This window comes from Silurus aristotelis (assembly GCF_946808225.1).
Source record: "Silurus aristotelis genome assembly, chromosome: 18".
NCBI classification, from domain to species: domain Eukaryota; kingdom Metazoa; phylum Chordata; class Actinopteri; order Siluriformes; family Siluridae; genus Silurus; species Silurus aristotelis.
In genome coordinates this window covers 12606174-12678262 of record NC_139591.1, presented here as the reverse complement: position 1 = coordinate 12678262, position 72089 = coordinate 12606174, and the positions used below count along the sequence as shown (strand labels likewise).

General features: G+C 37.7%; 4 protein-coding genes across 7 annotated transcripts in view; all 4 read right to left on the bottom strand.

The window, feature by feature from the left end:
- ttc28 (tetratricopeptide repeat domain 28) overlaps positions 1 to 5207 on the bottom strand; it is a 235723-nt gene extending 230516 nt beyond the window's left edge. Inside the window, exons 1-2 of one of the 3 annotated variants that reach the window (XM_083569229.1) lie at positions 5003 to 5206; positions 4730 to 4817 (exon numbers count right to left, since the gene is read on the bottom strand). In XM_083569229.1, coding sequence (XP_083425355.1) covers positions 4730 to 4759 — 30 coding nt within the window. In that variant the 5' untranslated portion in view covers positions 4760 to 4817; positions 5003 to 5206. Of the gene's footprint in view, positions 1 to 4729; positions 4818 to 5002 lie in introns of all 3 variants that reach the window. The other 2 variants (XM_083569228.1, XM_083569230.1) reach the window with 2 other exon arrangements.
- Positions 5208 to 7871: 2664 nt separating this feature from the next.
- Positions 7872 to 12017, bottom strand: pla2g3 (phospholipase A2 group III). Its single transcript, XM_083567541.1, has 7 exons — positions 11325 to 12017; positions 11097 to 11229; positions 10802 to 10936; positions 9912 to 10570; positions 9697 to 9826; positions 9496 to 9609; positions 7872 to 8227 (listed from the first exon to the last, which is right to left on the bottom strand). The coding sequence occupies exons 1-7, from the start codon at positions 11872 to 11874 to the stop codon at positions 7996 to 7998; spliced, it is 1953 nt and encodes a 650-aa protein (XP_083423667.1). The 5' UTR covers positions 11875 to 12017; the 3' UTR covers positions 7872 to 7995.
- Positions 12018 to 15797: 3780 nt separating this feature from the next.
- Positions 15798 to 56478, bottom strand: rph3aa (rabphilin 3A homolog (mouse), a). Of its 2 annotated transcripts, none has more exons than XM_083569341.1 (16): positions 56351 to 56478; positions 40179 to 40313; positions 36753 to 36882; positions 35601 to 35684; positions 29087 to 29261; positions 28492 to 28662; positions 28183 to 28296; positions 27937 to 28016; positions 23629 to 23703; positions 22946 to 23055; positions 21342 to 21468; positions 21185 to 21241; positions 18680 to 18831; positions 18240 to 18321; positions 17952 to 18048; positions 15798 to 16315 (listed from the first exon to the last, which is right to left on the bottom strand). In XM_083569341.1, exons 2-16 carry the CDS (start codon positions 40283 to 40285, stop codon positions 16182 to 16184), a joined length of 1695 nt encoding a protein of 564 aa, XP_083425467.1. In that variant the 5' UTR covers positions 40286 to 40313; positions 56351 to 56478; the 3' UTR covers positions 15798 to 16181. The 2 variants fall into 2 exon arrangements, with proteins under 2 accessions (XP_083425467.1, XP_083425466.1); XM_083569340.1 differs by having other exon boundaries at positions 28492 to 28665; positions 56351 to 56468.
- Positions 56479 to 66936: 10458 nt separating this feature from the next.
- The window catches only part of ptpn11a (protein tyrosine phosphatase non-receptor type 11a), a 14883-nt gene continuing 9730 nt past the window's right edge, over positions 66937 to 72089 (bottom strand). The window contains exons 13-16 of the mRNA XM_083568285.1: positions 72022 to 72089; positions 71754 to 71866; positions 69148 to 69245; positions 66937 to 67306 (exon numbers count right to left, since the gene is read on the bottom strand). The exon at positions 72022 to 72089 is cut by the window's right edge and continues 84 nt beyond it. Of these exons, the coding sequence (XP_083424411.1) occupies positions 69176 to 69245; positions 71754 to 71866; positions 72022 to 72089 (251 nt within the window). The 3' untranslated portion in view covers positions 66937 to 67306; positions 69148 to 69175. The remainder of the gene's footprint in view (positions 67307 to 69147; positions 69246 to 71753; positions 71867 to 72021) is intronic.

Genomic DNA, 72089 nt, shown 5'->3' with positions numbered 1-72089 from the left:
ACCTGTCGATCACAAATCACTCCTGCCACTCTTCTCCACCCACTCCACCCTGCCTGCACTCTTTTCTTCACTTCTCTAACACACTCTCCATTACTTTGCACAGTTGAACCCGGGTACCCGAACTCCTCCAACTTCTCCACCTTTTCTCCCTGACACCACTCCACTTCCCCCCCTCTCATTCACACACATGTACTCTGTCTTACTCCTACTGATTTTCTTTACCCTTCTCTCCAGCGCATGCCTCCAGCTCCCCAGGCTCTTCTCAACCTTCTCTCTCTCATTTTCCTCATTCATCAGCTGCTCAAAATACTTCCTCCATCTTCTCAACACCTCCTCCTCACTAGTCAACACATTTCCATCTCCATCCTTAATTGCTCTAACTTGCAGCACATCCTTCCCAGCTCGGTCCTTCTGCCTGGCCAATCGGTATAAATCGTTTTCTTCTTACTTAGTGTCCAACTTTATATAAAGCTTCTCATATGCATTTTCCTTTGCTTTTGCCACATCCCTCTTTACCTGCTGGGGGTACAGCATAGTACCCCCCCCCCCCCAAAAAAAAAAAAAAAAACAGTATAGCATACAAGTCTATACTGCTTGTAGTTTTTCTAAAGTAATAATTTATTTGCCTCAATTTGACCATGAAAGCCTGATTCACACAGTCTCCTCTTGACAGTGTATGTTGAAGTATGTCTGCCACTTGAAGCATTTATGTAAAATAGTGGTTTCTGAGCCTGGTAATTCTAATTAGTCAATTCTATGACTCTGTACTCCTTCCTTTCCTCAGCACAATAATTCACACCTTCTCCACATTGAGAAAGTAATACATGTCAAATTAACTCTTGACAAGCAAAATTAAAAACAATTTCAATTGACTACCTTGTGTAACTTATTAGACAATGCAAAAGTTTGCCAAGCTATAATCAAAGCTAAATGTACAGTAATCCCCCTTTTACCACGGTTTGAATCTATAATTTCAAGTTTTATGTTGAAATAATGAAATTTATTAATAAAAATATAATAATGAATTATAAAATGAAGTAAAATGTTAATATAGTATAGTACTGTATATATATATATATATATATATATATATATATATATATATATATATATATATATATATATATATATATATATATATGTATATCATACGCTACACAATGATATTTATTTATCAAGTCTAGTAAAGTAATCTAAACCTGGTAGTCCTACATGTTTTTAAGTTATTGGGGTTTGGACCCAATTAAAAATTAATTAAGCATTAATAGTAGCTTACTATTTTAAGAGCTTTTCAAATACAGGCTATGATTTCCCTGTAATCACTGCTATTAAGTTTTGAAATATTTGAAATCTCCTACAGAAGCTTCTATAAAGCGTTTCCATATCATCAAAACGGCAGTCGTTTTTGTTGAAGGTGACACACACACTTTGTTAATTTTGAAAGACATGTACATTTTAGAGATTGTATGTGTGCTGGGGGAGCAAGCATTTAACAACAGGTAAAACTGCAAGTACTGAAATTACTTTGCTAGCTACATTGTAAAGGAGAACCTGAATTGCTTTAGCACAGACTTCTTGGATTTCTTTTATTTGTTGTTGTAGGGATATAAAGTACATGGAATAAGAGCTGCACAAGCAAAAAAGTGCACGAGTGCTGAAATTCTGGGAGAGTATTTGGGGTAATACTTCTGTGGCATATTAATGTCCTTTAATAATTTCCTCATTGATTTGGCAAAGTTTTCGTCCTTATAAATGCAGTGCACACCACTGGCAATCGTTATATTTACACAAAAAAATTATTGTTTACACAAAAATGCTGCTAAATTTTATTTTTTTCGGAAGCTGTTAATTAATTTTTCCATAAGAGTAACTGTAATATTAGGCCTGGCTGCTCTGTGAATCATTCTAATTTAGGATCCCATTTCATTAGCAACAGTTAATTCACAAAAACCTGTATACACACACACTCTACATACTCTCTAAAGATCTAAAGATAAACCAGATTACAAACTTGACCTTATTTAACAAAGAAAAACATACTTATTCAGTTTTTTTTATACTAATCAGCTGTATTCATTGGTCAAACTTCAAGAGAAGTTAGCTATTATAAAGTGACAACAGAAACTAAGCTGGTTTATAGATTTTCCACAACATTAATAACTCCATAACTATATGGACAAAATTTGTTGACACCTAACCATAAGATTTGTATTCATTTTTGGAACATCCGATTTTCCATTCTGGATTGCTGTTATAACATCCACTCTTCTGGGAAGATTTTCCACTAGATTATAGTGTGTGCTTGTGAAGATTTGTGTTCATTCATCCACAGAAAAAATCAGAAAAGTCAGTTACTTATGTAGGTAGGGTGAGGAGGCTTGGGGTGCAGTCAGCGTTTCAATTAATCCCAAAGGTGTTCAGGTGTTGAGATCAGAGCCCTTTAAAAGGCCACTCAAAATCTTCCACTCCAACCCATGTAAACCATTTTTTCATGGAGCTGCCATTGTGCATAAGGGCAGTGTCATGCTGGAACAGGTTTGAGTCTCCTAGTTCAAGTGAAGGGAACAGTTAATAAAACCATGTATAGCTAAAAGGTCGGGTGTCCCAATATTTTTATCCATACAGTGTATTGCACATTTATTTTATGGTGTTACAAATTATTAATCAACTTTGAAGAGAATTGTGGGTTTCATCTCACTGCCCCATGATTGATTCCTTTTATGTTGAATCACGTGTGTAATCTGTCTGGAAAGTGGAAAAGTGTGGCATCACCGGCGGGGTGATGTCACGACCAGGAAGCTAGGTCTCCTTCCCTCAGGGAACCAGGATTACATACGTAACTTGGAGACGTTTCCTTCCAAGAACTCGAGCTGCATCAACAACTCAGTCGGGCTGCAATCACAACTGGTCAGTCTGGCAGTATTAGACTCCCATTCCCAAAGCATTGTTGATGCAGCGTTGTGTTCCCTACTTACATACTTAACTTGGAGATGTTCCCTTTCAGGAACTCGAGCTGCATCAACAACGCTTTGGGAACGAGATTCCAATACTGCCAGACTGACCAGTCCCTGCCTAGTGTGTGAGGGCACAGCTGGGTCAAAGGACAGAGGGTCCAGGAGTGGCACTGAGGTCGAGGTTATAAAACCTGACCAAGGTCAGCAGAAAGGACCAGCCTGCAGCATTGCAGATGTCTTAAATGGAAACTTCAGAGGACTAAGTTTACTGGATGGAGGGGCTTTCTAGATCTAGCTTGGCCATGGCACGAGTCACAACCTCCATAAGCTCCATAAACAAAGAGTGCCCACTGGGAGCGAAGTGTTTGCAGAGACATGCGAGTGCTATGAGCAGAGCACAGCTAACTCAAGAACCGTGGTATGGACATGAATGATCCGCTGTGGTGACCCCTAATGGGACCCCTAAAGAAGTCGTCGTTAATACAAGCAAATACAAGATTAGTAATTCCTTCTCATTGAAGGAAAAAGTTAAATAAATTGTGATAGCACCTGATATTAACTGTCTAAAGAAAACAAGTCAATAGCCCCATTTTCCTAATCGAAAAGGTGTTCTTTAACTAAGCTGGAAAGTAAATGATAGTCAAAGAAAGTCAATGATAACATAAGTCAATCAAACAAGGGGCTAAAAATCAATTACAAAAAAAAAAAAAAAACAAAGAACAGGACATTTTAACAAAAGAATGTAAATGGATCTACACCTTTGAATGAGATGGTAGAAAAGAAACGAGCACGAGCACACACACACACACACACACACACACACACACACACATACACAGACACACACACACATATACACACACACATATATATACACACACACACACACACACACACACACACACACTTTCTTATGTCTTACTATACTTATGAGGACCTTATACTGACTTCATTGTTTCATGCAGCTAAATAACCAAATAATTCCTGCACCTAAAAATCTAACCTTGAACTTTGTTATTTTCAGTAGGCGGTGGAAAGTTGAACATTTTCTTTCAAAAAAAAGTTTTAAAGATTTTTTCTTCTGAAGGAAACATTTTTTTAACAGTTGTCATTGTGAAAGAACCAGAAGTGTGCCCCCTAAATAAATGTTTCTATCCTTCTGGGGAACTTTGGTGATTACCAAGATCTCACACACACACACACACACACACACACACACACACACACACACTCACACTCTCTCTCTCTCTCTCTCTCTCTCTCTCTCTCTCTCTCTCTCTCTCTCTCTGAAACTGTCGTTTTTGTTTTGTTTGTTTGTTTGTTTGTGTGTTTGTTTGCAACAAAGGTGGAACAGATGCCCTTACTAATATCCACAGCAAGGCCTGGGAGTTATAATTACATTTAGACCTTTAAGCTGGTTGCTTTCTGATTTAGGTTCAGAAATGTATAATAAAATTACTCTAAATCTCCAACACTGCAGTTAGGGTTCCTTTAAGCTCCTCGGCTAACAACTAAACCCTAAATCCTACAGTAAAGAAACCTAGAAAAAAATAAGTAAAAACAGTCGAAGTTAACCTTAAACAGGACCTAATTCTCGGGTTGGTGTTAAACTGAACTTTTCTCCTGATCGTACAGAGGTAAACAGCTCGCACGAAGGACCAGAGAAAGCAAAAGGTGTCAGGAGGATCTAATGGTTAGCTCAGGAGACACGGTGGAGCGGCTTCCAGTCACAAGACCCGACTATAGAGGCTCATATTTCACTCGGACCGCTTTACCTTCTCTCGTCTCGCTCCTTGTTTCTCCATCCTGTCGCCTTTAGATTTCCATCACCGGCAGTGTGAGAGTTTTCAGCCCATGATAGGTCTGTGTCCGAGCCGAGGGGTGAAAGAGGGCCGCCCAGAGCCAGGCGGGTGAAGATGAAGATGAAGAAGAAGGGGGAAAAAAGCCCAGACTTTAGAGGCGCGCGAGCTGAATGCAGAGAGAAAACACACACACACACACACACACACACACACAAACAGGGCACGCGCAGGAGTTTATGCACAAACCGTCAGCAACTCCGAGTGAAGAAAGTTATTCTTGGGAAAGTGCGCCATGTTGTCAGATCCGCTTTTCTTGTGGATTTTCCCCTCCTGGTAGAAGGCGGTTCAGAGTGGCACGGTTCTGGCGGCGAGGCTCAATTAACTATTCGTGACATCAGGCCGGAGTTGAGTTACCTACTGTAGCGCGTGCACGCGCCTCCGTCACAACACACACACACACACACACACACACACACACATACACACACACACTATGGAAAGAGTTATGACGTGCTCATTACTAACGCAAACTTTAACCCGAACTCCCCGCATTGTGCAAGATCTTGGAGGTGCCCCACTGCCCAACCTCCAAGATCTTCACTCTTGGAGGTTGGGGAGTGGAGAAAATGCCTAAGAAAATCACTTTGGACCCCACACACCCAACCCACTCTCTCTTCAAACCCCACACCCCCAGCCCACTCTTTCTTCAAACCCCACACACCCAGCCCACTCTCTCTTCAAACCCCACACACCCAGCCCACTCTTTCTTCAAACCCCACACACCTAGCCCACTCTCTCTTCAAACCCCACACAACCAGCCCACTCTCTCTTCGAACCCCACACACCCAGCCCACTCTCTCTTCGAACCCCACACACCCAGCCCACTCTTTCTTCGAACCCCACACACCCAGCCCACTCTCTCTTCGAACCCCACACACCCAGCCCACTCTCTCTTCGAACCCCAAACACCCAGCCCACTCTCTCTTCGAACCCCACACACCCAGCCCACTCTCTCTTTAAACCCCACACACCCAGCCCACTCTGTCTTCGAACCCCAAACACCTAGCCCACTCTCTCTTCGAACCCCACACACCCAGCCCACTCTCTCTTTAAACCCCACACACCCAGCCCACTCTCTCTTCGAACCCCACACACCCAGCCCACTCTCTCTTCAAACCCCACACACCCAGCCCCCTCTCTCTTCGAACCCCACACACCCAGCCAACTCTCTCTTTCAACCCCACACACCCAGCCCACTCTTTCTTCGAACCCCACACACCTAGCCCACTCTCTCTTCGAACCCCACACACCCAGCCCACTCTCTCTTCGAACCCCACACACCCAGCCCACTCTCTCTTCGAACCCCACACACCCAGCCAACTCTCTCTTTCAACCCCACACACCCAGCCCACTCTCTCTTCGAACCCCACACACTCAGCCCACTCTCTACAGAGCCCCGTCCACCAGAACAGCCACACACAAATTTTTTTTTCCTGCAGGCTATACTCAATTGAATTATTCATAACTACACATTGTCCATTATAACTTACACATTTCTACATCCAAACCGTACATTTGTAAGTTGCACACTTGTAAATGACATCTTTACTTTCATTTCAACAATATTTTTACTTCTGTATATATAGTGCATTATTTAATTGTCTGTTTTACTTATATTTTGTTATATTATGCCTGGACTTCTCCTGCACTGGAAGCTCCTGTTATCAAGTCAAATTCCTGGTGTGTGTTCTTTACTTGTACTTATTACTTTGTAATAAAGCTATTTCTGATTCTGATTCCGATTCTGTACTCTCATAGGCCTTGCCAAAAATGGATACTTGTAAGGGACTCAGTTCAACTCTTTGTTTGGTTCACCTGAAAACCTCTAAAACCAAAAAGTGTTCCCTAGTAGGTGATATTCCAAATCAGTAATTCATTTATCTGTGCATTTCACACATGCCTTCAGTGGTGTCCTACCTGAATCAGTCAATTCAATTCAATTCAATTCATTTTTATTTGTATAGCGCTTTTAACAATGAACATTGTCTCAAAGCAGCTTTACACAGATAATGCGGTGATTAAAATGAATATGTTCTTTATGAGTAAGTTTGTCCCTGATGAGCAAGCCGGTGGCGACTGGCGACTGTGGCAAGGAAAAACTCCCCGAGATGGCATAAGGAAGAAACCTTGAGAGGAACCAGACTCAAGAGGGAACCCATCCTCATCTGGGTTACACCGAATGTCCATTTGTGGCGGGTATACAATGTTGCGGGGTGCAGTGATGATGATCAAAAAAGTCCACCTCTTAATACCATCATTATGATGCCATGGCTATAGAAACCAATATTATACAGTAACGAAGTATCACGGACAGATATCTCATACACAGAGAATGAATGGCATTTGCTGAATGCATGGAAAGCCAATAAAAACACAATTAAGCAAGATCCCTTCACTGCAGTCACGGCTGACACCACCTGCATACATCATCTCTAACAGAAGCATCAATATTAACCTCATAAAATGACTCAAGGTTTTCAGTGCATTTTCAGGCATTTCTGCATGCATAGTCTGTTTTTGTGTAAATTCTTCAGGAAAGAAAACGCAAAGGTATAAGTGGTTCATGAAAAACAACTGTTTTGAACTGTTTGTGCTAGCCTTTCTTTACAATGTCCAGCTTTTCTTGAAAAGTCCATTGTGTTAAATTCTATTTTTATGTATATCTGCAAACAAATCAATTTCTTCTCCTCTGTAAGCCATTGTGGAATTATTTTTTTTAAATCTACACAAGCTTTAAATCTACACAAATATATTTGAGCGTTTATATAAGTTTGATACAGATGCTACAGTCTGAACATCTAATCAAAGTTGTGGATATCTTGTATGCACTTTTTGGTGTCTGTGAAACTGATATTACCAGGTCCACAGTGGAGAGACTGCAAATCCCCCAAGCTCCATTTTTTAACTAAAAGTTATCTTTGTCATTGGTTAGTGAGAATAGAAAAGATGAAGTTTAAGGTTTCAGCTTCACCCTATGTCATCAGCACGTTTATAACTTGCTGCGTATGTTCTTCTTTTATTTTTTCAATGTAAATGATTGAGAAAACCCAAAAAATAAACCAAAGGAATGTACTTTTATTTACAATATTTACAATAAACGTTCACACAATTTCCATGTATATTCCATTAGTTACAGCTAAATGCATGCACGCATGCCGCAAGAATTTATTGTACAGCATTTATTGTACAGTCTGCATCACTTCTTTTTCGGGAGTTTTGGGGTGATGAAGCTTGGAGTGCATCCTCAGACACTTTCTGTGCAGTCGGACTGGTGAGTCTTTTCTCTTTGACCGTTTGGAGTTCAGCCGCTTGGCTTTGCGCCTCGGAGCCGCGAGATGTCGCCAAACGGCCGCACCTTTGCTCCAGCGCTCGATTAGGGGCGCGTCATGAGATGAAAAAGAGGTGGAGCAACTGTTAAAGACAAGAGAGGACTGTGTTTTAAAATGGCACCCTGGTCATTCTTCATCCTTTTTACAACTTTGCAATTAGCACAGTGACATGCTCTGCATGTTTTTATTCCTTATTTTAGTGTTCAGAAATATACATTTATATTATTTTAGTGGTCTGAAATATACATTTATAGATGCTGTAGGCTTTAAGATAAGATAAGATAAACCTTTATCCGTCCCACAGTGGGGGAATTTCTATAAATTTCTTTATAGCTGAATTAAAAGCATATCCCTAAGGGAATCAATCCAGGGACAATACATTTTATTATTACAATCCACTTTAGTGTCCATTTTTTATCATTTTAACAATATGGAAAGATTGGCAATATGATAGTGTGTGCTGTTACAGGAAAACAATCAACAATGCATTTGTGTTTTTATCTCAAATGAAGTGGTTTTACTCTTAACACCCAAAAGTTTATCATTTTCCTAATACAGCATGTCCTGAAGTGTTTTATTCTACTAATACAGCAGCAGTTATTAAGGTATTATACATTTTAATTAATTAATACATTATTTATGTTTTGTTTTTTTTACCCATTTAAAGTTGCATTCAACACTGGAATGTGGAACGTCATTTCCTGTCAGCAAAATCCTCTGTCATGAAAACTACCCAATATGGCAAAAAACCCTGACACTTAAGGTTCCTTCCATAAATGCTAGATAACTGTCTCCTTATAGAAAGCGTTACCATGCCAACGATCATACTGTATGCTTTTTTTTTATGAAAAAAACAAAAACAAACATTTAAAAAATGTTTTTATTAATTTATAAGGCAATATGTTCCTGTTACTATAGAAACAACAACATATTACAGCCAGTATTTATGACAGAGCCGCTGTTATAGAAATTAATTAACACCTTCAGGCCATTCCCTGTGGAAAAAATTCCCACAGCACTTTGCTATAAAACACATTCTTGTTTCTGAACATCTGTGCTTCAGATAGAATGTTGAATTAAAATTTTTCTGTGGTCACTAATGCACATTGTTTGCACTGTACATATGGTAGAGCATTGTCAGAATCATAGAGTGAACTGAATTTTCAGCTATATTTACATGCTTGACTAAAAAAAGCTACAGTTTCCCAAAATAGTACACTATACAAAAAAAACATGCAAAGGCATGGCATAGCTGTCAACATTCACACTGTATTTAATACAGTTTATTTATTCTAATTAAAAAACAAGCAAATGTCATTTTACACCATCTATTTAATTGGGTAAACTAACCTTTCACTCCCAGTGCAGTCCTGAGGGAGAAAGAAACAGGATTGGGACACAAAGTCCAGAAGCCAGAAATGAACCTTGTCAACTTCATCCTCTTCAGCAAGCACTCTGGCAAGTCTGTTGAACAAACAGCAAACTTTAGCCTGTCTGTGTATGCTAGCTCCTTTACAGTTCGTCCTATTATAATGCAGTATATGTGTTTACCTGGCTGTACAGTTGCAGTGGTACAAGGTGGCATGTTCAGCATTGTGAAGGCCAAATTTCTCCCTCAGTGCAGGTATCTGATAACTACAGGTGTCCAAGTCTTTATAACTCTCACAGAAGTCCAGTTTATCTATAAAGCAAGCAGTTAAAAATGTTAGAAAATGTTTATGCAGATAAATGCAGGAGGAAGCCCATTTAACAGCCATGTGTTGTACCTTTTTGCCTGGTGTAAATCTCAGGGTGGATGTGTAAATTTGTTGAACCTGTTGACTGTGTTTTTGAAAAATTTGTTTCCATCTTTGGTGAGTCTGTTTGTGGTTTTGAAGAGTCTGTTATCTTTATCTGTGGTATCTCTGCTGATTCTGTTCTTGTTGATATTGTTGAATCTCGTGAGTCTGTTTGTGTCCTTAATGAGTCAGTTGTTCCTTTTATTGATGAGTCTGTTGGGTCAGTTTTTGGGGCTTCTGTTGTTTGTGTCATTGGTGAATCTGTTTGTGTCTGTGCTGAGTCTGTTGTTTCTGATTCTGGTGAGTCTGTTGTTTGTCTTTGTTTTAAGTCTGTTGTTTTTACACGTTGTGAGTCTGTTGTTTGTGTTTTTGTCGAGTCTATTGTTTTTCCAAGAGCCCCAGACTCCTGAAATTTATTAACTGTAACAGATATCCTTTTGGGCACAGACACCGATGAATGCTTTTCATTGGCTTCTTTAGTGACGATATCAGATGGCATTACCAAGTCATTAGTAACTGTGAGATCTCCAAATGAGACTGTGTGATGAATGCTTAAATCCAGTTTATCATTTACTTCTTCTGATGTGGAATTGTAATCTGTTGCCTCCTTTAAAAGGGCATATGTAGACATCTGAGTATGTTTACACCTGTTAGAAAAATAGGAAATGGAGGATTTTTTTTTATTTTTTATTTTAGTGCATAGCCATGTAGTTCTATTCTAAAAACAAATCTTTTTTTAAATGTAAGTGGATTTTGTAAACATTGTACACATATAATTGACCACATACAGTATAAGCTTACATTCCTCACACGGAATTGCATTGATCATTGATTTGCTCTGGTTTACTAATTTACATGATATCAAGGGAATAGCTTACATGCCCCACCAGGTCCTTTCTGAACACTCAATTCTCTGTGAAAATTCAAAGCACTGCATCTTAAGAAGGTTGAAATAGCCGTAACCCACCATATTAGACATTCTATCATTGACATTATGAAGGCAGCGGCGAAATCTGAAACAAAATCACAGTGACAAATCACGTTAAGATAACATAGTCTTATCTCAGTAGTTTGGCAGAGGCTCACAAAAAATGTTACTGAAGACTATGTAATAAATAGCTAGAGGTGAAATATGGATGTCGTAGATGTTTCTGGTAATCAAATAAGACTTACTTGCTGTCACAGTCACAGTGTGATAAAGTGAAGAAGTTAGTGTTGAAAACCCCATAGCCAAATCCAAAGGAAGCAATGGTTTGTTCACAGTGGTCGTGTTCCCTGCAGCACTTATCAGTCTCCTCAAATAAACCTAGAACACAAGATGACAGGTATATTAAATTCCAGTTTACCATCAAACTGACCACCAAACATAGTACAATATCCTAATTAATACATTTGGTTTACCTAAGTCTGAAAAATTTGATGCTTTGTTCCCAGAGCCACACCACAGAGTGCCTGGAACCAACCATGCTCGCTTTGAACGCTTCAGCTTTTGCAAACTTTCTCCATTGTTCCGATAAATTATTTTGCGGTCCATACTTTGAAGGTCTCTGGTCCTCCGCACAGGCTTTCTCAGTTCTGCCGATTGTCCCACAGCTACACAGGGGCCATCAGGTTCAACCAGCATACTGATGTTGAAGTGTCCATCAGGTTTGTCTGATGCATTCCAGCATTTTGATGAAAAACTTTTAATAACAGCACGGTTGCTGCTTGCAATACAGTCCACCAGGCTATTTTCCTTGCTCCAGATGCTGTGAAATAAGACAAAAGATCGCTCTTTGCCCACTGTAGTCTGATGAAGAAACATGTAATGTGTCTGTCCATTTGAGATAGAGTTTATCCAGAAGCAAGAAATGCTGTCTCTTGCAGATATTCCTAAATGAATAGCAGCAGAAAAATCTATTAAAACTGAAACAAGGCACACTATAACCAGAAAGAGGCAGTGGCCATTCATTTTATATTCCAATCCCAATTAATGTTTTTTTTAATTGTGAGAATTTACTTGAGAAATTCTCAATAAGGGAAGGCTGTTATTTTAAAAGTTTTACTGCCTGAAAAGAGAAATCTGTTAAATGTCTCTAACACAGCTACTCTAGCTATGAGTCAGGGCATTACATCCTGGGTTTTTTAAAGCATAACTTTCCTCATATTGTTGTCTTACATCAACGTCAGAGGGAGTGTTAACATGCTTGGCTTTTTGAGTTTTTTTTTTTTTTTAAGTGTAGAGCCGGTTATTGTAACACACACACACACACACACACACACACACACACACACACACACACACACACACACACACACACACACACACACACACGCATGATTCAGTCCTTGTTAAAAATGATGGACATGCACATACACATAGTGTGAGGCATCAGATATTTACTCATACACTTTATTATGGCTTATCAGACAAACTTTCATCTTTTATCATTAACAATAATTAATATATGATCTTCCTGGATGACGTGCCTTTTAACAACATGACAACAAGACAGAATTCAAATTCCAGGGGAAATAAAAGCACATCTGCTGCAGCTGTAAAGAATGCAGAATAATAACAAAAAGCCGAAATATCAGTTTAAAAGTAAAGTAGTGTTACGATATTCTTGGCATGTTTTCATTAATATTGACTGAAAATAAAAGACTGTTGAGAGTTCAGGTCACTTTTCTACATTAAAAATCAATTATGCAATGCCATACTGGATATGGACTATAAAGATAAGATGAAAAAAGCCAGGCACGTTTAGAGAATGCTGCAGAGTTTACATAGCAATGCAAAGTTCATGTTGGTTCCACTTGCGTGTCTGGCTGCACTGACTGGTCAAAACCTCACCTGATTTCACATGAACATTTCTGTCCTATCACCACCAAAGGCATGTTAATGATTAGCTGTGCATCCTTGCAAACACCCGTTGAGCAAATCAGAATCTAATGACTATAAAAGGGTTAAATCCATCTCTGTAAAAAAAAGTTCATTTGATTATTCTTTTGGGAAAACAGAGGGTTATTAGCAGAGCCACTATTTCACTGAGGCATTTTCAAAAAGCTAAGAACCCTCGAACCTCCAGGGTTTACATTTGTTTATGCATTTATGATGACAGCAGGTTAGTTTGTGCCAATTTCTTTAGTTTTTTGTTTTTGTTTTAAAGTGACACTCTTCGTAAATGTGTTTTTTGTGTAGTTTAACCATACAAACACTGGGAAAACAAAGCTTTCCTAGGGTTTTTTGCTTTTAGGACCTATTATGTTGAAAGTATGAAGCTGCTCCCCGACTGCTCCTTTCAGTGTTTTTAAGGTGTAGGGTCTGGACAGCTTCACATTTGAAACCCCTGCCAAGCTAAATAATGAGGCAATAACACATTTTGCTTTGTCAACAATGCTTTATGCCACTCAAGTTGATCATAATGACATGTCAAGGTCCTGTAGTGCTTAATAATAAATCAAACATCCGGAGCTGGGCTGCAGACAATAAACCCCAGGCCTCAGATCAAAAAGAGAAAAAAATTACAAGACCACAATTGCATGCTCTGCATTCTTATTACATAATATGGAAGTACTGTGTGGATGTGCATGCTGTGGTGTTATCGATGTTCATTGTTGTCCCTAAGGTCAGACTTTCTGAACACTTTCCTGATAAAATATTTACTGGACTCACTAGCATGATTTCCCATGTCAATAAACGTGTATATACATAACTTATTCTATTTCTTTATAGTACATGTAATTGTATGCCATATGTTTACATGTTACATTATAAGGTGTAGCTGATTCAAGTTTCCACTTGGCTTCATTTAAATGCACACATTGATTTTTGTGTGAATATATACAGTGGTGTGAAAAAGTGTTTTCACAAGTGAAAACATAATACAAGTGAACACAACATGCAGTTTGTAAATTAAGGTTTTTATTATTGAGGGAAAACAAAATCCAAAACTACATGGGCCTGTGTGAAAAAGTGTTTGCCCCCCTGTTAAAACTGTGGTTTATCTTAGTTCAATTTCTCTAGCCACACCCAGGCCTGATTATTGCCACACCTGCCGTAATCAAGAAATCTCCTAAATAGGACATGCCTGACAAAGTAAAGTAGACCAAAAGATCCTCAAAAGCTAGACATCATGCCAAGATCCAAAAAAAATTCAGAAACAAATGAGAAAGAAAGTAATTGAGATCCATCAATGTGTGTCCCATTACGTCTGCCATAAAATTTACACCGCATTTCAGAAAAAGAACATCATACCAACAGTAAAATATGGTGGTGGTAGTGTGATTTGGTCTATTCACTTTGTCAGGCAGGTCCTTGATTGGGGTCTTGACTGCGAACAGGTGTGGCAGGAATCAGGCCTGGGTGTGGCGAGAGAAAGTGAACTCAGGTGTGATAAACCACAGTTTTAACAGGGGGGCAAACACTTTTTCACACAGGGCAATGTATTTTGGATTTTGTTTTCCCCCAAAAAATAAAAACCTTCATTTAAAAACTGTATGTTGTGTTTAAATGTGTTTTCTTTTACTAATATTTAAATTAGCTGATCTGAAACATTTAAGTGTGACAAACATGCAAAAGAATAAAAAATCAGGAAGGGGGCAAACACTTTTTCAAACCACTGTATGTGTAAAAAAAAATCATAATATAATAAATCATCCTACTGACAGTGGGCATCTCAGAGACGTCTTCCTCCTCCACAATGGAAAATGAGATTATGTCACACGCTGTCAAACTCGTCACTTGACCTTTGTGCCAGATCTTCTGAGACGGCTGAAGGTGAAGTCAAAATCACCACAGTGCAAACACAACACTAACACCTTGCTATTGCAAAAGGCTTTTCTCTGCCAATTTACAACATTTCATCACTCTTTATTAGTCCATGTATTATTAATGACTTTATTGGCTACAGTAGGATAATACAAGTGTATACACTGGAAAAAAAAAACACTGAATATATACCAAATTTTTTTTAGTATCAGTCGCAACATAACATGGGCAAACATATTTAAGAAAATGTCTATGCACAAATAACATTTTTTCAATAAACAAGCATTTAGTCTGTATATATAAACACACCGTCCTCTTTATTTGGAACTCCTGTATACCTGCACATTCATGCAGTTATGTGTGAATATTCCAGAAACTGATTCCCTGTGAAGCACAGTCTCTAGAGTTTATGAATGATGCATGGAAATAGAGAAACAAGAAATGAGCAACGGTTATATGTGTGGAAACATCTTTTTGTTAATGGAGGTCAGAGGACAATGGTCAGATTGGGTGGAACTTCCAGAGAATCTAAGATAATTTACATAAGCAATCTTTACGACTGTGGCATTCACACATAATGGACTGTTTGGGTCTGGAAAAAGACCACGTTATTGACCAGTTTGCCTCAAATCCTGTTCTTGGCTGTTAGGAGTGGAACGTGATCTGCTATTTTAGCTCATCCAACTTAAGGTTTAATTTTTTGTGCTGTTGAGATGCTTTTCTGCTCAACCCAGTTGTAAACTGTACCTATTTGAGTTACATCCTTTATGACAGGTCAAAGGAGATCTGCAGAAATATTCTCATTAATCCATCTGGTGCAAACACTGATGCCACGGTAAAAGTCACAGACATCAGACTTTTTTCTTCATTCTGATGTTTGATGTTAACATTACCTGAAGCTCTTGGCCTTCCCTTGCATTGCACTACTGCCACATGATTGACTAATTAGAAAACTGCATAAACATGCAGATGTTCCAAATATAATAAACGATGAGTATATATATTCTTCAATGTATTTTTTATGTATCTGAACAATTAAAAAAAAAATAATAATAATAATAGTTTTATATATATATATATATATATATATATATATGTGTGTGTGTATATCACTTACTGTGCAGGATGTTTTAATAATTTTATTAGAGCCGTCATTAAGTAATATTAAAGACAAAATTGTTTAGGGGAAGATGCTCAAAATTCAAAAATACTGTAATCACATCACATTTAAACTCACATTAACTTCCTTGGTATTTAACAGAACACGATTTTTTTCTCATTATCTGTTGCAATAGTCGATTAGATTCAATGCAGTTAGACGTTTAAAGATTATCTAAACCACTAATTACATAATAGCTCATTGTAAGAGCATGAAGCAAGAAGTGCACTATTAGACATGAAGTCAGGCTAATTAGCACAGTAGGAGCAGTTTTAAGAGAGTGAAGAAAGGAACAGTGGAAGACAGAATCACAAAGTGAGATCTAATAGGGTATGGAGATCGCTATATTTCAGTCATCAGCCTCAATGTTGTTTTGATTGAACAGCACATGCCAGCGTTCGATCTTCTTATCTTTGTTCTTTAGGCACTCGTACCAATGCTTCAGGCATTCTCCTTTGGCAGTGATACCAAGCTGGCAGCCTCCTGTGATTTAGACAACATACATTTTATAGAGAGAAATCAATGATAAACTGAAAAGCAATCATTCATGCAGATAAAACATTTAAGATATATTTATTAAACTGAAAAAAACGTTTCTTATGTTGATTTGATGCTGCCGGTTCTCATACAAAAAAAAAAAAGTGTGGATTTGCATTCAAAGTATGTGAGAGAATTAAAGGCATTTATCTCTTAGGCAACTCATGGCAGTTCACTTTGCTTTACACACGTCAACATGATTCACTAAGCTTGATGTTATAGTCTGCATTGTATTTTGAACAAATACAAAACAAGAAAGATTTATGCATTCTGATTTTGTTAGACCACAGGATTTTGCTTTCAATCACACTGTTTAATAATTAAATAATGATATATATTTTTAACCATTTACAGATACATTTAATGTTGTGGAATGTCATTGAATTTATTATTTAATAGATACCATTTATTTCATGTTATCATTTGTTTCCTCACAACTGTTCTATTTATTTTCTCTCTTTGGCTTCTAAAGTAAATAATAAAAGACTCTCCTGTGTCAGAAACTGTTTATAACTATTTTATTTTTTTAACTATTATCTTTTAATTATTTACTGTAACAATCCCATATCAACATGCATACATTTTCATTTTAATTTGTCTTGGGTGTCTGCCATGCATAAACTGCTATTATTGAAATTATCTTGTATTGAAAACAGCAGGAACTTCTGTCAGAGCTGCCATTACATAAAATTAATATTAATCTAAACATTCTGATTAAACACAATTAAACATTAACACACAGTGGTATATAATGTAAAAAAAAAACTGTCCAACCAGTTGTTTTCTGACAAATCTGGGAAGTTATGAAAGATTATTTTGAACTGATGTAACAAGACGAAGATGAGAAATCTTTTATTTTAATATTTTTTATTGGTGGTATTTTTTCAATTGAAAATGAGGTGGGGATTTCTGGGTAGATGGTTTTAATAATTTATTACCAAGCAAAAATTATTATTGAGCATTGTTATATTATATAGTATTTTTTTCCATTAACATATATTGAAATATTGGATCATTTTTCTCCTTACGTAAATGACCAAGTAGATTTTTTTTGTCTCATTTGTTTGATTGGGTTCACTTTTAGATTGAAAGTATGTGAAAACCTGCTTTAAATATAGAAAATTCGAAAAGGTTTCACAAGAACTGTAATGAAGAGGTTTAATTGTACTGCATTGTCCAGTAATGTGAAGCATGCACAATGGCTCCCATATTTTTATGAGCTAATGATTAAATTTTTTAATGGGGCCATGAATTTCTTTCCATATTCATCAAGGTCACGGCCTTCATTATCATGACTTTAGCCTGTGGATTATTTCATGCATATTCCAATACATGATTTTTAATAACAATTTAAGTGTACGACATAAAAATAATAAGAAACTGTAGTATATTACAAGAAGAAAAAGAAAAAGACAAATTATTATCATAACTATTATTATTATCCACCTTAGTAATAATAATACTAATTATATTATTATTAATATTAATATTATTATTAATATTATTATTATTATTATTATTATTATTATTATTATTATTATTATTATTATTGCTATTATTATTTGTAATAATGTCACCATACCTATGAAATCATTGGCTTTTCCCATGTCATAATCCCAGACGGTAATATCCAAAGTCTTCTTTGCTAGTTCACTGTGTTTGATCTCATATCTGAATTCCTGCAATAATAAACAAAAGAAAAAGCCGGGTGTGAAAAGTGTCAGTGGCAGAACCCATTTTGTATGTTGTGAAAGCACCTTCTTTGTTTTAAACTGGCAGAGCTTGTAAATGTGCTCTCAAGGTGTTATGTCAATGGTGCTTATTAATAAAACAGAAGGGTTTTAGTGAGACAGACAGGGCAAAAGCAAACCTCATTAAATTCAGGGTTGAGGGTCTTCTTCTTGATCTGTGTTTTATTCTTGGCCTTCTTCCCCATGTCGGGTTTCAGGGAACTGCAAAGCAGCATGAAGACAATAGACACGACAATGTACAGTTATGAGCTACACTGGAGCCTAATTATCTCTAAAGAAAGTATACTCTATTAAATAAACAGGAGCGTGTCTAGCAATGAATGTCACTTAGCATGACCTCATTTGCATAAGGATAGATGATTGTAAGGGTTTATCCTGTTTGGAAAAGGTCAAAATTGCATGATGTGTATGTTTATATCTATTGTACCTCATGAAAGTCTCTGTGATGAGATGATGAGAAGAAGATAGGAGTTTGATATTGAGGCTTTAAAGGTTGAATTTTTTATTTTTATTAATAACTTTTATTATATAAAAGTTATTATTTTTTTTTAATACTCACATCTTGACATAAGGGTCAGAGTAGCCGTTGGCATCCATGGGAGCCAGATGAGCACAGCGGACAATTCCCACAATGAGATGACTTTGCTGGGTGTTGTAGGTAAGAGACACCAAAATTCGTCCTCTCTCCTCTGCATCGTCACCCTCATTTATCTGAACAATATAGCAAAGAACACCAAGCACAGGTTTTGACTGCAACCATTTATATTCATTTCACGTAACCCATCAACATTAATTGTATCGCTAGCTGATTCTGAAAATGCAAAAGTTAAACTCACAGTCCCTGAACACAATTTTTTTCTCCGAATCCATGCCCCCTTCACTTAAACTGATGATCTGTTCTGATATTTGATCTGATGAGCATAATTTAAATTTTAATTTAGGTTAATTTTAATTCATGGCTGTTCCTTTATTATCAGAAATATATATATAATGGCCAAACAGTGTATAGTTGCATATGAATAGTAAAAAAAATATATATATAAATAGTAAAAAATCATACATTGTGATTTCTGGATTTTTTTTTTTTTAGATTATGTCTCTCACAGTGGACATGCACCTACGATGACAAATTCAGACCCCTCCATGATTTCTAAGTGGGAGAACTTGCAAAATAAGTATTTGAACACGCTGCTATTTTGCAAGTTCTCCCACTTAGAAATCATGGAGGGGTCTGAATTTGTCATCGTAGGTGCATGTCCACTGTGAGAGACATAATCTAAAAAAAAAAAAAATCCAGAAATCACAATGTATGATTTTTTACTATTTATTTGTATGATACAGCTGCAAATAAGTATTTGAACACCTGAGAAAGTCAATGTTAATATTTGGTACAGTAGCCTTTTTTTGCAATTATAGAGGTCAAACGTTTCCTGTAGTTAAGACGTGCCTGAACATGTGCTGGTTTAAGCAGGGGAACCTTCCGTGCCATGCATGATTTCAAACCATGACGTCTTAGTGTATTACCAACAGTAATCTTGGAAACGGTGGTCCCAGCTCTTTTCAGGTCATTGACCAGCTCCTCCCGTGTAGTTCTGGGCTGATTTCTCAGCTTCCTTAGGATCATTGAGACCCCACAAGGTGAGATCTTGCATGGAGCCCCAGTCCGAGGGAGATTGACAGTCATGTTTAGCTTCTTCCATTTTCTAATGATTGCTCCAACAGTGGACCTTTTTTCACCAAGCTGCTTGGCAATTTCCCCGTAGCCCTTTCCAGCCTTGTGGAGGTGTACAATTTTGTCTCTAGTGTCTTTGGACAGCTCTTTGGTCTTGGCCATGTTAGTAGTTGGATTCTTACTGATTGTATGGGGTGGACAGGTGTCTTTATGCAGCTAATGACCTCAAACAGGTGCATCTAATTTAGGATAATAAATGTAGTGGAGGTGGACATTTTAAAGGCAGACTAACAGGTCTTTGAGGGTCAGAATTCTAGCTGATAGACAGGTGTTCAAAGATTATGTCTCTCACCATGGACATGCACCTACGATGACAATTTCAGACTCCATGGTTTCTAAGTGGGAGAACTTGCAAAATAGCAGGGTGTTCAAATACTTATTTTCCTCACTGTATATTTATTTATTTATTTATTTATTTATTTATTTATTTATTTATTTATTTATTTATTCATTTATTTATTTATTTATTTTTAAGTATGATTTTCAACAAGGGGGAGTGGTGGCTCCAGCGGTTAAGGCGCTGGGTTGCCGATCGGAAGGTCTGGGGTTCAAGCCCCGGTATCGCCAGGCTGCCACTCTTGGGCCCTTGAGCAAGGCCCTTAACCCTCTATGCTCCGGGGGTCCCTTACGAGGGAAATATCAAGGTCCGTGATGTCGGAGTGACGTGGGGCCACCTTCCCGTGGGCTCACCACCTGCAGGAGGGACCGTAAGGGACGGTGCTGTGAGGATTGGGCAGCATTTGAAGGCGGGGGCCTGCTTAGACTGCTGCCCCTGTGACCCGAATTACGGATAAGCGGGAGAAAATGAATGAATGAAAGGATTTTCAACAAACTGTTATTTCTGATTCACAAATTCTATTGGTCAAGCGGTGTTCCTATCTTATCTGGGTCAACCACATTCAATTCCACTTCCCAGTTTGAAATGGTTACTATAGTAGTGTTAGTGACATCATCTTTGACATGGCAAACGATCACATTTCAGGAATATAACTTAGCCTTAAATATGATTATTGGTGCCAATAAAAAAAAAAAACTTTACTAAGAATGTAAAAATCAGTATAAGTTAACTATCCAGTAAGCAGATGAACTATAAATTGAGTTTGCTGTTGACCATAAATGCTGGCCACAATGGGTCCGAAATGAAATATTAATTTGTTGTTTAACAATTGTACTAAAAGCAACATCACACTCATCGCACACAACCGCACAGTTACGGCGAACATCAGCGTATATTCAGTTTAATTGCACTCTTGTTCATGTGATTTTGTTCAAATTACTCATATTCCTGTGCATAAATATTCCTTTTGTATCTGTTATGTACAGTTTATTTACCTCCTCTTCATACAATGCCATACCACGCACTGCCCCTCCAGCAGCTGTTCGCTTCACCTACATGTGGGAGGACCAAAAGCAGACTGTGAAATCCAAGATCACGCATCACGAGCGTATCTGTAATCTAATAACTTTAGTCAGTGATATTGCATCTTACCGGAATAACTCTCTCCAAGCACACATTGAAGTTCTTCTTCTGGTTCGCCTTGAGCTTCTTCAGCACAACACGCGTTTCCCCAATGAACTCGTTATGTCCAAACTTGTCTTCATCGCTCACAGAGAATCTGACAGTGAACAACGTGAATGCCGACCCTTAGCATTCTTACAAATGTCATGCCTTTAATTAAGCAGTTAATTAAAGTCTCTAAACAGTACACATCGATAAGTATCTTTGTTCCTTGTATTTGCAAATTAAATTTACTCAAATAATAAATAAATATGCAATCAGATTTCCTCAACCACACAGCTGAAGCGGATTAGCTGATAAGTGTTTAAATGTTAGTCAATACAGTATTTACAGCATTTAATAAAGAATCTGATATCTCTAAAACATCAGCTTTATTGTCATAACTAAATAGAGAATGATGTTGAATCTTGCCTTACACTTTATTACTAACTAAAACATAGCAGGGTTGTTACCAGCTTCTTTCCTGTGGCTGTTTCTGCACTGAACAGCTGATATGGTGTTGACAATCACCACTGCACTGTCACTTTTCTTCTGTGTTTTGCACTATTTTGCACCACTTTAAAATAATGCATCCTTGCAACACCCAAAAACCTATTAATCATTACACTTCTGTATATCCATCCATATTTATTCTGTTAATTCTGTGTGTATGTATATATATATATATATATATATATATATATATATATATATATATATATATATACATATATATGACATTCCTTTTGTACAGCTATATCTGTCATACCACTTCATACTGTATCATACTTATAAAAAACCACACTATATATACCCTTATTCAGTTATATGTACATATTACTACACCTTTTGTATAACCTCATACCCTTATTTATTACACTGCCACTTGTAAATAAGCTATCTATGCACTTCTGGTTAGATGCTAACTGCATTTCATTGGCTCTGTACATGTACCCTGCACAATGACAATGAAGTTTAATCTAATCTAATCTAATCTAATCTATTCTAATCTAATCAATAAAAAAAGTTTTAGTTTAACAATCTAACAATGGAAAGAGATATTTGAAAAATAATTATCACAGATGAAATATTTAAACCTCTTAAAGCAGAGACCTCCTCTGATCAACTGGGATTAACTGACCACTCTTGAGGAATTGTACAAACATGACACTTCAAACCAGCTTTATCTATTAAATGCGATGGAAAAGGGCTTGCTGATAATTAACATACAAAGCTAATATTCCTATCAACTGTTCAATCTTCTTTTTTAATCTTTGGTGCATTTATAGATAATATTATTTTCAATGAAGCCCTTTGGCTGCCCAGCTGAAAATTTCAAACTTTGAAAACTGACCTATTTGAAGCAATAATGAGAACAAACCATTTCAAGTCCTTGACATATTTCTGGATTAAACAATTTTTTTATTTTTTTTTTTTTTACCCCGATTTGCTTATTATATCTGCACAGGGCCTTTGCAATTTGATTAAACAGCATTAATGATTATATCATCCTGCTCTCTTTCTTTAACAATTAACCTTGTCTTTTACATTTGGTATAGAACAAAGTCCTAAATATAACACAATTATAACATTACCTGAGGGTTTTTCTCTGCATGTCCTCATTGGTGATGCCGTGGTAGACCAGCGTCTCATTCCAAGCTGGATTCAACGTGTTGCGTAGAGTCTTTGTGCGTAGCTTGCTAGACTAAGAAAAATAAACCCTTTTTCAATTTTATAGAAATTAACACGACTGGCACGATATTTATAATTAAATCACTTTTTTATTCAGATTTATTAATACGTAGTCCTGAATGTGCCATGCATAACAAGTGTTCCTAGATGCACACTGCTTTAAAAACTAAAGGTTTTCATATATGTGGAAATTCAGGATGAAACAGGGATGAGTAAAGAAAGTAGGGCTGTGTTAATATAATCATATATTATTTAAGTCTGTGAGGGTCTTCAGTGTTCTGACACCATTTTTGCTCAATTAAACCCTTTCCTGTGCTAATGTCAAATAACATGCTGAAAAAAACCATTATCTGAATAGTTAACTACACACACGGCATAAAATAATCTTTTCGTTGGTACAATTTTATTAGACTATAGAAGATACCTAAAGTTTTTGTTAAAGATTTAGGAGATAAAAATGTGGAGCAGTTTGGAATGAAAAATATTCATTATATAATATAATAATATAATAAAAAATAGCATTATACAAAAATAATGTAATATTTCCTGATCAGTCCTGTTCAGTCCTGCATGCCAAAATGTTTACCTTGCTGGCACCTGGAAGCAAATGCAGTTTGACATATGGGTCAGCAAGGCCATTGGAGTCCATTGACTTGAGACCCTGAACCAAAGAGACAGGAATAAAATAATAATAAACAAATTTCATAAACTATTTCAAAGTTTTTTATAAAATTTACATGGATTTTGAAATTCCTTAATATTTGTATGTCCCTATTTTCACGGTAATAACAGTACTCATGCACAAGTTTGTGCAAATACGTATAATCCATTTTAGATCATGGATGAACACTTACTCCAAAAGGTGGGATTAGGCATAGAAAAAAATCTGATCTTTAGTAGATAACAAACAGAAAATACAGGAAATTTGTAAGCAGTGTTAAAAAAAACAGATACAAATCAAATCATGCTATTAGCTAAAGTGACAAGAAATAATAGCAATAAGGGCAGGAACCTGGCACTTCTATACCTAACTGAAATGGAACCCGAATCAATGGGTCCTAACTGCTATAAAAAAGGTCTATTATATATTTGTGCAAGACATGCTTGAGCATAACATACACATATTGTATACGTTTAATTAGTTAGAAGTTTGCTAATAAGACCAACTTTTAATCATATCATTCCATTCAAAATGCTCTTTCATCAGCAGGGCAACTCTTTAAGTGAAATCAGCAAACAAACCGGATAATAAAGAAGTTGTTTCCAAACAGTTTGACCGAATCAGGAGCGATCAAGGATTGAAAAAAGACTTGAAGGCCAAGAAAGCGATTAAATTCCAATGAGAAGTTTCTCAGTTTCTCCTTTGAGAAACCGAAATAAGGCCAGCAGGGACTTGGCTCAGCATATGGCAGCTCATCTGGCTGCCAAGCTGACCCTTCTGCAGTCTGAAGAAGCTTGATCGGGATTAGTCTTTGTGGAAGTGTAGCCGCCTTCACTATTTCAGAAAAGGAGCAGGGTGAAAATGCTAAAATATGCTAAAGCTCACAAAGATTGAAATGAAGATCAGTGAAGAAGAGTATTATGGAGTAATAAATCAAAGTTTGAGTTTTTTGATCCAGTCATCTATATATTTTAATCAACATGTAAGAAGAAGAGACGGAAGTTTGAGTGTTTGCAGCATTCAACCAACACGGTGGTCTGAATTGGTTTGGTGCTGAATTTATGATTGATGTGTTATTGTCATTGTCCAAATTGATGAGTTGAATAGTACAGACATGTTGTAATAGATCATTCCATTCCTTCTGTAAAGCACCCAATTGAGAATTGTTAAATTATTTTTTCAGGATGATAACAAACCCTAGCACACAGCTAATAAAGTGAAATCATTTGGAGTAAAAAAGTAATACTATACAAGCAGTATGGGTCTTACCCGGAGATCTAGAAAAAGAAATAACAAAACCGAAATCTAATGAAGAACTCTGGTAGGTGCTATAAGAAGCCTTCGGGACAGTCTCCCCAAAAGAGGTCAAGATGTGGTCTAAGTGGTCAGGTCATGCTAAATATTTGGAAATTGTGTTTTTTTTTTTTTATTTTGTGCACACATTTGCTGTATTTTTGTTTATAATATAATAAAGAGAATAAAAAATGAATATGGATGACTATTAAAAATTTGGTAAGACAACAAAGACGGTGATGGCCTAAGACTTTTGAATAGTACTACACACACACACACACACACACACACACACACACACACACACACACACACACACACACACATATACATATAAATATATACAGAGTATCTAACAAAACATTTCACCATTTTAGTAAATCTTCTCAATGGACAAGACTATAGAACTGAAACTTGGATATATTTTAGAGTAGTCAATGTGCAGCTTGTATAACAGTACAGATTTACTGTCCTCTGAAAATGACTCAACATACAGCCAATATTGTCAAAATAGCCATCAACAAAAGTGAGTACACCTTAAGCACTTACAGTGGTACATCGTGTAACCATGCAAAGCCACATGTCCTATTAATCATATTCATGTTTCTGTCTGCTTGTCAGGACCATACAAATTTGTGTATCTTGTATTAAAGCAGTTAAAATTTCATGCTTTGAGTACAATTCTCTCATACTGACCACTGAATGTTCAACATGCACCTCATGGTAAAGAATTTCTGAGTTGAATTACAATTGTTGCTTTACACAAAGAAGACCAGGGCTATAAGGAGATCATTAAAACCCTAAAACTGAGTTACAGTACAGGGGCCAGGGTCATACAGAGGTTTTCCAAGACGGGTTCCACTCGGAACAAACCTCTTAAGGGTCGATCAAAGAAATTGTGTTGTCGTGCTGTGTGTCAGGTGCAGGAATGAGTGTCGCCAGCATTGCTTTAGAGGTCGCAGAAGCAGAAGATCCCCTTATCAGTGCTCAGACGAGATAACAATGATGCTCACACAAAATATTGACACAGTTTTGACATGTTCACATGATGTACTCACCTTTTGTTGCCAGCTTTTTTTGACAATAATGGCTGTATGTTGAGTTATTTTTGCAGCACATTGACTACTCTTAAATATATCCAAGATTTCATTCTATAGTATTGTCTCTTGATAAGATTTACTAAAATGGTTGTGGAAATGTGAGGGGTGTACGGATATATATACAGTGGGGCAAAAAAATTATTTAGTCAGCCACCAATTATGCAATTTCACCCACTTAAAAAGATTCAACTTCAACTACGAGAGACAAAATAAGAAAAAAAAAATCCCAAAAATCACATAATAAGTAAAGGAATAAGGAAAAATAAGTATTTGGTCACCTACAAAAAAGCAAGATTTCTGGCTCTCACAGACCTGTAACTTTAAGAGGCTCCTCTGTCCTCCATTTGTTACCTGTATTAATGGCACCTGTTTGAACTCGTTATCAGTATAAAAGACACCTGTCCACAACCTCAAACAGTCAGACTCCAAAATCCACTATGGCCAAGACCAAAGAGCTGTCAAAGGACACCAGAAACAAAATTGTAGACCTGCACCAGGCTTGGAAGACTGAATCTGCAATAGGTAAGCAGCTTGGTGTGAAGAAATCAACTGTGGGAGCAATTATTAGAAAATTAAAGACATACAAGACCATTGATAATCTCCCTCGATCTGGGGCTCTGCGCAAGATCTCACCCCGTGGGGTCAAAATGATCACCAGAACGGTGAGCAAAAATCCCAGAACCACATGGGGGTACCTAGTGAATGACCTGCAGAGAAGATGGGACCAAAGTAACAAAGGCTACCATCAGTAACGCACTATGCCGGCAGGGACTCAAATCCTGCAGTGCCAGACGTGTCCCCCCTGCTTAAGCCAGTACATGTCCAGGCTCGTCTGAAGTTTGCTAAAAAGCATTTGGATGATCCAGAAGAGGATTGGGAGAATGTCATATGGTCAGATGAAACCTAAATAGAATCTTTTTGGTAAAAACTCAACTTGTCGTGTTTGGAGGAGAAAGAATGCTGAGTTGCATTAAAAAGAACACTATAGCTACTGTGAAGCATGAGGGTGGAAACATCATGCTTTGGGGCTGTTTTTCTGCCAAGGGACCAGGACAACTGATCCGTGTAAAGGAAAGAATGAATGGGGCCATGTGTCGTAAGATTTTGAGTAAAAACCTCCTTCCATCAGCAAGGGCATTGAAGATGAAATGTGGCTGGGTCTTTCAGCATGACAATGATCCCAAACACACCGCCCGGGCAACGAAGGAGTGGCTTCATAAGAAGCATTTCAAGGTCCTGGAGTGGCCTAGCCAGTCCCAGATCTCAACCGCATAGAAAATCTTTGAAGGGAGTTGAAAATTCGTGTTGCCCAGCGACAGCGCCAAAACATCACTGCTCTAGAGGAGATCTGCATGGAGGAATGGGCCAAACTACCAGCAACAGTGTGTAAAAACCTTGTTTAGACTTACAGAAAACGTTTGATCTCTGTCATTGCCAACAAAGGGTATATAACAAAGTATTGAGATTAACTTTTGTTATTGACCAAATACTTATTTTCCACCATAATTTGCAATTAAATTCTTTAAAAATTAGACAATGTGATTTTCTGGATTTTATTTTCTCATTTTGTCTCTCATAGTTGAAGTGTACCTATAATGAAAATTACAGGCCTCTCTCATCTTTTTAAGTGGGAGAACTTTCACAATTGGTGGCTGACTAAGTACTTTTTTGCCCCACTGTGTGTGTGTGTGTGTGTGTGTGTGTGTATATATATATATATATATATATATATATATATATATATATATATATATATATATATATATATATATGAAATGGACCTCGGAAGAGCTTCTTACTGAACGCAATTTTGGCCTACTCACAGATGGAAATACGATACCTTAGCTCTGATGATATTGCAGTGCAGAGTGTTGTTTTCTTCCTCGTAGAGCAGACTAAACTCTAACATCCCCAGTGTGGCTGAGAGAGGGCAAAAATAGCAGTGAATAGCAGTGAGAGGAAATTGAACCTGAAAACAAATTCCAAACTACAAACTAAAGTTATTGGCCTGCAAATCTAGATGAAGGCTAATCACTATATAGTTACAGGGCTACACAGTTGTGAAGGAGGTGTATTGGAGACTTACTGGAATCATCAGAGTCATAATCGTCTACCTCCTCGACTGTAGCTGGAGTGTTAATGCTATTTGCAACTAGAGGCTGCATAGAAGGTATTGTCCTACTGTCCATCTGAGGGACTCCTTTCTCAAAGACAGTTAAAAAAAAATAACATATTGTATAAGCTGTGATTTAGCCATCATTTGTAATATAGTTTTAGTCCAAGCAGAACTCAAACCTAAAGTTCTGTCTCAATAAAGCATAGAGAAGATGAGGAATTATCAAAACTGCTCCAAAATGCGAATTACAGTCACCATTCAGCTCTTTTTTTTTTTTACCTCTCTGAATAAGTGAGCTCGGATAAGATGGCTGCAAAGGACTGGCGCTCTTGACAGATTCTTCTTTTTTCCATGCTGTCAGATTAGACTGTCTCACCACACCCGATTGAGTTTGAATTTGACTGATCTGAGCACTGACAGGCAGCTTGTCTTGCTCAGGAGGCTTCATTTCTGCTGAGTTGAAACAATCAGGAGAGTGATATTACAATTCTTAGCTTCTTATATTCTTTTACACATTTCAGACTCAATTAAAATCTCAAGCCAGATAACTGACTTGAAATCTGCTGCTTTTTTGACAATAAGCAGAATGTACATATGTCGGATTAATGTACTTTCATTGCTTCTTGTTATAGAAAATACATATTCAGATATCTGTGAAATGTATTAGTAGTATATCATTGTTTGTCCTACATTCAGACAATACAGTAGCCTGTAAGTTAACCTCTTATACACAAATAACCTGTTGATCCAGAATTATGTTCCTTGATCCTGTAACTTTTTTAATTTCCTATTATTTTCACTGGAGTTTGTTAACAATTTATAGTCTGCACTGTTACACAATGAAATAAATTCCATTAGAGATTGAAAGTCTAACCTCCATTCTGTGTCCGGACATATGAAGGAGCAGTTGTGCACTGTTGGAGTGATGGTACAGTTGGAGCAGGTGTGTCAACAGTGCTAAACGGTTTGGGCTTTGCAATAGGTAAAGGTGCAGGCAAGGTCTGCTGTGGCATCCCTTTGAAGAACCAGGCACCAGACTGCTTTAACATCTTGAAAAAAATATAGAGTAAAATTACATATGCATAAGCTTGCAATCCCTCAAACTTGCACATGGATGACTAGCAGACAGCAGTTGCCAAGAACAGATAGTTATCACTGCAATAGAGCTTGTTTACAAGAAAGAAGATGTAGAGTGAGATTTTATCAATTATTTCTATGTGTAATTTTTTAACTATTCAACTGAATATCCTTAAAGAGAATATAAAATTTATATTACTATAACCCATGATTTTTCCATAGAAACTTCTGTCTTTAAGATGCTTGACATACTTTGTGGAGATAAAAAAGGTTTAATACTACTAATTAATAAATAGTGCCATATGTTTGTATTTAATACCAGTCCAGAAAGCACTGCATTATATTTTAAGATGATTTAATATAAGGGGAGAATGACATAAAGCGGTCAGCCAGTGACACTGGATTAAAATTGTGCACCTCACTTGAGTAGATGTTGCACAAGAAATCTGATGTTATGCCTGAAGTCTGAATAACATCGTGCACAATACAACCCTCAGTATGGATTTTTAAATAAAGTTGGTTAAATGCTGCTAAAATCAGGACCCATTTGGCCAGGGATTTACCTGTCTTACCTGCATCCACATCAAACCTTTAATGATAAGCCTGGACACCTATGGCATAGGTGGAGTAGGATTTTTAAAAAGCCTGGATTCAAAAGAGATTTCCAGTGACTGGTGCCTAAACCAGCATGGAGAATATCAAATGTGCTCTTGAAACGCACAATGCACCACTCTGGGAACAAATTCACCCTCAAAGACTCATAATGCAGTGCATTGTTTGTTTTGAAATATCCATTGAGAAAGATCATGAAACTTGTTTTCAAATACACTGTCAGTTAAATCTGTTTGTTTTTAGATAAATACATATGAAAAATTTCAAAATGTAACCTAGAAATTATGCTGTTTTAATGAAAGAAACTTTAGGCAGTTTAGATATGATCTAAAGTATATCAGTTTAATAAGTCCCACAAAGATTTTCACTCCCTTATTAAATTCTTGTTAGATGTTAGATTTATATTCAAATAAGGTACAAGAGCATGCTATCTGTAAGTATATTTACCTGATGTAATGTGATGCAAAATTGTTTGCAAAAATAGTAGTGGTGGCTGTTTATCCCAGTGGTCTCCATGTACACAATTTAGGGAAGAGTGGAGTGTAAGAAACCATATTAAACATAAGTATGAATTTGGGCAGATTGCAATTTGCCACAGCATAAAAAAAAACAGAAGAAAACAGGAATTTAAACATAAGTTTAAATTACTGAATATTCCAGGCAACTGCCATCCCTTTGATTTATTTGCAAATGAGATTGCACTAGATTAGAGGCAAATGAAATACTGGTGGGTCTGCGTGATGATATTGTATTATGGGATGAGGTCTGCGTGCTGCTCTGTGACAGCAGTGACTCATCAAAGGCATGAATCATCTCATTATGGTAAAAAAACCTCCTAAAGACAGAGGTGCTGAACCTGTCAGCCAGAAAAAGACATCCGTATACATGCACCACTTTCTTTTTTGACATTTTAAACAAATAAAACAAGTGAATCCCATTGAAAAAGCCAGTGATGCTTAAATTAAAGGCTACTTAAATCTTTGGATAATGTATTTAAAATAAATAAGATCTATATTCTAAATACAGATGTAAATAGTACACACATTATATGTTTTTGTTTGTTTGTTTGTTTGTTTGTTTGTTTGTTTGTTTGTTTGTTTGTTTAGAAAGCTTTTTAGAATTGTTTTCAGGCCACTTGGCTGAGTCTTTCTTTTTGTTAAATATTTGTATTAAATAATGCTGGAGAATGTTTAAAATGCAATGGTAAATCTCATGAGGTGACATTAGAAGGTTAATGAGCCTTTTATGAGCCAGAAGCAGCCTCAGTTATAATCAACTATCAAGATTTGTTCCTCTTTACCTTGCAAGTGTGTTTTTAGTAAGAGCACATATATGACACAAAGGAAATATACACTATATGGACAACCATATTGGGACACCTGACTTGTGCAGCCATATGTGGTTCTTCCTCAAATTGTTAGCACAAAGTGGGAGGCATACACTTGTACAGGATGTCTTTGGAGACAGCAGCATTACATTTTCTCTGCACTTATTAGAGGACCCAAACCTTTACCAGCATGACTATGCTCCTATGCACAACGCCAGCTCCAGGTAGATATGGTTTACATGGGGTGGAGTGGAAGCTCTTGAGTCACCTGTTATAGTGTGCTGACCTCAACCCTACTCATATACTCGTATATATATATATATATATATATATATATATATATATATATATATATATATATATATATATATATATATATATATATATATATATATATATATATACACGTGTGTGTGTGTGTGTGTGTGTGTGTGTGTGTGTGTGTGTGTGTGTGTGTGTGTGTGTGTGTATAAGTGCTCCTTTTAAACTTTTATTTGAGTAAAAGTACAAAAGTATTTGCTTTCAAATGTATAAACCCGATTCCAAAAAAGTTTGGGACACTGTACAAATTGTGAATAAAAAAGGAATGCAATAATTTACAAATCTTATAAACTTTTCTTTTATTCACAATAGAATATAGATAACATATCAGAAGTTGAAAGTAAGACATTTTGAAATGTTATGCCAAATATTGGCTCATATTGGATTTCATGAGAGCTACACATTCCATAAAAGTTGGGACAGGTAGCAATAAGAGGCTGGAAAAGTTAAATGTACATATAAGGAACAGCTGGAGGACCAATTTGCAAATTATTAGGTCAATTGGCAACATGACTGGGTTTAAAAAGAGCCTCTCAGCGTGGCAGTGTCTTCTCAGAAGTCATGGTGGGCAGAGGATCACCAATTCCCCCAATGCTGCGGCGAAAAATAGTGGAGCAATATCAGAAAGGAGTTTCTCAAAGAAGAATTGCAAAGAGTTTGAAGTTATCATCATTTACAGTGCATAATATCATCCGCGGATTCCGAGAATCTGGAAAAATCTCTGTGCGTAAGGGTCAAGGCCTGAAAACCATACTGGATGCTCGTGATCTTCGGGCCCTTAGACGGCACTGCATCACATACAGGAACGCTACTGTAATGGGAATCACAACATGGGCTCAGGAATACTTCCAGAAAACATAGTCAGTGAACACAATCCACCGTGCCATTCGTCGTTCCCGGCTAAAACCCTATAGGTCAAACAAGAAGCCATATCTAAACATGATCTAGAAGCGCAGGCGTTTTCTCTGGGCCAGGGCTCATTTAAAATGGACTGTGGCAAATTGGAAACTGTTCTGTGGTCAGACAAATCAAAATCTGAAGTTCTTTTTGGAAAACTGGGACGCCATGTCATCCGGACTAAAGAGGATAAAGACAATCAAAGTTGTTATCAGCGCTCAGTTCAGAAGCCTGCATCTCTGATGGTATGGGGTTGCATGAGTGCGTGTGGCATGGGCAGCTTACACACCTGGAAAGGCACCATCAATGCTAAAAGGTATATCCAAGTTCTAGAACAACATATGCTCCCATCCAGATGTCGTCTCTTTCAGGGAAGACCTTGCATTTTCCAACATGACAATGCCAGACCAAATACTGCATCAATTACAACATCATGGCTACGTAGAAGAAGGATCCGGGTACTGAAATGGACAGCCTGCAGTCCAGATATTTCACCCATAGAAAACATTTGGTGCATTATAAGGAGGAAGATGCGACAAATAAGACCTAAGACAGTTGAGCAACTAGAAGCCTGTTTTAGACATGAATGGGACCACATTTCTATTCCTAAACTTGAGCAACTTGTCTCCTCAGTCCCCAGACGTTTGCAGACTGTTATAAAAAGAAGAGGGGATGCCACACAGTGGTAAACATGGCCTTGTCCCAACTTTTTTGAGATGTGTTGATGCCATGACATTTAAAATAAACTTATTTCCCTTTAAATATTTTCTCAGTTTAAACATTTGATATGTCACCTATGTTGTATTCTGAATAAAATATTGGAATTTGTAACTTCCACATCATTGCATTCCTTTTTTATTCACAATTTGTACAGTGTCCCAACTTTTTTGGAATCGGGTTTGTACTTAAGTATACAAAGTACTATGATTTATTATGGCTATAATGTTCTAATTATGATTTTTATCACAAGACTATTTGCTTAACCCAGCCATTAGGGAGCCACAAGCTAGTGCACTCTTAGTACCAGTCCCAAGCCCGGGTAAATGGGGAGGGTTGCGTTAGGAAGGGCATCCAGCGTAAAACATGTGCCAAATCAAATATGCGGATCACAAATAAGAATTTCATATCGGATTGGTCAAGGCCCGGGTTAACAACGACCGCCAAAGGTATCGTTAGCCAACACGGTACCGGTGGAAATTGGGCTACTGTTGGCCGAAGGAGGAGAAGGAGAGGAGGAAGAGACAGCAGGAAAAGGAGAAGTGTAGGCGAGTGGAGGTTCGGGCTGGTACTTTAAATGTTGGTACTATGACTGGTAAAGGGAGCGAATTAGCTGATATAATGGAGAGGAGAAAGGTAGATATGTTGTGTGTTCGAGAGACCAAGTGGAAAGGAAGTAAGGACAGGAACATTGGAGGTGGGTTTAAACTGTTCTATCATGGTGTGGATGAAAAGAGAAATGGTGTAAGGGTGATACTGAAGGAAGAGAGAGTGTCCGATAGGATGATTCGTTGGGAGTGACAAGGATGGACAAGATTAGAAATTAGTTTATTAAAGGGACAGCCCATGTAGGATGTTTTGGTGACAAGGTGAGGGAGAAGAGATTAAGATGGTTTGGACATGTGCAGAGGAGGGACATGAATTATATTGGTAGAAGAATGCTGAGGATGGAGCCACCAAGTAGGAGGAAAGGCCAAGGAGGAGGTCAATGGATGTGGTGAGGGAAGACATGCAGGTAGTTAGTGTGAAAGAGGCAGATGTAGAGGACAGGGTGGTATGGAGATGGACGATCCGCTGTGGCGACCCCTAATGGGAGCAGCAACTTTGTTTCTGTGAAAAGACTCTACTGTTACTCTCAGCAAACCAATATATTATTAGAATGATATTAATGAGTCAAACACTGATGGATATCTATCAAAATTTTCATAAAACCAAAACCTTATTTACGACTACTTCACGCAAAGAAGGCCACAGGTCTTTTGGCAAGTTAAGAGTCAGCAGCTTCTTCCATCATTTATTCCTCTTAAAATGTTCTGTTTGCTGTTAAGCTGATGCTGAACTGTATGTTCCTGCTAAGTAGATACCACCAAGCATCAATCAATACAAGTTCAAAACAGAGCATGTGCTCTACCCTGATTGGTGGCTTGCTGTGTGTTTGACCAGTTTTTTCCACTCGTAAATAAAAAAGGAACGACTGAATTCGCAAAATGTAGTTAAGAAAAAAATAGATATTTGACTTTTAAAATGAAGTGAAGTTAAAGTAAAAGTGTCCACAAATGAAAATACTTCAGGTAAGTACACATATGCAAGAATTCGACTTAAGTAAAGTAACAAATTACTGTGTTACTGTCCACCACTGTACAAAGCATTTCATTCAATTCAAGGTAATAACAGACAGACACTCGTGAAATTCCAGAAATTCCAAAATAAATTCAGAGATTCTGCATGCCAGCTCATAATCACAATTAATTTTCCTTCTGTCTCTCAAAATAAAGTAAAATATTATACCAATAAAGTTTTGACAGAACTTTTACAAATATCTTCGTTATCGTTGCTCTATTGCCACTTGAAGATGTTTGTTTTCTGTTGTGGATGATCTTCCACAGCTACTATAAAAATGTGCATTTCCTAAAAAAGTCTCTAGTCTTACCATCTTCTCAGTGAATAATCTTACCTGGACACTGTAGACTTGCTGCTGTAATCAATAAGACATAAAGCCTTGTGCACACTCACACTAACAGTGCTGATGGCCTGTTTTTACAGATGGAAGAAGAAGAATGATTTAAAATCCCCCTATCTGTTATCAACCAGAAGAAGACTGGTTCCCTTTTTATTCCAGTGCCTTTCAAGGTATTCATGTTGTCTCTGGGAGTTGTTCCTTGACATTGTTGCCTCTGGCTTGCTCATTAGGAAACTAAATCTACATTCGGATTGCTGTAAAGCTCCTTTGTGTCAACTATTAAAAGCATCACACACACATAAATGTATTTAATAGCTGTGTATGCAACAATTGAATGTAAAATTGTTATAAAAGCCCAAAATGGGTCAGAGGCTTCGGCACTAAAATTACTTTATACACATTGTAAGAAGTGTTGAAAACAGAGGACATACTGTATTGAAAACAGGACTTTATGAAATGTATATTATTATTTCTGACCTCCTTGTGTTCACTGCATATCTTGCACAGCCATACAGAGCAGGAGCGACTGTTACTGCGAATACCACACTTGGTGCATATGTGCTGTGGAGAGCAAGAAAGAAAAAAACACACTTAAAAGTACACACATATTTGGTCTCAAGAGACTGTGCAGGTGCAAATGCATTCACAGAGGCCAAATAGCTTCAGCTTTTCCACATTTCCACAACATGAGACATCACTGAGATGGGATTTAGTGCTGATAAAGGATAATGCCTAGACTTTTAATGTGATGTGTACAGAAGCTACATCAGAATATTTGTTTAGTTGCATGCTATTATAGAGTACTGCAAGTACTGCTTTTTTAATACAATCACAGTTAAAAAAAAAATACTTATTGGATATTATTATTATTTATATTGTTTGCTATTACAGTGCATAATAAACAATCCACCTTGTATATTAAACCATTGCACTGCAAAGCAATAATTTCAGAGATTGGCAATGTAATGATGTACCATTTACCTGTAATACTTGGCGTAATACAAATATGCAGTTGATGAGGATGATTAGAATTGCCTCATATACAGTATTTGAGCATTTTATTCTTGGAAATAAGTACATGAATATTGAAATAAAATATGTAGGTAGGTATATGTAACAAATATATAAGGTTACAACCTGGAAGTGAAATGGATTTCATTGAGATCGTGTGTATTGTGATTGCATATGTATTCACCCCTTTACCCCTATTAGTTCTGGCACAAATAATTGATTTTATTATGAATAAAGATGGAAGTAAATAGTGTCTTTAGACTAACAGGTACAAATACACATTCTTCTTTTTCTTCTTCTACATATTATTATTATTAGTAGTAATGTTCTTGTTGATTTTGTCTTATTTTATTTTATTTCCACTCTGCAACAACTATTACATACAAGCATTACATATTTACTTATTTATGTCTTAATGCGCTGTGAAATGTTTTCTCATGTGTTATTATACCAGAGAGCACATGTAATAGTACATATTAACCTGTGAATAGTAATTAGCTACCACACATTTGTAAAACCTTGCACCTGTGATTAGAAATTGAGACGTAGAATGTAATTGAGACGAACCGATAATATACCAAAAAGATTTTACTGTAGCTTTATGCTCTTCTTTTATACCTTTTTGCAGTCATCACACATGACTGTGCTGACCCCCATCACGCCAAACTGCTGGCCACAGAGCAGGCATTGCGAATAGCCATCACCACAAGCCATGTTCTTTATCGTGTCCAGACGATTGACCAAACGCCTGCGGTACAGAACAGGGTTAAGCTCATTAAACAGCCCTTTAACTCCTCCTTAAAGCTCTTAACCACTCCTGCTTTAATTCTGCTGATCAGAAGAAATCGAAAAAGTCGCTTTTGCAAATTAAGTGTTGAGGTCAGGAGTTTGGGAGGAATGCATCAGCAGATCAAACAGAGACAGAAGGCCAAGCAAAAAGATTGATACAAAGCTGTAGTTTAAGCATTCACTATTAATGGCTTGCAGTGCAGTCCACCTCTTCCTGACTCACAGCGATTGTAATGGAGACAAAATGCAGTAACATTCTGAAACGCTGAGATAGATCTGCTTTTGCTGAATCATTCTCAATCACTTAAGAAAAAAAGATTTTAATAAATCCATATTTTTTCTAGATATTTCCCACTATCCATTTAGATCTGGTAGAACTGGAATTTTTGCTTTATTTATCTGCAGTGGAATAAACATAATTTTGCATTATCCATCCAGAGGTTCATGTTTGTGCAAAGAGATTTAAAATAGAGGTGTGCACATCCCAGTGCTATTTACTTCATCCACTTTAATCTTCTCCTGAAGAATTCTGACCAATCCAGCCCATTCCTGAAGGAATTCTGACCATCCCATCCACTCCAACAGAAAGTTTGAGCAATCCCACCTGAAATTGACTGAAGGACTTCTTCTTCTTTTGGCTGCACCTGTTAGGGGTCGCAACAGCGGATCATCCGTCTCTATACCACCCTGTCCTCTACATCTGCCTTTTTCAAATTAACTACCTGCATGTTTTCCCTCACCACATCCATAAACCTCCTCCTTGACCTTCCCTCTTTTCCTTATTCCTGGTGGCTACATCTTCAGCATTATTCTACCATGTCCCTCCTCTGCACATGTCCAAACCATCTAAATCAGGCCCCCTCAACTTGTCTACAAAATGTCCTACATACGCTGTCCCTCTTATAAACTCGTTTCTAATCCTGTCCTTCCTCGTCACTCCCAACGAAAACCTCAACATCTTCAGCTCTGCCACCTCCAGCTCCACCTCCTGTCTTTTACTCAATGCCACTGTCTCTAAACCATACAACATCGCAGGTCTCACCACAGTCCTATAAACTTTGCTTTTCACTCTTGAAGAATCCCTTCTATCACAAATCACTCCTGCCACTATTCTCCACCCACTCCTGCCTGCACTCTTTTCTTTACTTCTTTAACACACTCTCCATTAATTGCATTGTTTACCACAGGTACTTAAACTTCTTCACCTTTACCACCTCTTCTCCCTGCAACCGCACCACTCCACCGCCCTTCCTCTCCTACTTCGTTTCATTTCCCTTCTCTTCAGCGTGTACCTCCACCTCACCAAACTCTTCTCAACATACTCCCTACTCTCACCACAAATTACAATATCATCCGCAAACATCATATAGCATGGAGACTCCTGTCTGACCTTGTTCGTCAACCTGTAAATCACCACTGCAAACAAAAAAGGGCTCAGAGCCGATCCTTGATACAGTCCTACCTCCACCTTGAAGCAGTCTGTCATTCCTACTGCACACTTCACTGTTGTCACACTGTCTTCATAAATGTCCTGCACAACCCTCACATACTTCTCTGACACATCTGACTTGCTCATACAATACCACAACTCCTCTCTCGACACCCTGACGTGCGCTTTTTCTAGATCCACAAATACACAATGCAACTTCTTCTAACCTTCTCTATCAACATTCTCTTGTGTCCGTAGTGCTCTTTCTCCGCATGAAAACATACTGTTGCTCACAGATGGTCACCTCTTCTCTCAGCCTGGATTTCACTACTCTTTACAATAACTTAATGGCATGACTGATCAACTTCAGTGTCAATCTCCCTTATTCTTAAAGATCGGTACCAGCACACTCCTTCTCCATTCCTCAGGCATCCTCTCACCTGTCAGAATCTTGTTAAACAATCTTGTTAAAAACTATATTGCCATCTCTCCAAAACATCTCCACACATCTCCTGTTATGTCATCTGGGCTAACCGATTTTCCACTCTTGATCCTCTTAATCACTGCTCTCACTTCCTCCTTACTAATCCTATCCACTTCCTACTTCACCATCTCCACACCATCCAACCTTCTCTCTCTCTCATTTTCCTTATTCATCAGCTGCTCAAAATACTCCCTCCATCTTCTCAACACACTCTCCTCACTAGTCAACGCATTTTCATCTGCATCCTTTATTTCTCTAACTTGCAGCACATCCTTCCCAGCTCAGTCCCTCTGCCTGGCCAATCAGTGCAAATCCTTTTCTCCTTCCTTTGTGTTTAACTTCACATACAGCCCCTCATATGCCTTTTCCTTTGCTTCCACCACATACTCCTGCCTACTTTTCTCATCTCTCTGCCAAATCCAATTCTGTTTCACCAACCTCTTTTTCCTTATGCTTTCCTGCAATTCCTCATTCCACCACCATGTCTCTTTGTCTTCCTTTCTGTTTCCTGATGTCACACCAAGTACCTTTATAGCTGTCTCCCTTATTACTTCTGCAGTAGTTGCCCAATCATCCAGCACCTCTTCACCACCACCGAGCCCCTGTCTGACCTCTTCCCTGAATCTCACACTACAGTGTGAGATACTACTACTTCGTCCTTTAGTTTTCACCATATTGTTTTTTTTTTCATTCTTCATCCTCTTCTTCTTCACCTCCAAAGCCATCCTACAGACCACCATCCGATGCTGTCTAGCTACCCACACCTTACGGTCTCCAATCTCTTTCAAATTGCATCTCCTGCATAGACTATAGTCCACCTGTGTGCACCTTCATCCACTCTTATGTCACATTATGCTCCTCCTTCTTCTTAACATAAGTATTCACCACTGCCATTTCCATCCTTTTAGCAAAATCTACCACCATCTGCTCTTCCACATTCCTCTACTTAATGCTATATCTACCCATCACCTCCTTATCACCTCTGATGCCTTCACCAACATGCCCAATAAAGTCTGCCCAATTACCAGTCTTTCATTCTTAGGTACACTCTCCACCACTTCATCTAACTCACTCCAGAATTTTTCCTTCTACTCCATCTCACAACCCACTTGTGGAGCATACACCCTGATGACCTTTATGATCACCCCTATAACTACCAGCTTTACGTTCATCAGAAACTCTCTTTACCTACACTACACTCTTACTGTAATGATGAACAGTGAGTACACATTTTTAATGAACCTGGACTGTGGTTGTCCCAGCAACAATACATCCCCCTAATTAGAATCCTCAAACTGCTGGACAGATGGTACAAGGACATAGCTGAAGAAATTCTACTCACCCAATCCGTTCTTGCTCCATGGCTTCAATTAGCTCGGCCCGGGCCAGAACGCTGTTGATTATTTCCTTCTCCCCATCAGTCAGCTCCTCAGTTCCAGTGAACTCCATCTGTCCAGTGTATATCTGTCAGTCTCTCCTACAGCCATGAGGAGGTAGCAGAAGGCTCACAAAAACACACACTTATTTGTAATCACGCATTTTACAGCAGCAAAAGCATTTATTAAGAGCCAACAGTCTTGTTAAAGGAATGTTATTCACTAGCTATGGATATATTTTACCTGCAGATGATGAAATAATGCTGCAGTTTTTAAAAAAGCCAAATAAACACTTTTTTCAGTCTCTATTATTTTAGTAGCTAACCGATATTATTTAGGTTTTGTTTGCATTGATTCTCTTTCCAGATCATCTCTTACTGTACTGTAACACTGACAGTGGGTCTTAACCAGAAATGTTTTTCATATAAACTAGTGCTATGGCATCTTTCAGCTTAACTCTATAATGTCAAGCAAATAGGACCATTAAAACAGAGTACTATCTCGTAAACGAGCTGAAGTTCCTGGACGTGTTTTTTTTTTTTTTATTGCTATGACTGATTTTTTCTGCATGTGCAAGTTGCACTCATCAATGTATCCCTATGAGCTTGAATTAGATACAGCTAGTAAAGTCTAGTATATTTATATGATTATCCTCTCATACAGTAGAACAAAATATTGTTTTGTTCTAGGACCAAGGACAGGAGCACAGCACAAATGGACTACAAAAGGGGTAAAAAAGCAAAACGGTTCATGGCTAAAAGACACCCCTGTTGTGCAGAATGTCACTAGAATTATTGATCAGAGTTCTTTGTTACCATAGAAACAAACTCATTGCCATGATCAGGTATTACTCAGTTCAGAAACCTACTTTTCAAACTGCATCATAAAGTTTAATCTCATCTTTAATGAGAGTGTTAGTATTCAATGTGATGCTCGCTCTACCATTTAATAAATAACTATGTGCCAGATTAGTTCTGTTGGGTGTTTGTGGGTCAGCAGGGTGACAGCCTCAGGTCATTCTGCCAGATGGTAGGATGATCAAGAGTCCATTAGATGGGTGGGAGAGATAACAATTTTACAATAGCCTTGCCTTATTGAAAATAAGAAAGAGCAAAAGAGAGAGAGAGAGAGAGAGAGAGAGAGAGAGAGAGAGAGAGAGAGAGAGAGAGAGAGAGAGAGAGAGAGAGAGCGAGAGAGAGAGAGACCCTCATAACACTTTAAAAGCCAGACTGTCCCTATAGCCTTATATTCACTGTAAATATGACTCAGAGTGTTAAGGCCTGCAAAGTCTGGTATAATTTAAAGGACACTCGGCCCTGAAGCACAGTAAACAGGCTTAGACTGATATATTTGTGATGTGCTTAGTGATTCTCCTGCTAATTTGTTGCACTGTGCTATATTTTCATTCTTTTCATTAGAAGTTAGTGGCTGTGTGCCCCTCTGGTGTCACAAAGGGACATTGCTAGTGCATTCGCAATAGGAGGTATGTTTAATAGGAGGAACAAACTGAAACACGAATGAAATAAATATCTCCAGCAGCACAGTTTCCCAGAAAGAGTCACAAGTACATGAAGCATACCAATGTATCAAAAGTTCTGCACCAATAAAATAATAACCACATACACCTTTTCACTATTGGAATTACGTCTTCATAACAGCAAATCTGAACAGTTTATCAGCAGTGTATTTTAGATGAACACTGTCGATGTTGTTTTTAGTTAGCTCACTTCTCTGGAAGAGGAACAGCTGCTTTGTGGTTGTCTATAGCAGAAGCAGGTACCACACACACTGCTGGGGTTTTATAGATTTGTACCACACACAATGTAGGATTTTATTTTTTTGTCAAAAACATTCCAGACAACAGATGTTTAATCTTAAGTGAAAGCTCAAGTATGAATGTTTGTGTGCATAAGAGGATGATTGTAAAATCACACTGTATATATATATATATATATATATATATATATATATATATATATATATATATATATATATATATATATATATACAGTAAGGAAAATAAGTATTTGAACACCCTGCTATTTTGCAAGTTCTCCCACTTAGAAATCATTGAGGGGTCTGAAATTGTCATCGTAGGTGCATGTCCACTGTGAGAGACATAATCTAAAAAAGAAAATCCAGAAATCACAATGTATGATTTTTTAACTATTTATTTGTATGATAAGAAGTTTCTTTTCGGCTTCTCCCGTTAGGGGTCGCCACAGCGGATCCTCCGCACGTTTGATTTGGCACATGTTTTACGCTGGATGCCCTTCCTAACGCAACCCTCCCCAATTTATCCGGGCTTGGGACCGGCACTAAGAGTGGCTGGGGATGGTTCCCTGACCGGGAATCGAACCCGGGTCGCAGCGGTGGGAGCGCTGCATCTTAACCACTAGACCACCAGGGGACCTATTTATTTGTATGATACAGCTGCAAATAAGTATTTGAACACCTGGGAAAGTCAATGTTAATATTTGGTACAGTAGCCTTTGTTTGCAATTACAGAGGTCAAACGTTTCCTGTAGTTTTTCACCAGGTTTGCACACACTGCAGGAGGGATTTTGGCCCACTCCTCCACACAGATCTTCTCTAGATCAGTCAGGTTTCTGGCCTGTCGCTGAGAAACACGGAGTTTAAGCTCCCTCCAAAGATTCTCTATTGGGTTTAGGTCTGAAGACTGGCTAGGCCACACCAGAACCTTGATATGCTTCTTACAGAGCCACTCCTTGGTTATCCTGGCTGTGTGCTTCAGGTCATTGTCATGTTGGAAGACCCAGCCTTGACCCATTTTCAATGCTCTAACTGAGGGAAGGAGGTTGTTCCCCATAATCTCCTTAATACAGTGCAGTCGCCCTGTCCCATGTGCAGAAAAACACCCCCAAAGCATGATGCTACCACCCCCATGCTTCACAGTAGGGATGGTGTTCTTGGGATGGTACTCATCATTCTTCTTCCTCCAAACACGTTTAGTGGAATTATGACCCAAAAGTTCTATTTTGGTCTCATCTGACCACATCACTTTCTCCCATGACTCCTCTGGATCATCCAAATGGTCATTGGCAAACTTAAGACACGTGCTGGTTTAAGCAGGGGAACCTTCGGTGCCATGCATGATTTCAAACCATGACGTGTTAGTGTATTACCAACAGTAACCTTGGAAACGGTGGTCCCAGCTCTTTTCAGGTCATTGACCAGCTCCTCCCGTGTAGTTCTGGGCTGATTTCTCACCTTCCTTAGGATCATTGAGATCTTGCATGGAGCCCCAGTCCGAGGGCGATTGACAGTCATGTTTAGCTTCTTCCATTTTCTAATGATTGCTCCAACAGTGGACCTTTTTTCACCAAGCTGCTTGGCAATTTCCCCGTAGCCCTTTCCAGCCTTGTGGAGGTGTACAATTTTGTCTCTAGTGTCTTTGGACAGCTCTTTGGTCTTGGCCATGTTAGTAGTTGGATTCTTACTGATTGTATGGGGTGGACAGGTGTCTTTATGCAGCTAACGACCTCAAACAGGTGCATCTAATTTAGGATAATAAATGTAGTGGAGGTGGACATTTTAAAAGCAGACTAACAGGTCTTTGAGGGTCAGAATTCTAGCTGATAGACAGGTGTTCAAATACTTATTTGCAGCTGTATCATACAAATAAATAGTTTAAAAATCATATATTGTGATTTCTGGATTTTTGTTTTAGATTATGTCTCTCACAGTGGACATGCACCTACGATGACAGAATGTATCTTTAGTATACACAGTGTACTCTATTAATACAATAACAATAAGACTAATCATAATCATGTTTTAGATTATGGATCCTGTAAACCCACAGCACAATATGATTTAATGCTTTTTAGAGAAAATGTGAAATTAGGTTTACTCCCTCAGTCTAATCATCTATTGTGAAACGCTATGTGACGTCATAATGGCTACATTGTTTTTACTATGTGCAGAAAGTCTAATAGCATTGTGGGTAGGAAATATTTTACCAAAATAAAAATAGATCATGCTCTCAGTGAAACAAAAAAAAAACTATACTTACAAAATAAATATTAAACATCACTTGCTCATGGTCGAATGTTAATTCTGATGATCACTATACAATATTTGTGATTAAAACCAATCAATTCTCACTACTTTTTTATCATTGTTGATGGGAAGGTGATGTTCCCAGTAGCTATAAGTGCAGTAGTCACTGATGAGGTAGTAAAAGAATTGACTGACACTTCACTTTTATAAAATCCACCAGCACAAAGCAGTAATGGGTCACACTGAGGTCAGAATTGATGTGGTGGAGTCCTGTCCAAGTCGATGTCCTCCTGTGTCGTTACTCTAATACACTAAACTGCCTAAGTGCCTAACATAATGCTTGCCATTTGCAAGACCTTTTATCTTATTTGGTAATTAAGGTCTATTGAACTGTGGGTGTGGCGAGGACCACATGTGTGTCATTATGCGAGGAGTATATTGAGCTCCTAAGGCTGTTAAGTAAATAGTTTGCTGGATATTTTCAGCCCAGCCCTCTTCAGCACTGCACTGTTACTAAGAGAGTTCACTTTATCTTTATTAACTGGTTACAATGGATTCTGAGACTATCAATTTGAATAGAAAATCTAAAGAAAATTTGATACGGTAATACAAATATTTAACGTGCATATTGTATTATTACAATAATAAAATTATTATACATGCACACAGAATGTTGTCTGGTTGTTTGGTGTATAGAAATGAAAATTACTATGCATTAGGTCTTTTGTTTTAGATACCCACCAGAGTTTCACTGGTGTTAGTGTAACTCAATTATATTACACTTGGCCTATGTGTGTAAGTCAGTATATTAGTGTAACTGTATCCAAGCTATAAGAATGAAATATGAAATAGACCCTTCATTATATTTGTAACTTGAGAACAGTTTTTTCATTCTTTTTCAGTGAAGGTCACAGTGGGTCCAGAGCAACCAGGCATGACAGGATTACACAATTAATTGGATGCCAGTTCATCAAAGGGGCACCACATACTGTACATGTATACACTCATTCACATATTTTAACATAACCACTTAATCAACTGGTAAGTTTCTAAAGATAGAAGGAAACTGGAGAACCGATTTTTGAAAAGAGAACATACAAAAAACAGAACTCAAGATCAAGCTATGAGGTGGCGACTTGATCATTTTCACAAAAAGGCAATAAATAAATCAATTCTTGTACAACTATTACAATTCATCTGAAATGCTTGTGCCTGGAGCTAAGAAAATAAAGAAAATCTGTTTTGTTGCTTGAAACTCATGACACGTATTGACACCTCTGCAGTATTTCTCCTACACAGCTGCAGTGAGATAAAATTAACATGTCTGTGGTGTGCCTTTTGACATTACAGTATGCCATATCATCAATGAGTCAGTGTGCTGATCTTTCTAGCTCAACCACTTTTAGTCACATTCAGCTTTTGCCCCATGGAGGCATACTAACCACTGATTGAAATGTCGAGGAGAGAGTGCTGACAGTGAGGGCGACCTAGCAGAAGACGTGACTGATTGCTGTCTGGGGGTAGAGGGCAGGCAGAAGCAGGGAGGGAATAAGGGAAGGAAGGAAGAGAGGAAAGAAAGTGAAAAGGAGGGAAGCAGTGAGAGTGTAAAGAAGCAAGCAACACAAATGAACGGAAACTGTGCCACACTCAACATCGTTGTCTCTATTCATCTCATCAGCGCTTTTCAGAGTCCACAAATCAAAAGTGGCCCTCGCTAATGGTTCAGCATTGAACTTCATGCAAAAAAGAGGCACTTTCTGTAAGACATTACAGTTCTTTTTTTTTTGCATGTAGATCATCTGCATATAAACACAATTAGTTTTGGATCTGAGAAAAAAAAACGTTCTAACTCTCAGTAATACATGAGATCTATATATTGCGTGTCTGGATGTTATATAATAACACAAATCTGAAGAGTGCGGTGCAAAAATACAGGCAAAAACGTTGGCAGAAATGGCAGAGTACTGTTTTTTTCTTTAAGGATTCCTTAAATCATACATGTGCATGCCTGTCTAATTAAAAAGCCTGGTCACACATGAAATTGAATCTGGATCTATGCACTTGCTATGGATCATCTGTACCAGCCAAAGGGATAGTAATTTACAGTCAACCTCTAAATGCCATTCACTACTGAAGGAATTTTGAGACACTGATTGGATTGGAAACATATTATTCACACCATATCCAATGTCATTACTTCTTTAGGTGCAAAGAAAGGTGATGTACTAATTATTCATATGTAATGAGCTTCAGGACAGGCTAAAAATTACAGTAAGGCCAAGCATATCAATCCAAATTAGCACAGTAGTATGCAGCATTAGGGACTACACTTAGATAGATGCTGAATTTCAAGAAATTGTTCGACTGACAGCAGTTAAAATGACAGATTTCCAATTAAATCTGGTAACATATAACAAGGGAACCGGGGTAAATCATAATAAGCTATAAAAGATTGTAAGGTCATGCATATTTTAAGCTTGTAATAATAATATTGCATTTCATTAAAGGATTTATAAAGTGTAACCCACAACATGACAGTAGAGTAATGACGAATACTATTTTGGGGCCCCTTCCAGTTCTTGGTGGTTTTTGGTACACCGCTTAGGCCTACACTAGAGGTCTTTTGTTTACATTCAGTGAGCCCTTGCACAAACCTGTGTCCATTTCAAGACAATTTTACACAGCAGGAATTCAGACAGGAATTTCACAACAGGAATGTGCTGTGAGTGCTGGCAAAACAAGTTGCTTTGAAGAATGATTGCATGGTACTCTAGGACTATACTGTATATAAACGACAGTATATACCTCTATTTTCTGCCTCTATAGTTATATTTGGCAATTTTATGTATTTATTTCTCACTTGAATGACCCTAGTGCCAATCTTTCTACCCAACCACCTGTTCTAGCAAGCCTCGTGTTATTTGACTTGATTGAGGATCCTAATGGTGCGATGTATTGGAAAAACCCCCGGGCCATCCAGACAGTGTCTGGTCCCCTTTAACTCCAACACCTGCTCTTCTCATCCTTCCTTCCAATCACAAACCTTCTGTTGGTATTTCTCAGCCACCAGTGCAGCCAGAAATCAGAAACAAAAACCCTACTTTACTTTCTAAGTTTTAGAAAAATGTGTGGATTGGATGGGAAATGGGTTAATGAAATTCATAGATCAAAAGCGAGACATTGAGATTTAATTTAGAATGTTATTCAATGAATATGAGGGGAAAAGTGGCAAGATGAAGACTATTCAAAAATCCAACACAAACACATTCGAGCAAAGCAAAGCCTCAAAGAAAAGATCAGAAAAGGACAATAGTGCAGGACTGAAAGGATCATGTGCTGTATTGTTAAAACTGACAAACGAATATGTTGAATTTAGTATTGCGCATTGTGGTTCCCATAGCAATATCTGACATTTGCTTGTATTTGTATGACTTCAGTTTTAGATCTGTCTCTGTCCCTGTCTTTTCATTAGTTTGTTTCCCAAATGTGTGCATCTTTTCAATGTTTACTATAATGAGTGTGCATGTATATTGTGTACGATGTATCCCAAATGTTGCTGCATCTTGTCTTCTTGCTTTTGTACGATTAAATCTGATTCCTGTTTCCTGTCTTTCAATTTACTGACTTGTAAACTGCCATATAAAATTCACTACACTTTTCTCCTCCCTCATTTAACTGCATGCTGCAGTAATCACATTTATTTTGCTTATTATTAAAATACCAATTATTTACTAAAATCTTTTACATTTAAAAAATATTTTGTTAAATCGGCATGTTTAAAAACATGGTTTGTTTGCCAATTCATAATTTAATCCTTCTAAATAAATGGAATATAGACTTTTCTTTCATGCTGCATATTTAAAGCCTGTTCCTTCAAACATAGAAACCTTAGTCTTCCTAATTACATGCTAATCCTTTAAATGCTAAATATAAACTCAATTAGACTCAGAATAAATAATTAAACAAATATTCTACCATATTCGTTGCCAATTGCCACCCACTTGCTAATTTGCCCCTATCGCACGGCGCCGATCATCAGTGGAGGTCGTAAGAGAGCAAGTTTCCACTGTAACACATTAACCCACCACATATTTTCAAACTGCCAGTTATGCAATGGCTTTTACTGATTAGCTTTTCTCATTATTACAATTTTTATGTTCATAGAAATAAACATTTGTCTGAGTTAGGCCACTTTTAAAGAAGTGGTGTTATTTGGGATTTTTTTACAGAATGTACAACAAGATCATCAATCTGTCATTGCAAACATCTTGAAAACTGAGTATTGGAAAAAAATCTGTTTATTTGTGTCAACAAAGAATAATGGCTCAGTTTGCTGCAATTTTCTTGGAAACTTTCCACAAGAGGGATTTGCCCATTTAGTTTCCGTTCAGCCACAAGGACATTAGTGAACTCAGGCACTAATGTTGGGCTTTTCAATTTGGCTTGCAAATGACCCATCAAGCTCATCCTAAAGTTGTTGATGGGGTTGAGGTCATGGCTTGGTGCAAGGCAAAGCACATTCTTCCAATCCATTTTCAATGCATGATTTCTGAGAGGACCTTGCTTTTGTTCTGAGAAAGGAAATGCCACAAAGTGGGAAGCAGAGTATTTGTCTAGACAGTATGCTGTGGTAGTGCTCGAGGGTCTAGTCAGAACCATGAAAACTTGCCCAGGACCATTACTCTTCTGCCACCACACTATACACTTGGCATTATGCATTGAAACAGGTAATGTTCTCCATGCATTTACTGCCAGGCAGTGAGGTGTGACTCATAGCTCCAGAAAAAGTATCTACTGCTTCAGAGTCCAATGATGAGAATTTTACATCACTCATGCAATGCAACTCTCCCATTGCATCCAGAGTTTTGAGACTTATATGCGGTTATTTAGCCATGCAAATTTATGTTATTTAGTTCAATCTTCTGATAAAGTTTGCTGTGGTAACACTACCATTGTATGTGCATGGCCTTTATTTCTGGCTGTTCTTAAGCCTTTTTGCTAGGCATTTTCAGTTTGCATTAACTTCACTTAAGCAGGGAAGGTGTAGGGCAGGAATTTGATAACATGCCAGTCATTGATGGTTTTCCGTTGACGGTCTGTGAGTGCTGCAGTTCTTCTTTTAATACATCCGCCTATGTGGAACAGCAAAAGGATAAACAGTCAGCAGGGAAAGAGAGCAAATTCAGCAGGCCAGGAAGAGATTAACTCTCTATAAGCAATAAATGAGACAGTATCTGTGAAGAGCTGGATGGCCTTTGTGCAAAGATACCATGAGGATAAAGACTGAAGGTGGAGATGGTGGGGCATAAAAAAGACACTCCTGATACTATAATCCAGGTATGGCATTTAAGAAAAAACTGAATCAAGAAGACTGAGGGACTTTAACAATACATAATTCATTGTACTTTTTTACCATCTCTTTCCTATCCTGTGAAGATCCAGGGGTCAGTATGGAGATTTCATGAAACCCAGTACCAGCTTTAAGCCAATAAACTCAGGGTATGTTGTTTACATGACCGGCTTTTACATGACTACTCATATTATTGCTGTGCATGTAAACTCGCTGAATATTCCTCTGGATATTGATGGTGTCACCTGGAATAGTCTCAAAACTTCTCCACTTCTCCTGAAGACAAAGCTAAAATGAATGATTGAATAGCAGCCAGACATTAGGAAAAAGTGAAGGCTTGAAAAGTCATGCACACACCCTGCCAGTATGAAGCATGGAAATGGTACATTCAGTGTTGACATAGCAACCGATAATAAGTCATAGCCATGTAAGCAAGAAGAAGAGAGGAGTAGTGAGAATAAAATAATGTCCTGTAGCATCGCTTCTGTCACCTGTCTCAGAACTTTAATTCTGCCAATCCATGTTTTATTCATTCTCGAGACACTGCAGAATCGATGTCTTACCACAGATCCTCAGCTGTTTCAGGTCGACTTGTATTATTGTCTGGCGTTATTGAGGACAGCGATGCCAAGATGTGTGGAATAAAAACACCTGGGGGCATCCAGACAGTGTCTGATCTCCTCCAACACCTGTCCCTCTTTCATTTTGTGAAACCACAAAAGCAACACAAATCCATAACACTATGTAGGGAAACCAGTAATAAAGTGCTATTTCTGATATTTATGTTCATAAAAATTATCAGCATGATAACTGAGAGAAAAGATCTAAAGTTTAAGGAATTATTTAAAAAAAACTCCTGTACAGAGGAGATATCTGGATTGCAGTATAAGAGGGAAAAGGAGAACCATGGGCGAAAGCCTGTGGCATCATTACTCTTTATATGGGTCACAACAAGCAGGAAGCAGGAATAGGATGAGATGATGAAGTAAGGAGTTGGAAGGAATAAGGGTTTGAATGAAAAGAGGAGGTTTTTAGAATGAGAAATAAAAAAAGAATAGTATACATATGAGAGATCAGCAAAAAGGGAAACGCTGGAAAAGCCCGATCAGACATTGCTGGAAAGATTGTGGTTAATTAAATGTGGTTTGCTGTGTCAGACAGAAATAGAGTTTATAGGAATGAGCAATGGCTGAGCCATTCAGTAAAGAGGACATAATATAAAAACTGATTTCTTCCCAGACTCCCAATTATTAAATATATATTTTTTCTCTAGTCAAAAATTTTAAATTACTATCATTCTTATATGAGATGCTATAGAAAAAGAAACAACCATGGGGAGCAGAAAAGCTTCTGAAACACACATCAAAGTCTGCTTTTCTGTTTACCATGTTTGTAAAGAGTTACCATAGAATTATTTTTTTTTTTTCAATTATTTTACTGCTGCTTACTGGATGTTTTTTTCTCTGTAAACTCTAGAGACCTGTGTCTGAAAATCCCAGGAGATCAGCCGCTTCAAACCAGCCCATCTGGCACAAACAACCATGTCCCTGTCACTGAAATCCCATTCTTTTTCCTTCATTCTGACATTTACTTGAAGCTCTTGTGAAAACCTGCATTTAAGGTGTCCCTAAAAGTGGCTGGTGAATGTATATCTGCATGGAAGGACATTTCAGGATTCAGAACTATCAATATTTGTACAGTAACAAGGAAAATGCAAATTGTCACACCAAACCATACTCTATATTGACAAAGTTTGTGGGTGCGTGACTAAAAGATTTGTATGTGCTTTTTAAACATCTCGTTTCACGTTTAGTTCCTATTTGCTGTTATAATTTCCTCCAATCTTCTGGGAAGATGTTTATTTAGGATTTCCCAGGAAGGTAATTAACAGGGTTGAGGTCAGAGCTCTGAAGCAGGCCACTCTAGATCTTCCACTCCAAGCCATGTAAATCATATCCTCATGAAACTGGCTTTTTGCTTGGGTTCAGTGACATGCTGAAACTCCTTGCTCAAGTGAAGGGATGTTCCTTCAACTTTGTTCTAATAGTTTAAGTAAGGACCATATATTGCAGAAAAGTCAGGTGTAGTTCTAAAAGTTCCACACCCAATTTATTATATGTACAAAACAGCATTATAGCTTTATAAAGAAAACACAAACCTCCAAGTTTCTTATGTATGTCTGGAGAACCTTGGCTTGGCAATCCTACTGTGTTGTTTTTTTTTTACTATTACAGAAGATTCCAAGAAGCTACAAACATGTGGTTTATAAAAGATATGTTTGTTCATTCAGTATAACCAAAGTGTGGCTATAGTTCCTATACCGATAATAAAGCTATTATTGTATTATTATGTTCTGATAAGACAACGATTTTGCTCATCGGCTCAAAAACCAGTACACAGAAGCTCCAGCATTTCAACCTGCATTTGGAAGCATGGGCTGTAAATACTAGTTCAACAGTAACAGACCTGGGAGTTATTTTAGACAGCAACTTGTATTTTAAAAATCATATCACCTTTATTACAAAAACAAGCTTCTTCCACCTTAAAAATATTGCTAAGCTAAAAAACATGTTGTCTATATCTGATTCAGAGAAGCTCGTCCACGCATTCATGACCTCCAGACTGGACTATTGTAATGCATTAGTAGGTGATTGTCCTGCATCATTAATAAACAAGCGACAGTAGTCCAGAATGCTGCAGCCATAGAATGCTGCATAGTTATAAAAAATATATGATAATATAACCCCAATCTTATCATCTCTACACTGGCTACCTGGTAAGTTTCGACTACAAACTACTGCTACTTACCCACAAAACCCTAAATGTTTTAGCTCTCATGTATCTTTACAGTCTTCTAAGACGCTACAATCCGTCACGCTCCTTGAGATATTAAAACTCCGGACTTCTATTAGTTCCTAGAATAGCAAAATCCACTAAAGGTGGTAGAGCATTCTCACATTTAGTCTTCCTGACAGTGTTCGGGCTCAGACACACTCTCCCAGTTTAAATGCAGATGAAAAACTTACCTACACATAACACTCATCACATATCCTAACCTTGTTCTCCAATACATCTGATCAAATGCACATTATCAACTTGTGCTTGTTAATACATTTTAACAGCAGCTATGCTAATTCCTCTCCACTGCTTCTCTTTCTCTACCCATCCCGAGGATACTCCAGCTCTTCACCTCATGAAGATTATGAACCTTTAAAGAAGTAGATGCCGAGCCCTGGGTTAGAAAGGACTGTAGAAAGGACATTACTCACAATCTTACATTCCGGTGCTTATGTTAGTCCTCACTCTTCGGTGTTTAGTATTGTTTTTAAGATTTATAATCACACTCTTGATATCACCCAAATGAGGATTGGTTCCCCTTTTGATTCTGGTTCCTCACAAGGTTTCTTCTTCATAACATCTAAGGGAGTTTTTCCTTGCCACAGTCACCCAAGGCTGCTGATCAGGAAAAATTATACATTATTCACCTTAATTTAAATTCTGTAAAGCTGCTTTGAGACAATGTCCATTGTGAAAAGCGCTAAATAAATAAACTTGACTTGACTTGACTTAACTTATTAGAATCTTCTTTGTTGTGATGAATCCAGGGACAATTCCCAGAAATAGTTAGTGTGTGGTGGGACTACACCCTGGGATGCCATTCCATCACAGCATACCATGCACACATTCATTCACATCCCAAAGGATTTTCTTTTTTGGCAAAGAACAGTGGACTAATTTATTTGCACATACTTTATGCTTGCAGTTATGCATGGTCTAATCCATAAAGCAGGATAACCAGTACAGTGCTAAACATTAACTCAAGGGATTTTGTTATAGATGAAATAAAATCTTCTTGTGTATGAGGTTGCCAAGTACAGCGATGCATGGTCTGCTACAGTACAGTAAGTTTCTGGGAAAAAACCCTTGTCACTTAGCATCTACTGCTTGTTGTGTTACAGTCGAACTGTCATGAGCCTAGGGAAGGGAATGGCAAATTGACATGAGGCGGTGGGGGAACAACCAGCGTTTTAGCTGCACAAGACTGTGTGGGATGACTCTGGGCTGAAGTGTTCAGTGTGTACGCACGTCTGTTTACATAATTCATGTCCACTACAAAGCTCTGGAGAAATATTTCAAAATATAAAAAAAAAAAAAAGTCTGTGATTACTGAATGAAGGAAATACAGAAAATGACTCTCCTAAATGTCAGCATTGAACCGTATTATATAGTAAAGATTTCAGTGATGCTTAATATATATTGTAATGCTACCACACACACACACACACACACACACACACACACACACACACATCTGTATTAACACATCAGATCAACCTCCCACCCGGTTTCACTCAAAGGAAGAAGCTTACCATCTTATTAAGACCCAGTTCATCCCTTCATCACCATTCTGAAGACTTTTTTTTTGCTCTCATGAGATTAAACTGTGCTTCAAACCTAATGCTATTTTACAACTGTAGTGCAGGATGTAAAATAAAACTCTGTGAGGCATTTGCTTGACCCTCTGTTTAAGCTTCAGGAACACACACCCCTGGCTGTAGAGTGTTTATTAACGCCACAGCTACCATCCCTCTGTGCCAGAGATTCCCGCAGGGAATTTTGTGGGAGGCGTTTTTCCATCACCAACAGGCAACACCACATTTGTCCAGACCAAAAAAACGCCTTGTCTATTAATTTCATTCTGTTATATCGATCCATTACAGCTCCCTCTGTGTCAGGAAAGCCCTTCTACAAGACATTAACACAATGTGCCCGTGCTTGCGATGTGACACAAGATGCAGAGCGAGCATTTAAGCAGCTGTTCAGTCTCAGGTCCCCGTTAGCAGACTAGTGCCTTGTTTTCTCTCTGTTACATTTACTACTAGACCATATCACATCTCCTATTGCTCTGACTATAATACAATGATATGAAATACAAAACATCAAATAAAAAAATCTAAACAATTCCTGACGTCCTGACTGAAAGTCGTTCAGCATGGCTATAATGCTTGCATCGTTAATGACGTCCACTTGAGTCCAGCGCATCACACAACTAACCTCAGGCAGACATAAGATACACTATATAGACAAAAGTATTGGGACACCTAATTTTTCCAGCTAAATGTGGTTCTTCTTTAAACGGCTACTACAAAGTTAGAGGCGCACAATTGTATATGATGTCTTTGGATATGGTAGCATTACATTTTCCCTTCACTTCTCAACCTCTCTGAGCATTACAATGATATCTTCATCTTCATGAAGATTTGGCTTACATGTACTTGGAGTGGAAGATCTGCTTTAGAGATCTGACCTCAACCCGACTGAATACTTTTGGAATGAACTGGATGCTGACTGCACCTAAGGTCTCCTCAGCCTACCGCAGTACTTGACTTTACTAATTCTCTTTCGGTTGAATGAGCACAAAACTCTACAACCACACATGTAGTGAAAGATCTTCCTAGAAAAGTGTAGGTTATTTTAACAGTAAATATGGACAAAATGTGGAATGGGATTTTCAGAGGCATCTATGAATCTTATGGTTAGGTGTCCACAAACTTTTGTAAATATTATTGATTGATGTAAGTGTTGAGGCAGAGTTTAAAAGTGGGAAAACATGACCTATTGTTAAGACACTTTCTTCCCAAATTCTACATTTTTACAATTCACTTTATGTCAACTATCAGCGCATTAGCTCACTCCAGCATTGCACACCGGTTCCATCATTAATATGCATAAAGCCTAATGCACCTTTTCGATCTGCAAGCCACACCTACAATATAAAAAAACAAACAAATAAAAAAAAAGTTTCAGTTAGAGCTGATAACTTCACCTTTAGTAAGAGGTTTAATAAAAGTTCGACAAATTGATCTCTGTCCTCACATCCAAAATGTACCAAGGATTCTTTACAGTGACTACCAAAGAACCCAAAAGCAAAATAGGACACAAACAATTTCTAATTAATAATACAGTTGGCTTGAGGTTTGGTCCGTAAGAGAGCAATCATTTTTTAAGGCTTTTTAATGCTATCATGCTCACTACCGGTCTAAAAGCTCAGAGCCTCTGAAGAGTCGTCTCTCCTTATTTAATACACCGATCATGAGGCTCCTGAAGGTGTGTGCAAATCCCACTACTACTGCTCCAAATTACTATTGTCGGGATGCTCTGCACGCCATAAAAAGTCCTCCCTGGTCATGCTCCGAAAATGAACAATGAGACCCAAAGGTACGCTTTAACAGTTAATTTCAAAAACATTCAACATACACTATTTCCAATAGCATTATATCATATATAATAATGATACTGTGCAGCTCTATATACATTTAAATAGTTATGTGAAACAAATGTGATTTTCATGCATAAATTCTTTAGATACGTCTTAATTTATTAATTAATAAATAAAATGTATTAAATATTAATGTTAGATCAATGAAGAGTTGCCAGTCATGATCACAAATGAACTTGCAGAACAGTGATTATGGGCTTATTCAAAGATTTTGTGGTTCAATTCTAATCGTTTGCATGCCTCGGCACTGTTGGAGAAAGTAGCACTGTTTATTGCTACATCATTTCAGTCTCTTTAGTCATCCAACATCCATACATTTCCCTATAGTATTGTATGGTTTAAATAGTGTTATGTCAATGCAATCAGCAACTTGCATGACCAAAATTCAGAAAATCATACTTTGCCTGTTCCTGATCAGAAACTCCAACTCCACTAAAGGAAGAAGATATTATTGGAACTTGGTGAACATTGTCAGAAAAACTTACCTTGTGACTGATGATCTGTGCTGCGTTCCGACACAGGAGAAGAAAGGAGAGGAGTGGAATGAGCTCACGCCTGTTTCAGCTGGAGCTAAACGCCTATCAGTGTCTCCTGCTTACACTGTCTCTTCAATGTACTGCTGCTCACAGAGAGAGAGAGAGAGAGAGAGAGAGAGAGAGAGAGAGAGAGAGAGAGAGAGAGAGAGAGAGAGAGAGAGAGAGAGAAAGAGAAAAACCTCCACCCCCTCCTCAGCCGCCTGCATTAAATCACAGAATTGCTGAGCAAAAAGCTCCTACCCACCATGCACTAAGGCTTTTCCTCCCTGATATATGATTCACAATGAATAGTAGTGCTCTTAATTTCTACTATAAGAACATTCCCAAGATAATTGCCCCACCCCTTCCCCCCACCTTATTGCTATGCCATTAGGACTAATATTCGTAAAAGAAATCTCTGACAGATCAAATATGGCTTTATTTAGGCATAAATGTACATGTATACCATTCACACTGCACTGACACCACAGCTTAGTTGCATCTTACTCATTAGGCTGCCTTCCATTAAAGACAGGATACAAGCAAGCACTTGAGGGTGTTACAGGTCTTGCTCGAGGACCCAAGCGTGGCAACTCGACAATGCTAGGATTTAACCTATTAGCCTTTTAATCAGTCGACCAAAGCTTTAAGCACTCAGCCAGCATTCTTTTATAAAATCACATTTTTTAATCAGATGCCTCCTAGTGTTTAAGTGAAAAAAAGAAAAAAGATCTATATTAATTTGTAATTATTATCCAGAGCTATATGCATTGGGACAGTTCATTAGGAACCTAATTGTGGCAGCATTGATTTCACACAGGGATTGAAACTCCCACCTCTTCTATCCTAAAGTCCTAACCGAACTAAAGGAATTATGTATACTTGCATGACCATAGGTTTATGGACACCTGACCATCATGCCCACATGTGAGCCTTCGACAAACTATTGCCACAAAGTTGGGGAAAGGACAGGATAGCTGAATGCTGTAGCAATTTATGATCCTTTTTACTAAAACTAAGAGACCCAAACATGTTCCAGCATGACAATGCTCCTGTGTGCAAATTGAGATATATCATTTGACCTGCATACAGTACTGACCTCAATCCAGTTGATACTATTGGGATAATTTGAATGACATTGCAGTGCCAAGCCTTGTGAATAAATGGGTATAAATCACCACAGCCACATAACAAAATCAAGTGGAAAATCTTCCCAGAAAATTATAAAGTTATTATAATAGTAAATCTGGAGTGGGATGTTCTAAGAGCACATATGGATGTAATAAGCAGGTGTCCACAATATTATGGCCATAGTAAACTCAATATTATTACTAAAAAAAAAAAGAAGCATAAAAAAAAAGTTCAGTCCAAAACAGTTTTGCTCAGAGTCGATACTCAGCAATATCAGAAAAGCATAAAGCAGAGACAAAGCAGGATATAAATACAAATAAGATAAAGTGTTTACGGATACAGTTACGAGCATCAGCCATCATTCAGCAGGGGAAGGAACAGAGATACATAGACATTAGAACAGACTGGAAAAAAGAAGAAGAAGAAGAAGTAGAAGAAGAAAATTATTAAAAGCAAAGTGAAATAAACCTTTATTTCTATTCAAAAAGATCATTACACTCTAGACACCTACATTTATTGCTTGAATGACCAGTATTCATTCTTTGGATGTAAAAGTATGCTTTCTTTCTTTCTTTCTTTCTTTCTTTCTTTCTTTCTTTCTTTCTTTCTTTCTTTCTTTCTTTCTTTCTTTCTTTCTTTCTTTCTTTCAGGAATATTAAAATTTATATATTAGACTCACTCTAATTGGTTAAAAACTAATTGGGGAAAGAAAACATAGCTGTTTTACACACTGTATGTTTCAGTGTAGAGAGAAATACATACAGTAGCTTAATACAAAAGCAATGTTCTAGACAACTTGCCAAAAAGTGACCCCATTTTACCTGAGCCTTTAGATCACCCTTCTTATCTCTATACACCTGTATCAAACTGACATTTTAGCTCCAGTCCTGTGGATTTACTGCCCGGAGGTTTTCCCTGCATCTTCACCTGGGTATGAAGATGTCAGCAGAATTACGCTAATTATCCCAGCAGATTCGATTCAGGGCTTGCAAATGAGCTCATGTGCTGGGTCAGGTGTATTTGTAGGGAATTACAAGACAGGGCTTTAAATACTCAGGAACTTTTTCCCACACTGTCCAGCAGCTTTAAAAAAAAAAAAAAAAACTGGAGTTGGAAGCCCTGCTAATGCATCACGGCTTTATTGCCACCTTGTGGCAATTGTTCCTTGGGAAAGTAAAGCCTGGCCCATAATTAAGCCTGGAGAAGTCCAAAAAACTCTGTATATTCAGTAAATTTCTGTGTGGAGCTAAGTGTGTTAGATTAAATAATATTTGTTTATGGTTGTATTCTCAGAACAAATAAGAAGTTACATAATATAAATAAAATGAAGTAAAATGTAGTTAAACCCTTATGCTTTGTGTAGGGTTCAGGAGCTGGAACTCTGGGTTCAGGGGCAGTGTTCAGGTCACATCAACTAAGAAACGCTGCAGGTGTGTGACTAGAATGAAAAAGAGCACTACATAACCTGAGGCATCACCCAAATGCACGCTGTCACCGACACCCTGTGGCTAATTTTAATTTATTTTAGAGCACGAATCTTCAATCTCTCCGCTGGGGCCTCTGCATTGCAGGGTTGTTGTGGTTTTCTTACATCTACATCTGCTGACTGGTTATGCAAAAAAAAAAACACCAGAAGTGATGCGACCTGCTGAAACCTGGCTTAGATACATGTTTTAATTATAGTTTGTTGGCTTTTGGTTGATGAAATTCTAATCCTTTCCCAATTTGAATTTTCCGATTTGGTCATAGTGCAGGTAAAAGAATACAAATAAACAAACAAATAAATAAATAAAAACCCTGCTACTGCCTCAGAAGCACTGCGTATCTGATGAAGGATCTATGTCCAAAGCATCCTGTTTCTCCGGATTCTTTGTGCTCTTTGTAAACCAATTTCGTCCCCCAACAGAAGCCAGGTTGAACACAAACCGGCATGGGGCAATAAACAGAAACGTCAGGCCTGCTCATTAATTAGATCCGACCGTCAAACACCTCAGGGACGCTGTATCCCATTAGCTGGGTGGTCCTGGTGGTGGCATGGAGGATACCCAGCAGGGTGATGTTAGCCAGACAGTGGAGTTTGAGAATAGTATCTTGAATAAAGGGCAAGGGAAAATAATAACAGTGGTGTTAACTTGAGTATTCAGATCAATTCCATCTCTATTTTTACAACTATAGCACTACAGCAGTAGACATTGTTACAAAGCAGCTTTGAAGATGTTGGCTGTAAATTTAGATTTTTAATAAGCAAACCAGAAGCTGTAGTTTTTTTTATATTTTGGGTGACAAGGGGATTATTTTATGTGTTAAAAGGATGCTCATTGAAAGTATACTGTGATTTATAGTCCTGGGATGAAGGCTTGGTACAGTAGCGGATTTTAATTTTGGTGGTGGATGACAACATTAATAATGACAAGGCTTCAACAAAATTGATTAAAAAAGCTATCACATTTGATTTATGCCATAGGCTACTATCAAGTAACTTTGTAAAGTTACAAGCAGTTAAGAGTCAACAGTGTACAGTTATTTAGTATACAGTCCGCTTTTTGAATGTACTGAAGTGATGAAGTGTCTTTGTTTAACTGGGTTTGATAGACCAGGAGTGTTTCTCGCAGTTATAGTTCATCTTAGACACAAAAACCACACAAAAACTAGTGGAAAGATATTTGGCCAGTGCAAAATAAATATAAATTTTTCTCAGTCACTGTGGTGCACACGCATTTCAATTACATTTTTCATTTACTTTTTATTTGTATAAAGATTTTAACAATGGGCATTAAAGCAGCTTTTCAAGTTCTATAAAAGAATGTATACATACAGTGCCTATATGTTATATAAGCTTATATAAGTTTGATTCTTATCATTTTAAGTTTATCCCTAATGAGCAAACCAGTGGTGAATGTGGCAAAGAAACCCAATGGAAAAACATTGTCATCTGGGAGGCACCAAATCTCCATTCATTACAGTTCCATCATAAGTGAGGTATGCTGTTCAGTGATAAGTGCTTAAACTGTTCATGCAACCTGTGATCCTGAGCCATTGTAGTAGACTGTTGATATTAATGACAGACTCATAAGGCTCAGTAATTTCATGGATATTTAGGCTGTTGATCTTCAGCTGCACAAAGCGGACTCCAATTGAAGAAAACTCCATCAAGAGGTAGGGCATCGGGATAAATTATACAGACCTGAAGAGGTCTCATTTCATTTCCTCATTTCTTATGTACACAAAACATTATCCCCCATTTTCTGCCTTTCCCAAACTTTGTAATATTATATATATCTATAATACAAGTGGTTCCAGTCATTATAGACACGTTGCCTGTGCCAATACTGTGCCTTTGTTTTGTGAAAATGTTTTAGATGTCATTTAGTTGCTATTAAACAAGAAAGATCTTAATGGCAAAGGTTGGTTTTCTAGACAAACAGTTGCTTTGTTGATTCTAATGTAAATTGCGGAACTAAACTAGAGCGTACATTTGTCAGATTTAGCAGCCCTGGTGTTAATTGTCCTGGCAATTTGTGTCATGTCCCCCCCCCCCCCCCCCTTTAGTAATAATTGGTGTATTTCTGTGGTCTTTGTACAATATTAACCCTATGGGCTTTACCCTGGGTTTGCACAACATCTACAATAGTATGCAAACAGCATTACGGCAGGTCACCCCAAATGTCTTTATGAAGATAAACATTTGTTGAATGCCTGCTATATGGCAGCAGCTGCCTCAGATGAACCACCACTGATCATACACATCATGTGAGCTTTTTCATCCTGAACCTGCAAAAGTGACAAATAGAATAGTGAGAATGGCATCTAAGGTGATGCCAACCTTTTTTCATCCACCGTAGAGCTCTTATCTTCCCTCTCGAGAAAGAGGTTTTGAACTGAGCTCTTGAAAACACACAGATAACAGCCATTCATGTTACCAGGAACTGTCAAATCAACTTTATCAGTACACACACTTTCATTCTGAGCCCTAAGATTTGTGGAAGAAGCCACAAAAAATGGACTGTGAACTAGTGCAGTTATCATAATAAGATTGTTTTCATGGGGGCAGGAGATTAAAGTGCCACTTTCTATTATTAGGAGCTTTGTGTTTATGTAAGAATTTGTCTTTTTCTGGCTTTGTGAAGACAGCACTGCCATGATGCTCACTGGTCCACTGGTTCTCCTGGAACTCTTCTATTTCTCAGCCACAATAATTGAATCTGAGATCCCAGACATTCTAAAAGATCAGACACATTTATCTCAAGAATACTGGAGCTTGTTAGCGAAATGCACATTTCTAAACGTTCCTATGGTTCGTATGTTCATAAGTTCTTCAGAAAGTTTACCCTATATAGCATTTCTGTTTAAGTAAGTTGGCAGTGAAAGAAGCAACATCAATTCACACCCATGTAAAGTATTACAGAACCTCTCTGATGCTAGAACTGTGTCAGTCAGAGGAAGACCACTGATGTTTGATGCTTTCAGAAGCATATTCAGTTACAGCTACATGTGCCTTAATCGATGCCATACCTATGCTTTTCAGAAGTGGTCTGCTGTAGAGAAGCCTGTCCGCTCTATGTCTGGATTTCAGGAATTGCAATGCAGTCATGTCAGCGCTTTCTAACCATAATCACCCATCATAAATATACCTGGATAATGTCAATTTGATTCAAAAGATCCCAATTTCACTGTTGATTATAGTGGGTTATACCACAGCCTTCCTATAGTAACAATAGCAAATGCTTTACAATGTGTTTAGCTTCATTTCACTACATAGTCAAGCTGGCAAATCTGAAGCATTTACATTTTTTTTCTTTAATCTTTTTTTTCTTTTTCTTTTTTACAGCAGCTGCATCTAGTGCTTGTAGTAAAATTAGCATATCCCACTTATAAAATATTCAGAACCATACAAATAATATCCTTGCACTTAACTTATGCCCAGCAGATTTAAGAACGATCACCACCAGGTTTTTCCTCTCCAACATATTTTAAGCAACTCAGAAAAAACCTAGTCCATTACATCAAGTGTTAAAAGATTTGTGATGTGCTCAAACAGCTGTCTTGGTTTACTGCTATTACTGTATTACATCCTATAGGCAGTGCAGTGCACACAGCTGGCTTTTCTTCTAACATACACACTGAACTCTTTCCCACAGTGCTCATTCAGCTGAAAAGGACAAAATTATCACCCAACACAACACATTTACCCCCCACCGACCAGTCCCTCCCCTCCCACCACCGCCCACCCCCTACTATTTACTGTTCTTTTTTTTTTTCCCATAAGAGATTTTTTATTTATTTGGCAGATGCTATTCAAAGCGAACTTCATGTCTAAAAGTTCAGAACAAGCTAAGCAGTTTAGTCTCTCAAACAATTACAGATTACTAATCTCAGAGCCTCCACGGCTCATGATATTAAAGTATTCAAGTATCTTCAAAAAGCCTATACATTGTATTGTAATGTATTAACAAATAGCATCAGGACCAGCTGTCACATAAGGTTTTTTGTGATGCTGCACCAGTCGGAAAGTTTTTGGTATCTGAAAAAGAAAGAGAGAAAGAACAAACACAGCAGCACACAGCCCACCGCTCTGATAAGCAGTTTGCTCTTAATGCTTTCCTCCTCCGCTCCCTTCCAGTGGTAAACCCCTCATTTAATGCTGGAGCATGTGCTTGCAGCCCAGTAAGACTTGCTGGCTGCTTTTCCTGCAATTCCACTTGCAGGGATTACCCTCGCTGAAGAGAACACTACACAATGATAAATCGAAACACTGTGGGTTCCTCCCCCGAAAACACATTTCATACATTTTTTCCTCAGTGACAGGCAAGTGAAGGTTGTTTGGGAAATGAAAGTCCAGGACATTTCTTTCAAGTGCAGCCAACTCATAAGTTCTGCCACAACAGCCAAAAAAGCAAAGTTTAAATGCAAACTGCTTAATATAAAGAATGCACAAGTCAGTCTATTTTTTTTTTTTACATAAACTCCAAAATTAGCACGTATATAAAGTAATGCCAGTGTATACACAATACACAGGACGGCTTTTTCATGGGGCAGCGTTCAATTTTCGCTTCGCTTGAATTAGGAGACCCACATTTGTTCCAGTGTAACAATGCTCCAGTGCACAAAGCCAGCTCCATGAAGATCCGGTCTACATGGCTTGGAGTGGAAGATCTTGCATGGCCTGTTATAGAACTCCTACTTTTGATTAAATAAATGAGAAAACTGACTGCACCCCAGGCCCCCTCACCCAACTTCGGTAGCTGACTTTACTAACGCCCTTGTAGCTGAATGAGCGCAAATGTCCGCAAGTACACTGAAATCTAGTGGAGCATCTTCCCAGAAGAGTGGCGGTTACTGTAACAGCAAATAGGGACTAAATGTCTAATAAGATTTTACAAAAAGCACATACAAGTCCATATACAAATCTGAAATTAAAGCATTGAAATTAAAGCACTTGTATTATTTCTACAATGGAAATTAAATATTGTTTGGAAAGTTCTTCCCGACATTGTTGCAGAAGTTCACACAAATGTGTTGCACTTGTATGTTCTGGTATCATGAACCCCTGACCAACTAAATGTATATCAGACAGTATTGCCTTATGCTGTAAAATGTTTTGGTTGACACACTTAGCAAAAGAGCCCCAGACCATCACGATTCACTTCCATGTTTGACAGTTGGTGTCACACACCATGGAACCATCCTTTCACCTACTCAACAATGTATAAAAACCCTGCATGATGGACTAAAGATTTAAACATTTTGATTTATCAGACCTTATTCCAGTCTCCACTGGTGGTGCATTATGGATGGCTTTATTCCTAATTTGCCAGTTAGCAATGGCTTCCTAACAGCCACTTGACCTGTCAAACCTGCAACTCCTACTTGCTGCATCACAGTCCTGTCCAAATATTGTTTAAGAGGGTGTTGTCTCAGTCATTGTTCCAACAATGCTTTTATACAGACAGAGGGTTTGTAAGTAATCAACAAAAGTTGGGACACCTGGAATTATTAGCTTCAACTTTTAAGGCTTCATTTACTGCAGAACAGCTGTATTTATTTATTTATTTACCCCACTACCTCTTGCCTCGAAAGGCTTTTTGTATAACTAAATGTACATTATCTTTCAGTTTTCACTTTTTTCCCCACCTCTGGCAGTTAATCACTTACCTTTGTACCATTTCAGGTTGTTCACTGAATTGGAATAGAAAAATGTGGTGTTCTAAAGCTTGAGTGGTAGTGTGTAATTTATATATCTATATAAATTTCTATCTATCTATCTATCTATCTATCTATCTATCTATCTATCTATCTATCTATCTATCTATCTATCTATCTATCTATCTACATCTCTATCTCTCTGTCTGTCTATCTACATCTCTATCTCTCTATATCCATCCATCCATCCATCCATCCCTCCCTCTCTCTCTCTCTCTCTCTCTCTCTAGTATAAAAGAGATGGTATGTTTATCAGTACGATGCACTCCAATTCTCACTCTCATTCAAGATGCAATCTAGAGAAGACAATCCAACCAACAGCTATTGGGGGGGGGGGGGGGGGGGAATTGCTGCCATGTTCACGTTAGAATAAAAACACAAAATAAGACTAAACCAAAATGTGAGCTTGTTGTTTATTGTTATAGACAAATTGATAAATGGTTAATTGCATTTATAGCCAGACAACACAACAACCTCTATTAGCTTCAGCAGAGCTCACATTCTGCTGTGAGAAAAGTTGCTGGGTTAAACATACAGTATATTTTTTTTATTGATATTTAGATGCTTAGTAAGTACATTCTCCTCTACAAGATTCATGTACAATATACAAGTTCAAAAATATAGTTTGTTTGTATTGAATTAAATTTCCCATTTTCTCTCTTCAGGACAACAGAAATTCACAATTGTGTGTTTGGGGGCTTTTCATTCAATCTAAAAAAGGACTGGAACTAGACATGGAGCTTTTCAAACACTTTAGTGTGTGTGTGTGTGTGTTTGTCCAAAGAGTTAAAGTAAGTGCACAGATGATATCAAATGAAAGACCACAGAAAATGTGCATGGGCTCAAAAAAGAATTTGTCATTTAAATTCAAGGAGCTGAAAGCTTATGAGCAGTTTCTCAGGAAACACGTGGCCCTATCACACGTACACACAACACCATAGGCAACATACACACGCATGTTTGTTTGTGCGTGCACACACACACACACACACACACACACACACGCTACAGTATAGTCTTATCGATTATAAACCCTGAACATTTGGCTGATCCTCACCTGTGAGAAAACAATCAAATACTGAGCTACCTAAGGCCATGTAAAGGTATTAATAGAAAAAAATAAGTATTATAGTCATGAATATAATTCAAATGGCAGAATTACATTCATAAGTGTCTTGAGAGAACTCGTCTATAATATACACGGTGAATGCTGTTTGGGTGTGGTAGGGGTTAGTCACACATCACAGTTTTGAAATGATGAGGCGGAGAAACGCGAGAAACGCTTTCGTGGTACAATACATTAAATAACAAACACAACGGGAATTTCAATCATTTCAAAACAAGAAATACTATTTGGAGAAGAGTTTTGGTTTAGTCAAAGAAGTGGAGAAAAATGAAAAAGAAAAAAAAAAAACTTATCAGACGGAACGGAAAAATAAAAATAGAAAAACCCTGCAGACAGAACTGCAATAGCACATACTGTAAGCTGATTGGCACGTACATATAAATACGTTCTCATCATCAAAAAAAAAAAATAATAATAATATATTGAGGAATATTTTTTCTTATCAGAAAAATCTCTGAACCTCTGAACCGACCTCTGAACATGCAGTCATGTCTTCAACAAAGAATTGGAAAATAATGATGGAGCTAATACATACGTGTACATACGTCACAGATAAACAAACAAAAAAGCTTTAAAAAAATTTAACAAAAGAAAACAAATAATAAAAAGTCAGACCAACAATGATTCAGTAACTTTGACACAACAAGGATGGGGTTGTTTAAAAATACCCAATCAAACAAATCCATGAGGAAAGGAACAAATGAGATGGGCTGGATTTTAGATTGAGGCTCCCAAAAGAGTTATGCCTTCTTATTTCTCCCTTAAAAATAAGCGTGATGCTGTAAGTAGGGCGATTTGAAGTGGGACACAGCTATACCTTTCATGTGAGGGGGAAAAAAAAAGCCTGTGGTCAGGTAGAGCTCTGAGGAAGAATTTCCCTTTAAATCTTTTACCCCCAGGAGGAATCCAGAATATGGGGGACTGGTTAAGGTTGCGTGTTGAGCACATGCCTTTTCGCATCCGAACAGAATGCCATAATTCTCTGAAGAATTCTAATATCTTCTTGCTTTGGTAAAAGGAAACAAAAACATGAAATTCAAACAAAAACAAAACAAAACAAAAGAACAAAAAATAAAACGGACAAAACGGCAAAAGCTCATTTTTCTAGGTTTTGCTAGTTGCAGCCTGAATGGATTGCGGAGAATTCCACGGCGAATCAGTTCCTTTACACAGGGTCTCTGTCTCTCGCTCTCGCTCTCTTCTCCATAGTCACGAGTAAGGCTTCATGATGTTCACAGTGGTTTCTTAGCATGGGGGGAGGGGTGAAAAAAGGCTGCTTTGCAGGGAGGAGAAAGGAATTTACTCCATCCACATTTCTCCCTCGCAAACTGGTCTCAGTCTTCTTTTCTCTTCTTTTTTTTTGTTTTGTTTTGATTCATTTTCATATGTTTTATTTTCGTCTTTCCATGTAGCTGTGATCACATTTCAGGCGTTCAGGTGCAGCTGGCGAGAAGGAAATAAAAAGGTTGCTGTGGAAATAGAAAGTGGATTTGGATTAGAAGCGAGTAGATTAACTATCTATAAAAACATTACAGACAGAAACCATATGAAACCCACACATATACATACATACATACATACATACATACATACATACATACACACATACATATATACACACATACATATATATATATACATACACATACACACACACGTATGTATGTATGTATGTATGTATGTGTATATATATATATATATATATATATATATATATATATATATATATATATATACACACACACACACACACACACACACACATACATACATAAAAAAAACTAAAGAAACTAACCAACTACATCACAATTATAGAACTGTCTTGTTTGTGTGCAAGTTTTTTTTTTGCGGTACCATTTTCTAAATTCCAAATTATATATTTTTTTACATACTTCATGTATCTTCTGTTTTGTAATGTGATTTCCATTGCTGTTCCAATAAAATTTTCAATTTAACATAAAATCTTAGTCCACATGGCTTACTGAAGACTTGCTTGAGGTTTCGACAAATCATAAATCCATGAAGTGGCCCTGCTGGGCAACTCTTAATGTTCTTCTCTATACTAGGATTTGGTTGCCTGGATACCTAAATGACTAAGCTAAAAATGGTAGCTAACATAATGAAGTAGCGTAGAGTGAGCTAGCCAGCTAGTTAAGTGCAGCGACACAAACAGAAACGGATACAGAAATTCCTGCATATGCGAAGACTCCTCCATAGCAATTACACTTTTCTAAGAAAGTGTTTGATGAAGCACATTGTGGATGTGATCTTCAGAAAAATATGGCAGGCAGGTTGCCAATAATAAGTCTTTTCTCTTCACACTGCACATTAATGGTACTATTCAGGGTTAAATTATTTTGACATGTAGTTCAGCAGGGAAATAATAACTTTTTAATAATTACTGTACCCGAATGTCCACCAGCAACCAAAAAGAAAAACCTAATAGCAAGGACATGCAGTACTGTGCAAATGTCTTAGGCCACCATTAGATTTGTTGTTTCGGCAATGGTATAATGACCATACCTAATTATTTTTCGGTCTCTTTAGTAGAATACAACCAGAAAATACATGAAATCTGTATGCAATGTTGGGGGAAAAAAAAAAACAAACAATAAAAATAAACATCTTCTATAGGCAAAAAGTGGCAGGAAGAAAAAGTTTTATTACACCAGGTCTGTGCAGGACGTGATTAAGCATTACATAAACATGTACAAGTTTAATTAAGTAGAAGCTTGCTAAAAAGACCCACTTCAATGAAATCATTCCATTTAAGATGCCAAAGATCAAAGAATTTGACAGACAAGAGTCTCCACAGAGTCTAAACCTGAATATCATAGAGGTAGTAAGTGATCACTTGGACAGAGAAAGAAATTAAACATAGCCTAAATCTAAAGAAGAAGTGCTGAAAGAAGTCTGGGGGGGGGTTTATTATGTGTACATATTGCCTGCATTTTGTGTTTTAATGAACATGTTAAAAATAAATATGTATGTCATTAAAAATGTGCTAAAACAACAAAGCTGGTGAAGACTTGCACAGTACACTATATTCTTCTTATCTCATGTTTCTGGGCTGCTGATTTGTCCAGTTCTGCTTTGGCCAGATTACACATCAAGTTAGCTGCAGATTAAAGCATTTATGAGAATTTACTTTCATTATATTGTACAAAGTATCCTGGAAACAAACACTATTTATTTTGTCTCGGCCTATAACCTTGAATGCATTTGATGACTTTATTCTAATTAGTTTGTTTCAGATTAAATATTCCCATACGCATGCCGGAGCCGTGTGGTGCACACTGAAGGGAGTTACCTGTGAGTTGGACAGTGTAGTCGGAGCCTCATCTGTGACTCTTCTGCTGCTGCATCAGACCCACATTCTCATACACTCTGGAGCTGTCCTCCCGCATACTACACACACACACGGAAACAAAGCATCGTAAAGACATTTTATACCCATTACATACGCTTATTATTTTGCTAGGGCTCCTGGTGCAAACACTTTATAGACTATATTAGGGCTGCAACAACTAATCGATAAAATCGATAAGGCATGGAAGCTTTTTATATTAAACACAAGGCATGGAAACATTTTATATTAAATGCAAAAAAGAAAACTGTACCTAGAAGATATGCAAAGCGGATAGAAGTACCAGTGATTCATAAGCACGTGAAAAGAAAACACACTGGTGTCACGGATGAAGGCGAAATGTCAGCATGTTAAACAAAAACTGTTTAATCCTCATTATGTGAAAATGGTGCAGTTTAATGAAGTTCTATTGTGTAATATGTTTGCTAACTTCAGGACAGTCGCACTGGATCTGTTCTGCCGTGACTTGCGAGCATCAGGTTGCACAATCTCCTCGCTCGTGGCATCGTGATGATTCAATTAAAACCATGCAAACAAACACTAAATCTAAAAGCAGCAAATAACAGCAGCAGTAAACGATCACTGTTGTGGTTTTCAGCGAATGATCATGCATTTGTACACCAATGCACATTTTCTTTTTTTTTTCTTTTTTTATCAGGCCTGTTAACTTGCTGCATTTCTCAGTTTCATTCTATTTTTATTGCATTTGTCTGCTACAACAGTAACTTATGTTTCCAAGTCAAAACTATTTTTAACCATCTTTGTCAACTTGTGATCTGCAAAATACAATACAAATGTTGATTTACACAAATTGCTTCACATTGCAAACTTAAATGATGGATTTTTTTCTTTTACAGAAAGAAACTAAATCAACATGAGTGAATTTGTTTAAAGAAGAAATCCCCCAAGCAGCTCAACAAGCAGCTACTATAAGCTTTACAATGGGAAACATTTTTAAGTACACTTTTATACATAAACACCCTGAATTTGGGTTTTAAATAGTTGTTAGTTGCAGCCCTAGACTATATAGACTTAAATATTTTGCTAATGCATCTAAAGACACCCTAAACAATTGTGTCTCTCCAACTTTGTGGTAACGTTTTGGGGAAGAACCACAACCTGGGAAGGTCAGATGTCAGACTTTTGTCCATATAGTGTAATTAAAAACGGTAAGATTTCTGTGGTGAGATGAAAACTATGTATTACAGATATCAGATTTTGCAAAACAACATTTTAAGAATTTCTTTTCTTATTGTTTGATACAATTATTAGAATACAAATGCTTTTCTTTACTGTGAATTAAAGTGTGTATTATGGGGTTGGGAATGTTCATATCTTTGCATTTGCAGAATATCTTGTGCGAAAAAAATCCCCATGTAGTTACAATATTGTATTGGTGTGGCCGTTTTTGTTTAATCCATAATAATCAATAGCTTTGTTAAAGGTACATTTAAACATATTCTACAGTGGTCATTTAAATCAAGATTAAAAGTGATTTCTGTTTTGCTTTCACACAAGTCTACACAATTCCACCAAGACCTACCTTGTCACTTATCAAAAAGTAAGAGTTTTGGTTAGGTGTACTTGACTGTCTTATAAATGTACACATTAATATCACCTCAGTCAAAGAAAAGTGGTGTGAAATGTAAAAAATGTAATTGTACAGTATGTATAAAATGAAGTGTTCCATTAACCCAACAACCAGCATATTCCGAACTGGAAAAAGAAGATAGAAATGTCACAGTGTTTCTCAACTGCTTGCTGAATGTGCTGACTGGACAGATCTAAAAAAGATGTGTGGGTGCGGTTCAATATCCTATAGAAACCTTTTGATTGACAGTGCTCTGTCCAAGACTCCTGTCCTGCTACTATGCACACAAAAGTATACACAACGGCGAGAGGCTTGTTCGACCTGTGTACTAAATATTTAGAAGTATAACTGAAGGCACAGGCAAAATCTGCCATTCGATTGGTGAGCGTGAACCTATTGCAAGGATAAAAAAAAAATTTAAAAAAAGATTAAACACAGAGATGACTACGTGCCAGAAGAAAAAACACCTGCACACAACAAATATATACTATATAGAAACAGAATTGCTTTTCATTAGCGACACTAAACCCCCTCCCTTTTCTCTTTCTTTTTTTTTTTTTTTACACAAACAAATCAGCAGTGATTTGCTTTTCAAGAATAAAAATGCTGACTTCATGTCACAAGCAAAGTAATTTCCTGCTGCATCTATTTCACTTTCATCACACTGTTGCACTTGTGCCACACTAAATTGTAATCACAGTCCTAAGCTTTACTCAGAGGGCATGAATGTAATCAGAGGAGAGGGGAAAGGCTTCCAGTAGGATCAAGGAAGTAATTTCCTTTTTTTCAGCATGAAGTAATTTCTCAATGAAACTCATGCTCTGTTTTAGAACAGCATCATAAGTGAGGGTTTTGAGTTTCGGTGTGGAACGTGTGAACACTGTTTGTGCATTTTAGTTTTGTTTCTACTTAAACTCTCACTTTTCTAACTGACAAAAACGAATGGATGATTACTCACTCCGCACAGGCTGGCGTAGGGGTGCAGGGGGGAAGCGGGCTCTGGTCCCCTCCGCTCAGATCAGTCAGTGAGTACTTAATGTTGGTGTACTCACGTCCCTTGATTTTGCTTTTCTGAAATGACGAGAAAAGATTCAAAAGATGAAGCATGACAAACACAGCGACAAAAATAAAAGGCCAGAGAATTTGTTGCTGATTTCACTTGTGATAATGCAACGTTTCCCACTATAAGGCTAATAGGTACCTTGAAAACAGATGAGTTTACACACCTGTTCCTCCTCTATGCGACGCTGCAGTGTCTCTATGTAATGCTGAACTGCCATGTAAATGAAGCGGT

Bases quoted from the DNA above. Each gene is read 5' to 3' on its own strand.
- pla2g3 (XM_083567541.1), bottom strand. From the start codon at position 11,874: ATGAATGGCCACTGCCTCTTTCTGGTTATAGTGTGCCTTGTTTCAGTT. The intron at 9,827-9,911 runs GTACAACACATG...CTTGCTTTATAG, and splicing joins GATTTACACCAGGCAAAAAG to ATAAACTGGACTTCTGTGAG. The intron at 9,610-9,696 runs GTAAACACATAT...TTTGTTCAACAG, and splicing joins CACTGCAACTGTACAGCCAG to ACTTGCCAGAGTGCTTGCTG.
- rph3aa (XM_083569340.1), bottom strand. From the start codon at position 40,285: ATGGAGTTCACTGGAACTGAGGAGCTGACTGATGGGGAGAAGGAAATA. The intron at 23,704-27,936 runs GTATCGTATTTC...TCTTTGGTTCAG, and splicing joins GCAATATCATCAGAGCTAAG to GGTCTCAAGTCAATGGACTC. The intron at 21,242-21,341 runs GTAAGATGCAAT...TCCCACATGTAG, and splicing joins GCTTGGAGAGAGTTATTCCG to GTGAAGCGAACAGCTGCTGG.